General features: G+C 38.1%; 1 protein-coding gene across 1 annotated transcript; it reads right to left on the bottom strand.

Annotated features, from left to right (window-relative positions):
* Positions 1 to 7,875: 7,875 nt before the first annotated feature.
* On the bottom strand, positions 7,876 to 54,873 carry CUNH12orf42 (chromosome unknown C12orf42 homolog). Its single transcript, XM_042693039.1, has 4 exons — positions 54,793 to 54,873; positions 52,909 to 53,018; positions 10,404 to 10,711; positions 7,876 to 8,345 (listed from the first exon to the last, which is right to left on the bottom strand). Exons 1-4 carry the CDS (start codon positions 54,871 to 54,873, stop codon positions 7,876 to 7,878), a joined length of 969 nt encoding a protein of 322 aa, XP_042548973.1.
* Between the last annotated feature and the right edge of the window lie 17,216 nt (positions 54,874 to 72,089).

The following is a 72,089-nucleotide window of genomic DNA, read 5'->3' on the forward strand; positions in this document are numbered from 1 at the left end:
AAGATCTTGACTTCCCTTCTCTTTAACAATTTGTAAACCAGAGTGGCGTCAGAAATTTCTGCTAGATACTAAGTATCTCAAGTCTCATTTATCTTCTTTTATCAGCCCAAATCTCAATTTCTTAGATTCTAGAATTTTCTTCATACTTTCCTTAGAAAATAAACCATAGAAACTCAAAGATGGAGGATAATGATGAAAGTGGTAACATTGCTCAAGATGTACTCTGTACTCATAAACTGATATGTTGAATTGAAACCACTTTGTACAATTACTTAACGATAATTTTTTGAAAATTATTTCCAAAAGGAAATCATTCATCGCAAGGAGTAGGACAGCTTTGATTTATTTTATTTATAAACACTTCCAAAGGCAGTGGCTCAGGCCGAAATTTTCTGAATAGAGACCCGGAAACACAACAAATCAAAGAAAGGTGGACAAATGGGATTGCATAAAGTTGCAGAGCTTCTGCAGGGCAAATGACATAGCTAGCAAGATCAATAGAAAGCCCACGGATTGGGAGAAGATCTTTACTAGCCATACAACAGACAAGGGTCTCATATCTAAAATATACTTGGAACTCAAAAAATTAAACCCCCCAACAACAAATCCTCAAAGAAACAACTGCCCAATAAATAAGTGGGCAAAAGACTTAAAGAGAAACTTCTCTGAAGAAGAAAGAAGGATGGCCAGTAGACACATGAAGAAATGCTCAACCTCCCTAGCCATAAAAGAAATGCAAATCAAAACAACACTGAGATATCACCTCACTCCAGTTAGAACAGCAAAAATCAAGAACTCTAACAACAACAGATGCTGGAGGGGATGTGGACAGAAAGGAACCTTACTTCATTGTTGGTGGGAATGTAAACTTGTTCAACCACTTTGGAAAGCAGTATGGAGGTTCCTCAAAAGACTTCACATAGAACTCCCCTATGACCCAGCAATCCCACTTTTGGGCATTTACCCAAATGTTTACAAACAAGACCACACTAAAGCTACCAGCACAACTATGTTTATTGCAGCATTATTTACCATAGCTAAGATATGGAACCAACCCAGATGCCCCTCAGTAGATGAATGGATCAAGAAAATGTGGTATATATACACAATGGAATTCTATGCCTCCATCAGAAAGAATGACATTGCCCCATTTGTTAGGAAATGGAAAGGCTTGGAAAAATTATATTAAGTGAAGTAAGCCAGGCCCAAAGAAACATAGGTCCCATGGTTTCCCTTATTTGCAATATCTAGTATAGGTATGAGTCAAGCGGAAAAGGTCAGATAATGTGATGTTAGGAAAACGAACCCTTAAATATGTATTTTAAGGTTTTTTTTTCTTTCATGCATGTATTTCTAATGCATTTATAAGATTATTTCTTTGTTGCTTTGTATGTCCCTCCCCCACAGTGTAACCCCCGCTTTCACTATATTTGATGTCAGTATAACTTGTGGAGGAGATGGGGACAAACAAGTCGTTTAAGGATTCAGGTGGACCTGTTGCAACAATGAGAAGTACAAAATGTCATGTCAAAAATGAGCTTTACAATGTCGGTGTGGGGTGGGGGGGAAGGATTGGGTGGGGGGGAGGGGGGAGGCTGGGAAGGGAGGTGAAGGGTAAACAAAGGAGGAGGCTGCAATGCTTGGTAAGAAATGTATGCATTATCCTGCCCATGTAATTGTAACCCCTCTGTACAGTATGTTCTCAAATAAAATAAAATTAAATTAAAAAAATAAAATAAAAAAAGATTAGAGAGCATAGCCAATGCCTAATAAAATACCCAGTTTTCATTTAAAAAAAAAAAAAAAACACTTCCAAAGGCAGGTGTGTTCATACTTGCCTATAATCCCAGATCTCAGGAGACGGACGCAGAAGCCCATCTGGCCTATATAAGACCCTGACATGAGAAAGAGGAGGAGAAGGAGGAGGAAGTAGAGGAAGAGGATGAGGAAGAAGAGAAAGAAGAGGAAGAGGAGGAGGAGGCGGAGGAAAGGGGAAGAAGGAAAACAAAGGAGAGAGAGAGGAAACCAAACACTTACTTCCTATCTTGGTTTAGTCTGTTCTTGTTATACTTGGAACAAGATTCCAGGCAATAATCATATTTCACAGAAATAGCCAAAGAATCAACCAGAAAAACAGACTGGACAGTGTTAAATCTCTATTTCCATATAATGTTAGTTATGGAACAATCGGCACTATCCTGTTATATACTTGGAAGTCACCAGTTTTCATTTAATACTTAATGACATTTACAAATATGGTCCAAAACAAGGGCCATTGTTACTGTGATTCAACAGTGCAATACAATTCTTCATAAGTACTTAAAATGCTAACAAAGATCTCCATGTACTGATGTTACTAAGATGTTCATTGTTCATTGTGATGGGAGACATATCAGCTTATAGAAGAGTATGTATAGTATGAGTTATTTTTCACAAAGAATTTCCTATGTGAATATGTTAAGAAAAATATATGAAAGGGTATTCTCCAAAAGGCAAATAATTATTATCATTGGATGGTTAGATTATATATATATACGTGTGTGTGTGTGTGTGTGTGTGTGTGTGTGTGTGTGTGTGTAGTTGATAGATTTTCTTTATGCCATTGAAGAGCTTGTTTTGCTTCCTTTTTTAAAAAAATAGTGAGATAATTATGCAAGAAGTGATTTCCATTTTAAGGAAAAAGTAGGAGGGGGGAAATGAGAAGTTCAGTTCGTGCACTAATGGTTGCTTTTCCATCTGGGATAGTGACATGCATGCAAAGGGCCCTAAAGAGAGAGGTGGAGAAAAAGGAAAGAGGAAGGCTTGGCCACACTAAATGAAAAGCAAACAATATGCATATCAGTACCCTAAGATGTACCACTCTGCTGGGAAAAGCCAAGACAAAAGAATTATCTGACACAACAGTTCAAAGCATATTGCACCTGTCAAAACGTCTGTCATCTTCTATAGAAATGCACCATCCTAAGAGAGAAAAGGGGAAACTTTAGAAAAGTCACTCAGGAACAACAGCTCACTTTGTCTCCTTCCTCTGGCCAACTCCTCCATCTGAAAGCCATTGAGCTAAAGATTGCCTGGAAGGACCAGACAATAGGAAGGTCTCTTTCATTGTCAAGGACAGTTACACTTTGAAGATGACGCTCAAAAGAGGTTAAAATGGGTCAACAAGCAATTGTTGGGCCTATGCATGGACATGTGAAGAGAACATTGTTAAAGTCACACACGTGCATGCATGCATGCACGCGCGCGCCTGCACACCCACACACACACACACTCCCTCTCTCTCTCTCTCTATCTCTCAGACTCAAAGAATTCAACTTTAGCCTAGAGGAGAAGTGGGAAGGAAGGAAGGAACTAACACATGCCATCCTGATTTCTTTCATCCCCAAAAAGCGTGAGCTAATCCAGGAAGATTAGCTGATGGATGACTTTTGGGGGGGATACTGTCATTGCAGACATCCAGCCACACTGTGCACTAGAGAGACAAGAGCAAGTTGGAGACCAAGTGACATGATGTGATTTAGGGAAAGGGCACAGAAATAGGCCAGTGGTGCTAACTTCACATAGGCTATTCTATTTCTAAGTGTGTCTTCTGGATGTACATTAGGAAATATGTGTGGCAGTTCATCAAGTGTTTGATAAATGACTAGGAGGATGAGTATATTCCAATAGTTTGTTTTACTTTTGTGTCATTTCATTTTTTGTGTGTCTTTCTGTGTGCCGGTACTATAGCTAGAACTCAGAGCCTCAATGACTTCCTTCGCATTTATTTGTTTGTTTGTTTTTGCTTTTTCTCAAGGCTGGCACTTTACCAAACTTGAGCCCGAGCTCCATGTCTGGCTTTTTTTGCTGGTTAATTGGAGATAAGAATTTCACAGATTTGTCTGCCTGGGGCTGGCTCTGAATGGTGATTCCTCAGAGCTCAGCCTCCTGAATAGCTAGAAATAAAGGTGTGAGCCACTAGTGCCTAGCTACTTTTTATGCAATTTCTTAGAGACCTTATCTGAGGGAAGCTCACAGAGGGAGCAGCAGCATGAACACATTTCAGCCTCAAGTTTATGGACCAGGTCTGCTTTATACAGGCCATATGACTCCAGACAAATCACATTAACCCCTCTATTTTCAGGATCCTCCTGGGTAAAAAGGATAACAGTAATGCCATTCATATACCAGGGTGAGGGGCACTAAAGAAGACACACTCAAAAGAAAATGCCACAGAGAGAGCAGCATAGCAGAATTGTCCCTAATACTCCAAAGGACAATAATACTAACTCCATCTTCTATTGACAGATGAATGTGCTATATCTATACAGTGCAGTATTAATTATTTCACTATAAAAGTGAACATGGATGAATCTTAGAACTTGCATGTGTTAAATGAGAGAATCCAGTCACAAAACACTACATATCATAATTTCACTCCTATTGAATTTCCAGACTTGGCATATTGACAGGGGCAGAAGATAAATTTGTAGTTGCTTAGGAACACAATGGAAAGAAGCAGAAGAGCTCAAAGGTTCAAAATTTCCATCTGAGCAGATGAAAATGTAGTTCACATGATCTATGGATATAATACTGTGAATATAACAAAGCAGTTAAATAAATAAAAGTAAGATTCATAGAAAAACCTTCATGGCAGAAAATAGAAATAATATGGGATAATAGTGGGATGAAAAAATAATGAGATAAAGAGCAGGGTTACTGCAATAAGAAAATCAGAATATGCTCAATGCGTGGTATGTGATAACTATTGATTATCAGTGTTGTTTTTGTGAGTGAATATACATCACTATGTGCAGCTTCAGGAATACTTTGGAAAGGAATGTTACTCCATACCCTGTTAGTGAGACTGGTGTTTCCATTTAAATCTTAAAATACCTCTTTATTTTTTTTCTTAAATGTTCTTGTGGCATATATATGCCTCTTATCTAGCTACTTGAGAGAGAGAGAGATTGGCAGGCTTTCAATTGAAGGCTGGCCCTGGCAAAAAGTTAGTAAGACCCTATCTCAAAACCAAATCAGTCTTCATGGAGCATTTCTGAAATCCCAGCTACCCAGGAGGCATAGATAGGATAATCCTGGACTGAGATCCTAGGGGAAAGATTCCATACCTTATGTAAAAAAAGAATAACTAAATCAAACAGAACTAGAGCATGGCTTAGATGGCAATGTACACATCTAACAAGTGCTAGACCCTGAGTTCAAAACCTCACTATCTCACACACACACACACACACACACACACACACACACACACACACACACACACAATCTTTTAAATTCAAGTTTATTCCATGAAATCCAAAGACAATTTATCCCTAGTTTATTAAGAAGGTGCAGTTCAAAATCAAACGTACCTATCTCTTCTGTGAAGTTTTCCATTTAACAATATTAAAATATTCATGACTATCAAATCCTTAAACTTTAACAGTTGAATAGCTATAGAATCAAACATGAGAAAACTGAAAACTATTTAATAAAATCATTCACTACTAGAGTCATTCTTCAACAACATTATTTTGGAGGGTAAGTAATATTGGAATACATTGCATCTGTGTAGTTAGATGATATAATAAACCTCATTGAAAGAGGTCAGGGGATGAAGAAAGAGAGTAATAGTCAATCTGATTAAAGTACAGTATATGCATGTATGATATACTATGGTGAAAACACCAATAAATCTACACTAAAAAAAAGAATGTCCAGGAGTAGGTACCAAACTGAAAGGGTGAATATGGTTGGAGTATTTTACACTTCTGTGTGAAAAAAAATAGAACAAAAATGAAGTTGTTTTAAGGAAGAGAGAGAATGAGGGAGATAATGAAGGAAATGAGTCTAATCATGACATACTGTAAGTATATATGGGAAGGTCACAATGAAATCCCCCTGCCCAACCAATGTATGCTGATAAAAATGTTTAAATAAAAGAAACTTAAGCAAACTAAAAAATATATATTTGGATTACTTTCCAGAGGCCAGAATACTATAATTAGACATTTAAATGATAATTAAAATGTTATAGATCTGCAGGTATAGTTAGTAGCCCAAAACAAATTAATTGTGCTTTTGGTCTTCCTTTTTTTAAGTTTAAACAGCATTGCTGTTTTAGTAAATTCACTGATCTGTATCTCTACAGTTAGGAATCAGTCTACTATCCCGACAACTTTTCCTGCTCTTGGAATAACCATTCAAGCTGTTTTAAAATCCCCAAAGGCAATGGTTTGCAATACTGGGAATGGAACTGAGGGCTTCATGCTTGCTAAGCAAGTACACTACCATTGCAAAGATTTCTTGACTTGAGAAACCACCTTTGTGAAAACTTAGAACCAAAATTCTATCTACAAACCTTCAATGTGTCAACATACTTCTTCCCAAACAAATAGCAAAAGGTTGAACTTGACAGCAGTCATGTGTACTGTGGTGAGTACATACCATCATATATTCAAGAGACTATAGCACTCACCCATGTATTTTCTTACAATTAAACCATACTAATAAATCAATAATGCAATTAAAGCATTATATCATAAAAACCATACTGATCATATTAATGAAAACCCAAACTTAGAGTTCGTTACTCCTAGAGAATATGACTATCTAAAGAAATTGAGCAGTCTTCAACAGGCTAAACAGATTTCCTAAATGTAATTCAGCTGGCTTACTATATGCTATCCTTATTGATACTTTGACACCTAAATGTGGGCTTGATATATGACAGGCTTGAGGTATATGAGAATAAATATTCTATATTCTTCTTCATCTATAGAGAATATATATAATAAATAGCCTGAACCCTTCTTCATGTAGATTATATATTCTATGTAAAATATATATGTAAAATGTAGGATATATATATTCAGTGCACAAACATACACTAATTTGAGCCAAAGTAAAAAAATATTAGTGCAGAAAGATTTTGCAAGTTCCATGTACCAAGTTCTGTAAATGCAGGGCAATGAATTCAAGGAACTGAAGCACACAGCTGAAGATAGATACACGGAGCATACTTGACTCCTGTTTGCTGAATATTCAAAATGAAAAAAACAAACCTAGATAATCTCATAAAAGAAAAAAGTCATAAAAATAACCTTAACATTACATCACAGTGAAAAGCTGCTTAATGAAGCTGTAAGGATGATGAATTAAAAAAAAAAAAAAGCCCCTTAAAATGCCCAGGATTTGATCATGTACTCTGCAACCCTTCCGGTATTTTCTATCCCCCAAATCAGCAACTTGGGATTGTCTTTTCCATTAAACTTCCTTCCAAGTGTTACAATGCCTGGAACTAGAAATCTGGCTTCGGATTTCTGACATAGAAACCTTAATATAGCCTGAAGAATTTCCCTAAGCACATCAGCAGTAATCAAATTGCATGTTAACTATTAAATTACAGGCATTCAATTATTTAAAAAAAGAAAAAGAAAACGAAAACCCTCTGTTTAAAAATTCTAAAGACCCTTAGAAAACATCCTTAAACCGGAGCCAAAGCTGGCAAGTGAACCGGTTTACCTGTACAAGGAAACCCGAGATGGAGACACACACACACACACACACACACACACACACACACACACACACACACACACACACACACACACACACACAGCAAAGTGGCACGCGGTGTGCCCCATCCCCATTGTGGGGCACACATTCTTTGCAACGCTGTAGAACAAAACATGCGATTAGAGATGCTTCCAAGAGGAACGTTTGGGGCTGGGACAGAGACTTTTGACATTATTTATTAGGTTCAAAAATGCTTCACAAAAGCCCAACAATAGTTCTGTGGAAACCAGTCCATCTGAGGCCCTTTCTGTTGTTGTGCACAGGCATTGAACGGAGGAGGGGCAGGGCTCCTGGAACAATTCCCTCCCTCCGCGGTCAAAGCAAGTGAGCATTCTTCACATTCACCACAGGCCTTTGGAGAGCCCGTGAACAAGCCTTATGGAACCCCCGGCGTGGGCGGGGGTGTGCTGCTGAGCAAACCTGTATTAACCTCTTGGAGGGAAAATGGGTACAAGCCCCACCCTGGAGTACAGGAAGGGGTGCTATTGCCAGATTGCTTGGGAAGGGGATGTCTGCCTTCAGCCTCCCTTCCTCTTGGAGATAAAGATGCTGAGGATGCTTGGCTAGCTTCTCTGGTGCTATGGTAACCTTGGCTTTCCCTAGTGCATGTCCAGTTGCCACGAGGTTCCCACTGTGGAGATCTGGGTAGGTCCCAGCACCGGGTGTGGCTTCTGTACTGTCTTCTAGCTTGGGTTCTGACAAGGTCCGCTTGGTGTTCTGCTGGGTGCTATGGATCTGGTTCTTGCCACAGAGGCCAATGGCAGTGGAAGGCCTCTGGTTGGAAGCTGAAAGGTAAAGAAGGGAAGAATGAAAGGTCCAGGGCCTAGGGCAGGACCATTCTGCATCCGTTGGGACATGGAACAAAAATCTGTCTTGATGCTCAAGAAATCAACGTTGATATTGTAGGAAGAGAAATGAAAAGCCCCCAATAGTTACTTCCCATATGTTCCCATATTTAAAAAAATAAAACGAAAATGTTAAGCCAGGTGCTGGGGCTCATGCCAGTGATACTAGCTACTCAGGAAGCTGAGACCTGAGAACTGCAGTTTGAAGCCAGCCTTGCCTTTAGGACATTCTACGAGACTCTTATTTCCAGTTAACCATCAAAGACCTGAAAATGGAGCTGTGGCTGTCAAGTGGTAGAGCACCAGCTCTGAGAGAAAAAAAACTAAGGGACAGTGTCTAGGCCCTAAGTTCAAGTCCCAGTACCAGCATTAAAAAAAATGATATCTTCTTAATGTCCAAATAACTTTTACAGAATTTTCAGAAAACTTAATTGGAAAGATAACCATTCAAAACAGAGCACATCAACTTCTAAATTTGGAGAGTTTGTGAATGGAACATTATTTTGTGGTTTTTCTACTCTATGTGTGAATAAAAGAATCTATGGCCTATTCAGTTGAGCAATGCATGGCTTGGAAAACAATCTAGTTATTTCATAGAGTTTATTAGAAATTGCAAATCAGCTCAAAGTAAAAACAGCCGATTAACCTAACACACTAAAACCCATTAACACTATTAACAGGCTTCATTTTTTTCTTTTGCTCCAGTAATTTTTTTCCGTATAAAAGATATGGTAACATGTGTGTGTGTGAGAGAGAAAGAGAGAGAGACAGAGACAGAGACAGAGAGCGACAGAGACAGAGAGACAGAGAGTGTTGATATTGGGGCTTGAACTCAGGGCCTCATGCTCTTGCTTCACTTTTTTGCTCAAGGCTGACACCCTGCTGCTTGAACCACAGCTTCCTTCTGGACTGTCTCTGGCAGAAGCTTTTCCACCCCTGTCCTTAGCATTCTTGCTATAATGGTACATTCTGTAGTTCAAAGAAAGTTTCTTTCTTGTGTCAAGTGTCTCTCCACCCCTCCTCTCCTCTCTCTCTCTCTCCCTCTCTCCCCCTCCTTCCCTCTTCACCTCCTTCTTTCTGTATCTCCCCCTCTCTCTCCCTCTCCTTCTCTCTCTCAATTGCAACAAACTGTGCAAACACTTGGGGCGTAATCTCTACTCTAAAATTCCTTTTTGCAAAAGTTAGCTGACACCACCAGTTTAATTCTTCTCTGTGACTCTTTGTAGAAATTTAGAGATATGTATAATTTCCTTCCATTTTTCTCTTGTCAGGTATCATATAATCCCTACTGTGCTCAGGGAACTTTATCCTCTAGCTTACAAACAGGTCTTCAAAGTAGTCATAATCCTTAACTTACAGAGCTCAACTGAGTTCAGCAAACATTTATGGGAGTTTATCACGACTGTAGAACTGATGTTGGGGATAGCTTTGACTTGATTTACGTCTTTTGTGACTCCAAAACCTATTGCTTTGGTTTATTTCTTGACTCTTAATGATTTTTTCTGAAAGGATGTATGACTGGGAGACACATCATACACCTTATCCCATGCTATGAATTCATGGTTTCCTTAACTGTGAAATGGAGATTGCTAACATCTGCTTAAGCATTAGGTGGAGATTTTGTAAAAATCATGTAAAATGATCACACCGACCTAAGCACATAAGAGCAGCTTAAGAAATGGGGACTGAAATAATGATAATAACTGTCACTATCATTTATCTGGGTGATACTTGAATCATCAGGTTACTTATACCTGATCTCTCCTTCGATGCAATGCTTGGCCATGCTGTTGTAGACTCTCACTAAAAATCAACTGACACTGTTCCTGTAACACTTTCTAGAACATGGCATACCCCTGGCTCAGTCATCAATTCTGCTTATATGGAGCTAAAAATAAAAAGTGATATAAGACTACAAAAGTTAAGAACCACAATTTGACCTACCAGTATCTCTCTTGGAATTGCTTTGGGGCTGCTTATGAAGACTTAGATGTCTACCTGCAGCCTCCAGGTGGATAGGTTTTGGTAAGGGTGGTCGAAGAGGCCTATTTGCCATTTGGTTTTCCAAATATGGACTGCTCCAGGCCTTCTTGGGGATTTCTTTGGTTTTCTTCTTATTTTTTCCAACAGTGACATTCAATGAATTCTCATCCATCTCACTGGATGGAGTAGGAGAGGGACAGGCTTCTCGATAGCTTTCTTCATCCAAACAAACTATGTTCTCAGTAAGCTTGGGGATTACGTACTGGGTAGTATTAAGTAGTCTTTTACATGCAATTGGACCTCGAGTCCTTTCTGGAAATACCATAAAAAGTAAATATGTTAGCTTAAAAGAATTCATTTCTTTGTTACCTACTAAATTAGTGGGCAAAAGGATGAGGGGCAGAAAAATGAGAGAGAAAGACAGAAAGGGTGACACTGATCAAGATGCACTGTACTCATAACCTGACTTCTGGAATTGTAACCTACAACTACTTAATAATAACATGGTTTTTACAACTCCTTACTAATATCTTTAAAAAAAAAAGAATGGAAACAGATACTATATCAATGTTTGTTTTGTGTTTCTACACTGGGCCAATAGAAATGACAAAGCCAAAGGACTGAGGTACCTGCATGGTTAAGAGGAGGAGGAAAAATGGTGAAAAGGAGGCCAAGGTATGATGATGTTTTGTTGAGTATAAGTTACGTTGCTGGTGCTACGTGAAACTCTACATGTGCTTCTCATTAGTCCTCACAAGATCCAAGCAGGAATGATGATCAGTTACAGTATACAGGTCAGGAAACTAGTTGGAGGCTTATGTTAAGTATACTATGACTCTCCAAAATGAACCCAAACCTACTGCTCAAGATATTCTCAGAAAGTGAAAAAAGTCTCCTTTGTATAAAACTGCTCTAGAATATTAGATAAAAATATTGTAAGATGTAACAAGTCCAGTGAAAGGCAAAGCATCCTGCTTTGGTTCTTTTGTTGTTGTTATTGTTCTTAAATTGTTATTATAAAGGTGACTTACAGAGGGGTTGAAGTTACATAAGTTGGGTAATGAGTACATTTATTTTTGAAGAGTGTCATTCCTTCCCCCTCTCTCTCCCAGTTTTTCCCTCTCATCCCCATCCCCAAGTTGTGTAGTTCATTTTAAACATCATATCTAGTGAGTCCCACTTTGATTCTCATCCAGCATCTGAGATGAGTTCCTTTACCTAATTCACATCTACTGAGAAACTGATAGCTACTGGTCCATTTGAGCCATTCATGCCTATATTTTTATATTCCTTAATACAAAGTGAACATGGGAAAGAGTTTCCAAGAATCAAAACCCGGCAGAGTAATGAACTGGTGATGGAGGGAAAAGCCAAGCAGAAAGATGTAGTAGTAGCCTCTGTGGAGTGTACAAATGGATGGAAAATATACAGGTGTGTGTGTGAGTGTGTGCACACACGTGTGTGAAACCTAGGATTTTAATTCGAAATCATTGAGGGCTCTTGGTATAAGAGGTGCATTAAGGAGGACACTAAACAACCAATAATTCATTTGCCTTTATCTTATTACCAAATTCAGTTTTTTTGAAACTCTCCTTTCTGTGTAAATACAAAAGTGAATTAAGGCTAATTTCAAAGATAGGATATTATTCTAATAATAGAAAAGTACACAAATGTATGTACCAGCTCTATGGCTTCGTGAACTTAATGTGAATCCTTAGTTTTACAATTCACTACTGTGTAGCCTTGAAAATTTTTCCTTAATTTTACCTTACTTCAGTTGTATGTTTATAAAACAATATTAATTATGCATACCTGCTAGGAATACTAGAAGAAATAGATAATACATGTAATGTGTTTGCAGTAGAGTTGGTCTATAGAAAGCAAAAATGAATGTAAATATTATATACTAAACTGGAGTTTATGTGGAAGAATATTTATTAAATATAAAGATAACTCATTTTTTAATGAAAAGAATAAAAGCTGGGAGAAAAATGAAGCAAATTAAATTGCTTCTTGGTGTATAATTCAAACCTTAAACAATTATAGGATGTTCAAATTATTCTTATAATCCAGAAAGTACCTTTATTTAAACAATAAAGATAAACCTTAGCTTAAAAATAAGTTAGCATTCCCATTGCGAATTTATTTAATGAGATTGTTTTTCACTTAGTAGTGAGATGAGATCATCCATTAGGGAAACAGGACAAAGACATAGCAATTTCTAAAACATAGGGTCTGGGAGGTGGGATTTTGAGCACAGTGATTTGGACAAATGAAGGCCAATTTGTAGGAAGTCACTGGAGCCATAGTAGTGATCAAATGACCTAGACTACTGCAGAATAAAATATCTCCTAAAAGATAAGTTGAAGTCCTAAACCTTAGTACCTGTGAATGTGATCTTATTAAGAAATAGGGTCTTTGCAGATGCTTTCAAGATGAGATCACTGTGGTGATACTAATCCAGTATGATGGGAGATAGCAAAGACACAGACACACATAAGAGTACCATGGCCAGGCACCAATGGTTCCCACCTGTAATCCTAGCTACTCAGGAGGCTGAGATCTGAAGATTGTGGTTCAAAGCCAGCCCAGGCCAAAAAGTCCCCAAGGGACTCTGATCTTCAGTTCACCACCAGAAAAACCAGAAGTGGCACTGTGGCTCAGGTAGAACATTAGCCTTAAGCAAAAGAGCCCAGGGACAACACCCAGACCTTGAGTTCAAGCCCTATGACCAACAACAACAACAAAAAGGATACCATGGGTTGAGGGAGGGATACACTTGCAAGCCATGAAGGGCTGAGGTCTGTTAGCAATGAGTAGATGCTTAAAAAAAGGCATTGGATAGTCTTATTCAGAACCTCCAGGCAAAGCCAAACCAGCTAAACAATCTAGATTTGGGGGATAGAAAAAGCAGAAGAAAAGAAAAAGGAAGACAATGCAAGGTGGTGTGGATAGAAGCAGGATGAGATGAGTGTTGTGAGTTCTAGAGCGCACCAACTTGTAAATGACCCAGTCCCTGCACTCAAAGCAGTCAGGTGGCAAAAAAGATGCCGCTGGCCCTGCCGTAGACACAAGGACACATGTCCTACAACACAACCACTTCCTCTGAAGAAAGACAAACAAAGCAAATGCCCTATCTAGAGAGAAAGCCATGTATGGATATCCTGAGTCCACATTTTCCATTAGAAGAATCAGACACCTTCCAACTCTTTTGTTGCTAGAAAGAAACGAAGACAGATTCTTTTAAAATTTTTCAAAAGAAGGAGAATTTGTTTAATGTTGCTAACTACTCAATCTTTTTCAAACATACAGCATGAGACGCACAAGTCATAACTTCTCTTTCAATCCTTACAGACTACCAATTTGTATTTTTGGCCTCTGGCCCGCACTATAAAAGTCTATCATTTATCTTCTTTCTGTATCTGTACATGTTTTGTATAAATATTCAGCCTGAAATAATGGAAATGCATTGTCAAGGCCTATGTACATGCAAATCTTTGAACTCAAGAAACCTGGTCTACTTTTGATACTGTAGATTGAGCATCTCATTTCACCACAAAAACCACAATTTGAAATGGTAGACAAATTCATCCAAAGTTCTCAGATGAAGAGTAAACATCTAGAGTCTTTCAAAATAGCAGCATTGGGTCTTGTGGTTCCAAAAGAACACAAACACTAGAACAAATGTCACTCGGTCTAAACTTGTCCACATCTAAAACAAGATGGAAGGCTTAATTAATGGAATTCTATGCCTCCATCAGAAAGAATGACATTGCCCCATTTGTTAGGAAATGGAAAAACTTGGAAAAAATTATATTAAGTGAAGTAAGCCAGGCCCAAAGAAACGTAGGTCCCATGGTTTCCCTTATTTCTAATATCTAGTATATGTATGAGTCAAGCGGAAAAGGTCAGATAATGTGATGTCAGGAAAATGAACCCTTAGATGTGTATTTTAATGTTTTTTTTCTTTCATGCATGTGTTTCTAACACATTTATAAGATTATCTCTTTGTTGCTTTGTATGTCCCTCCCCCACAGTATAACCCCTGCTTTCACTATATTTGATGTCAGTATAACTTGTGGAGGAGATGGGGAAAAACCAGTTGTTTAAGGATACGGTGGACCTGTTGCAACAATGAGAAGTACAAGTTGTCATGTCCAAAACGAGCTTTACAACGTTGGTGCGGGGGGGGGGGGGGGGGGGGGGGGGGAAGGAGAAGGATTGGGATTAGGGGGGGAGGGGGAGGCTGGGAAGGGATGTGAAGGGTAAACAAAGGAGGAGGCTGCAATGCTTGGTAAGAAATGTACGCATTATCCTGCCCATGTAACTGTAACTCCTCTGTACAGTATGTTCACAAATAAAATTAAATTAAATTTAAAAAAAAAAAGTTATCTAGGGTTAGGCCCCCACAACTCTCAACTCCAACCTCTACTTAAGTAACTCTAAGGACTGGGCCTTCATACTTTTGCATCAAAGATTTAACTACTCTGCAGAAGAGAAATTAACTTTCTATTCACTTTCTATTAACTTCATATTCACAATATATAGGAATATACATATACGTATATGTATATCTACACAAACATGTGGATGTGTAGGAAACAATAAAGTCAACATGTATGATTGTCAACATAGATGGTGATTATGCTTATTTAGTTATTGTGTTAGTTACCTATTTTGTCAATGATAAAGTTTTTTTCCCTGAACTTTACAAATTTCCTATCCCAGATAATAACAAAAGTTAGGTAAAAAAATCTCTACAGCGCATTACTTGAAGTGTGGTACTTCTTGTGCAATAGTGCATCTCCTGTGTCTGATTCAGTATTTTGTAACCCCTGCTACACATTGGACAATACCTGGCATGCTTTTCAAAAGAGCCATACTCAGTCCTGCCTGTAACTAATCAAGACTTTTGTAATCCCTTTAATGATGAATCAAAGCTGGGCGCCAGTGGTTCATGCCTGTAATCCTAGCAACTCAGGGGGCTGAGATCTGAGGATTGGGGTCCAAAGTTAGCCCAAGTTGGAAAGTCCATGAGACTCTCCAATTAACTACCAAAAAAAGCAGGAAGTGGAGCTGTGGCTCAAGTGATAGATCACTAGCCTTGAGCATAAAAGCTCAAGGACTGTGCCTAGGCCCTCAGTTCAAGCCTTAGGATAGGCACAAAAATACAAAATATAAGACAAAGATAAAGTATATAATAAGAAGAGGGCTAGAAATATTGCTCAAGGTAGACTCACTTGTTAGGATGCACAAGGTCCTGGGTTTGATCCTCAGAACTACAAACATCTGTACAATCAGGATTATGAATTGTCAGGTCCTTCTAATACCACTCAACCACTCCATTCCCCGAGGGCGAAGTACAGTGTGAAGACTCCAGTCCCAGCTTACCCTCCTCCTTCCGGTGGTGCTACTCCTTCAACCACACCCTCAGCCTTACTCGGAGGCAGTTAACTCAGAAGATCTCAAGCCCAAGGGCACAAATCATAGTGTGCTGTTGTTCATTTTTAACTTCCAAATATGCAGCTCAGGTTGCAATTTAAAAAACACTAGTCTAAGAATCTAGCTTTTTGATTATAAAGAACTCACTGGCAGGCTGAATAAACCATAAACCATCAGGCCGTGGTGTTAGCATCTTTCAAAGAATCTAAATCACCTCTAAAAACTCCAACCCTGAAAATGAGTCATTTTTTAAATTACGCGGAACAATATTTAAATACCTCATTTATTTTTGAAATATTACCATTCTGTACATCAAAAGTAGTCACAAGTGGGTAGTTTCATATATCATAACATCATAAATACAAAGCAGTATACATAATGTATGTAATTTTTTTTTTTTTTTGTCTGTCATGGGGTTTGAACTCTGGGCTTGGGCACTATCCCTCAGCTCTTCAGCTCAAGGCAAGCACTCTACCACTTGAGCCACAGCGCCACTCCAGTTTTCTAGTGGTTTATTGGAAATAAGAGTCTCACAGACTTTCCTGCCCAGGCTGGCTTTGAACCATGATTCTCAGATCTCAACCTCCCGAGATCTGAGGATTACAGGCGTGAGCCACCAGCGCCCGGCTATAATGTATGTAATTGAAAAATGATAATGCTAGATTTACCCAGTTTTGTTATATGAATATCCACAATTCATTCATCTCTTCTCATTTATGGACATAGGGATAAAGAACAGGTTTAGCTTGCCTTTTTGTTTTTGGTTCCTGTTCTTGGGCTTGAACTCAGAGCCTGGGTGCTGTCTCTGAGCTTTTTAAATCCAGTCTGTCACTCTACCACTGAGCCACAGCTCTACTTCTGTCTCTTTTTTGGTAGTTAATTGGAGATTACAGTCTCACAGAGTTTCTTGTCCAGGCTGGTGTTTTGAACCCCAATCTTCAGAACTCAGCCTCCTGAATAGCTAGGATTATTGGAATGAGCCACTGGTGCCCAGTGATGATTTTTTAAAAATATTATGAACAAGACTGCTATAAATATTCTTTTTTGAATAAGTTTTTTTTTATTGTGAAAATACCATACAGAGGGGTTACAATTACATGAGCAAGGTAATGAGTACATTTCTTATCAAGCATTGATGCCTCCTCCTTTGTTTTTCCCCTACCATCCCTGCCCTCCCATCTCCATAACTACACTCCCTCCCCCGCCCCAAAGTTGTAAAGTTCGTTTTTCGACACAGCATCTTGTACATCTCATTGTTGCGATGGGTCCACCCATGCTATGAATATTCTTGTCCATGTACTTCCAGTTTTCCTAGAATAGCCCAGTCATAGGTATAGGTACCATTTTATCAAAACTATTCAAACCCATTTTCCCTCAGATCAATTTACCCTCTACCAGTATCATATATAGCTGTCTAATATTCCACATTTTTCCTGACATTTGCTATTACCTGAAATGTTTCAGCAATTTGGGTGGTTATAAAATGGCACTGTCTTATGGTTATGATTGCATTTTTCTAATAAAGAATGGATTTGAACATGTCTCCTTCCACAAAGTCTTTCTCCAGAATGGCTTGCAAAGGATAGCCTCAAGATCAGCCTCTTTCCTCTCTCCTGCTCTGTGTGTTGTAACCAGCTGGGGAACTCAGGTCCGAAGGACACAGTGGGGAATATTGGGATAATCCACAAAGTTCATAATCTGCCTCTAAATGGGTAATCAGGCATTGACCTTCAGGGACTGTCAACTTTGTGACCCAGTGCAATGTTTCACATCCTGCCGCCACTCTCCTCCTATGTTGCATGGAAGAACTTGGATGACTCACTGATCTAAATAACTAACTCATTCATTTCAACCACAACTTTCCTGAGACACAAAAGGCTGGTGTTTCTTGCCTGTATTATCACTTCAGAAAGTACCAGGGGCTTCTGTTATGACTGAGCATGTGCAACTTTTTGATGATTCTTTAAGTGTGCATGCGTGCATGCATGTGTGTGTGTGTGTGTGTGTGTGTGTGTGTGTGTGCCAGTCCTGGGACTTGAACTCAGGGCCTGGGTGCTGGCACTGAGATTTGTTGCTCATAGCTAGCACTTGCAGCTTTTGTGATGCTTATTGGAGCTATAAAAGTCTCACAGACCTTCTTGCTCTGGCTGGCTTCAAAATGCAATTCTCAGATCTCAGCCACCTGAATAGCTAGTATTATAGGCATGAGCCATGGACGCCAGCCAATGATCCTTTTTAAGTGATATTAGTGTGATAGGAAAATAAGGATGTGCATGTGAATATGTAAAACCACACACATCATCCAATGGCATAAGGGCAACAAACCAAACTTTCAGTGCATGTGCTCTATAAGAGCTGAAGTGTTTTCTACTGAAGCCAGAGAATTCAACAGGACCGATTTCCTTCTTTAAAAATGGTGCCATAAAGAAGTGATTCTAATGAATAAAACTGAAGGGAAGGATGGTGGGGGAAGTCAAGCATAGAACCAGAAATAATTGAAAAAGAATTCCAGGCTACCTCCAGCCCTGGCCTTTGTTGAAGGGATTGCCAAAGGTCTATGTAGATATTATTTTGAAATTTAGAGCTTCAACTTGTATGAACACGAATCCCCATGCTGAGTTTTTGCGTGCCTCTGTGAACTAGCCAAAAGAACCCAACAGCCCCTATTCTTAGATGAAAGCAACACATTGTGGAAAGCCTGAAAATAAACCATCTATGCTTGATTAATTAGGTTTGTAAGTATTGTTTCAGAACCTAACAATATTTCTAAAGATTTCAATAGTTCAAAGATTGCCCTATGGCCGTCTGGCCAATACATCTTCTAACACATGCAGTTTACAAGCATTTTTCTTCCCAATATGTTGTCTTCGGTTGGTGAGACATTGTTTGAGGGCAGGGTTATTTGGGTCATAGTCGTTTTCTCCCCTGCACAGCAGTGGTGCTGAGCACAGCACTTTGACCATACATCTTCCATGTCATTTCTATCAAAGGCACATGATACTTCCTGGTGACCAATCAGGAGTGGTCCGGCATCCTAACAGAGGGCATATTGGACAAACCAAGCTTTCTTAATGACAGCCATTGTTCAAGGCCAACAAAAGGGGGGTCCTGAATATTAACATGTGGCCTTGTGTAAAGGTCACCAGTATGGCACATCCATCATATTTCACAGCTGAGAAAGAGAACTTTATAAGTTATGTCAGAACCTGCTGCTGTCCAAATAAATGTATTAAGCTGACAGCTGACAGCAACAAGGCAAATGATCTTGAGTGATCATCTCCTCTTTATACAAATATCTTTTCAGTTCTTTGAAGGGGCAGCCGCCATTCTGATGAGAGATGACGTTTCAGGAATATACCTCGAGGCCACAGGGGAAGGTTAAAATAACCAGGCAACCCAATGAACCAATTAACTAAATAATAAAATCATAGCACCAAATGGCATCTCCATCTAACAAGCTGAACTTCCCCCCACTGAAAACAGAAATCACATATTTGAACATCTCAGAGTCTTGAATGGTCTTCTTTATGGTAAAGGTCAAGAAGTCTATGAAAATGCTATCAATAAGATTTAGATTATTAATTCAGTTGGTATATAAGAACTCAAAAGGTCAGGCCTTATTGAAAACACTCATGCTTTTATGACAAGGCTTTCAAAGCAAAGCATAATGGCAGAGTTGAATGGGACAAAATGGTGTCACGTGTATTTAATACTAATCCCCAAAATAGATAGCAGGCTTTCTTATACGGCAATCATGATTAGAGACTGTTTTATGTTCAATAGTAGAGGTATATGGTTCTGGTAACTAAATGCTATCATCAATGTAAAAGTTGGAATGGTTTCCCATTTAAGACATCTTAAAAATCCACAAGCAAGAGTAAGATTAGTAAGTATATACCCCAGCATGAGAGCACTAAGTGAGAACTCTGGCTTTGTTGCTAAGAGAGGTAAGGAGAAAAGAGGTAAGAAAAAGAGAGTTTCATGGATAATATATATTCTCCTCTAAAACTATGGACATTTTCTTCCTATCTGGGATATCTTCCATTCCATCTTCCTTTAGTTTCTACTGCTTCTTATCTTTTTGGGGTTTTTTTTTGGTCCTTTTATTTTTATATGTTCTCAAGATTCCTCAGACTAGCTTTATCTTAACATTCAACATTTAACCTTGTTCATGAAATTATTGTGTCTTTAAAATTACTGCACACTTCATGAGAAGGGAAGCAAAATAGAACTTATGGTGGTTGTTCTGTAGATATGTGGACATAAATGTCCAACTTTCAAACATTAAAACCCATGTCTGAGTTTGAGTTAGTCTCTTCCTGCCTTACAATAAGTTGGTTATTTTGTGTCTATGTTTTCAGTTTTTGTTTTTCTGGATGGAGAGAGGGTCTTACTACAGAGCTCAGGCTACCCCCAAACTCCTGATCCCTTGCCCAACTTGATTTATAATACATTTCTGTAAAAACAAAATTATATTTCTACAAAAGAAGAAAAGATTCACTTTGAAGTCATTTACCTTTTTTTTACAGTAAAGAAGACACCAAGTGATTACAATGCAGCTTCACTAATTTATATTCTATAGTGGGATAGAATCACATGAAGATTAAGAAGAAGGCAATTCCTGAACCATCTTTGAAAGGCCATTTTCTTTTTCTTTTTTTTTTCTTTTTTGGTCAGTCATGGGGCTTGAACTCTGGGCCTATGCACTGTCCTTGAACTCTTTAGCTCTTTAGCTCTATAGTGCTCTACAGCTTCAGCCACAGTGCCACTTCTGGTTTTCTGGTGGTTAATTGGACATCAGAGTCTCGTGGACTTTTTCTGCCTGGGCTGGCTTTGAACCACAATCCTCAGATCTCAGCCTCCTGAGTAGTTAAAATTACAGGTATGAGCCACTGGTACCCAGCTGAAAGGCCATTTTTTAATGCAAAATGAATTTTATTTTTTAAAAAGTTGTTATGTATTTATTTTTAATGTTTTTATTGTGAAAATACCATACAGAGGGATTACAATTACATGAGCAAGGTAATAAGTATACTTCGTATCAAGCATTGTTGCCTAATGAGTACATTTCTTATCAAGCATTGATGCCTCCTCCTTTGTTTTTCCCCTACCATCCCTGCCCTCCCATCTCCACAACTATACCCTCACCTCACCCCCCACCAAAATTGTAAAGTTCGTTTTTCGACATAGCATCTTGTACATCTCATTGTTCCAATGGGTCCACCTGTATCCCTATTTAAACAATTTGCTTTTGCCCTTCCCCTCCACAAATTATACCAACATCAAATGCAGTGAAAACAGGGTTATACCATGGAGGAGGGACATACAAAGCAACAAAAAAAAAATCACCTTATGTTAGAAACAATAGCAAGGAAGAAAAAAACCACTTATGTCCCTATCTTGGGGTTCATCTTGCCTAACATCATCTTATCTGACCTTTTCTGCTTGACTCAGACATATACTAGTTATTGCAAATAAGAGAAACAATGGGACCTATGTTTCTTTGGGCCTGGCTTACTTCACTTAATATAATTTTTTCCAAGTTAGCTGTCTAAATAATAAATGAGACACCATGCCATTAAAAGTAATAATGTTTCCAAATTCAACCACTTGTGTTGGTACCAGTTCTTCCTTTCTGCTCCTGAATTTACTCCACACTGTGTCCTCCACCGTGAAGGTTCTCAATCTGTTCTCAATCTTTTTTGAGGCCCTGTCTGCTGCTCCTGCTCCCAATAGTATCTCCTCTCCGGACCATCAAAACAGAATATCTTAGTTAAGTGTGCCTCTTTTTGTAACTTTTATCTTGTAAGTTGTTAAAGGAAAGACTATTCTTTTCTGAATCTAGCTTAGTGCCTACCTATGTCATACTCATAGTATTCAATAAATAGTTGCTAAATAAATGTGTTTAGCATAAGAAATAACCACTCAAAGAGTTTAAGCAAGTGTTGTTTTTTAAATCCCTTGCTAGCAAAGCTTTAGTTAGCTCATATAGTGATCATGTTTTATTCTGTCTACACACACACACCACACACACACACACACACACACACACACACACACACTTTTTCCAGATGAAAGGTCTGGTGATTCTAAGTGTTTTAAAGGAGAATGTCCTTATTCTTAGATCCTTCTATTTTCTAGCTACCATAGAAAATATTATCCAAGATGGCACTCTACTTGATTAGTCCAGGTTTGCGCAGTCAGCCCCAGCTTGAATAACCAGACACCTTCAGTAGATTTTTGTTTTCAGAACCTCAGAGGCCACATCTCAAGGTTGGAATGTGAAAGTACATGTTGGGAGGTGGAGCACACCATACTTCTAGTCCTTATTGAAGAGATCACAATGAGGGAAAGAGGAATGCATTAAGAATGGAAGGTACAGCATAGAAGATCATAGGAGCTCCAAAGATACAAGCTCAGATCTTCCCTGAGGTCTACATTACCCCAAATTACATGTACTTTGCATCTATCATCTACTCCTCCCCTTTACTAGTATAGTTTACATTATCACTGTGGTGCTTGGTCAAAATAACTGTAAATATTTTGGAAGTCAGTACTAGGGGTTGAACACATGCCTTATACTTGCTAACCAAGCACTCTACTATATGATCATGCTTCCAGATTACATTCACTTTGAGAAAATTAGACCTTATTCTTGTATTTCATCTACTGAGACTTCATGTCTTTATAAATTTAGTCTTTCCACCATAAGTATCTATATTTCTCTTGAGGATAATAGGGCAATTATAAAAAATTAGACTTAGATGAGCTGTGAAGTTTTTCCATTCCCATAGCTAGAATAAAATATGTTACCATCTTTTAGGGGGAAAAAAACAAAGAAAGTTCAAGACAAGGCCCTAGGTAACACTAATAATGCATAGTATTTGTTACTTGTTTATAGAATATTACTCAGTTATACTTTATTTGTTTGATGGTGAGAACTCAGTTTAGAGAAATTAAGTTACTCGTCCAAGGCTACCCAGCTCTCCATTGAGAGAAACAATCTTCTGAGCCTGGATTAATGTAATTAAAATGTCTCACACCCTATAGATGCATATATTCATCACTATTCATCTCTCTCACCCCACAAAAAATATTTTGACCTTTTTCTAACCATATCATTTCAGAATACCTTTAGGAACTTCTGTAGCTGAGTCTTAAAATCTTCTTTTCTGACTTAAGGCAGCCACTTATCCTCTGCCTCTGTTTCTCATCAGAAAGGAAGCCATAAATAGTTATTATGTTCATCCAACAAAAAGGAAATTAATGGTTGATTAGATGCCTGTTCAACACAAGAAGGATAAAACCCAGTCTTCATGGTGAATTATTGAATTAGGGGCCAACTTACAGTACAACTATGTCTATACCAAGCCTAGAATCCAGCAGATTCAGCCCTTCAAAATAAATGTACAGTTTAGCAACAAAGAAAATAAATGTACATATGACCATATAAGATGATGTTAAGTGAAATGAACCCCAAGATAGGGACACAAATGGTTTTTTTTTCTTTCTTGCTATTGTTTTTAACGTATTTATAATGTACGGTGTGCTTTTTTGTTTCTTTGGTATGTTCCTCCCCCGTGGTATAACCCCTGTTTTCACTAATTCCAGTGCCCTGAATAATATATATATATACACATACATATATACATATATACATTGTTCTAATTTGGGGAGGAGAAGGGAAAAAGTAAAATGCTTATATAGGTTGACCCATTGTAACAATGAGATGTATAAGATACTATATTGAAAATGAACTTTACAACTTCAGGGAGGGGAGGCATAGTTGGGGAGGTGGGGAAGGAAGGGATGGTAGGGGGAAAACAAAGGAGGAGACAACAATGCTCGATAGGAAATGTACTCATTACCTTACTCGTGTAACTGTAACCCCTCTGTATAGTATTTTCACAATAAAAAAGTATAAAAAAAGAAAATAAGTAAAGTTAGTTGATCCAGACTGTCAGTCCAACAAAATAAAAGGAAGAAACAAATGTAGGTGTTCATACAATATCAAGATTATAGTTCTCACAGAGTTTGCCACTTAAAAGAAGGAGTAAGAAGAGTGAGACTTTTGGTGCTTACTATTAAGATCTTACATGTGAAAATAGGTCCATTAAACTTATGTGGGAACATATGCACTTCCCTTTCCTCTAATATTTCTATTTCATTTTCAACATGCAAATTTAAGACAGAATCAAGATTAAGCCAAAGCCAGTATCCAAAGATAGTATGCTATGCCCCAGGCCAGGATATTAAAAAGAAACACTGTCTTTTTGATATGTTTTTCATATAATTTATTATGACACAGTCCCTCATCATGAGTTCATTTTCTACAAGGCACAAAGTGTATTGAGATGCATTTTTATCTCTAAAGAGTTCTAAGTAAGAAAACTCATTCCATATTCATACTGATTTACCCCAAAATTCTTTCTAATATCATGGCCAAAAAAAAAAATATCAGAAAATTCTCTGTGTAATTTTTTTTCTTTACAGATGGCTGTTGATTAGCATGCTTCAAGGTGTGTGTTCTATGACCTCTATTTTCAAGGAATGTTGTTTTTAACATCCTGAACCATTTTTTATTTGGGTCTCAATCATGAACACTTGTGATTTGTTAGGTTGCACTATTGAGTGCCTTAGATTCCAAGTAGGGTCTATTGCCTAGATAGGCTAGGAGAGATGATGATAACTCTGGAGACATTGCTACTTCCTTAAGAATGAGATACAATCAATGAAAATTATGTTCCTTAATGAATAACTTATTAATTTAATTTCCCCTCTAATGCTAAAAGAATTAGGAGATAGACAAAGAAAGCATTCTTTACAGTGAATTGTGAAGTACTGTTTGGTGAACTGAATCCCAAACCCCAGGAATCAACATTTGCAGCTGCTACTGTTTTCTGTTACCTTAAATACAACTGGGCCATATGGAGCCATTCTGAAGACTTTCTATTTTAAAGTGTTCTCTTCATATTTTATGCTTTTCCATATGTCTTATCCTTTCTTCAGGATTTCTATTCACTTCCATTTTTTAAAAAAAATAATAAGAGCTTTGTTTTTAAGAGTTCATTTTTCCCCTCTCCCTGTGAGTACAAACTGCCACATTCGTTATTCTAGCCATTCCAGAAGATTGTGACAGAAAGAGTAAAGAAATATATAGAAAGAAAACAGCCATGCTCCTAGACATTCCAGCTCCTAATTTATTTGTTCATTCTAACCAACCCAGTGTGAAAGATAATGAACCTGACATTGGTGCTGAACTATTTCAAAGTAAAGCAAATGTTTACAGAAATCATCAGTGAAACCCTGAAGAAAGACATAATCTAGTTAACCAAAAATTAACCAAAATGTGCTCTCTGAGAAAGAGTGCTCCCTGTAGTTTGGGGTTGGCTTGGAGCAATTATCCAAACAAAATAGTTGGCGCCTGTAATGGTGACAAAGTAGTTCTTGCATAAAGTGGAAGGAGGAGACAAATATGCATGAAAATTAAATTTAGGCCTGTGGGACTACCCTTTGGGGGCCATAGAAGAGCTGATTACATGTTCACAGCTGGAATTGGTGTTGGCAGGCAGGCTTTATTCATGGGCAGATGGAGGGACTTACTTTCTGAGCGACACTCTCGTGGCCAAGCGGGATAATAGCATGAAAAGCATCCGATGCTTCCAGACCTCAAGCCCAGTGGTCCCCCGTGCTGCTCGCTGGCATCCAACTGGAGTTTCCTCCACTGAAAAATCATTGTGCTCCAAAGCGCATGAGCGCCTGCTCAAATCCCAAGTTCCCTGTCTCGTCTGCATCATAGGTTTATCCACCATGACCACACTGAGCAACTTTTCCATTTAGAAGGTAACAAACTCAGCCAAGGAAACAGCCAAGAGGGATACAGAATCTTGCAGAGACAAGGTTGAAGGCTAGGATTTGATCTTTAAAGTCATCTAGGAACCAAGGACTTTGTGCATGTTAACGATTGAAAGCCCATAGCTCTCATAGACATCTGGGCAGCCACAGCGCTCTGAGCTTGTGAGGTAAGTGGAAAGAAAGCATGGGCCCAGTTCTTTACCCTCCCTTTGTGAAATAACATTACCCATCTTAAGACAAAAATCTGCCCCCCCATCCTGCTTCATCTCTCAACCCCACTTAATGACTTTTGCTTCACTAAATATGGTTTTTCACTAAATATGGTTACTCAAAGTAAGGCAGACCCAAAGAAACATAGGCTGTATGGTTTCCCTCATTTGTACTAACTAGAATATGTCTAGGATATTCTTAGCAGAGGGTCACAATGGCTCAATAGCAATGTGGATATGATCATATATAAAATGATAGGGAGTATGTTCTATAATAACATAAAGCACAAAGGATAAACACAAACTAGCCTGATAAATACAGGGATAATTGACCATTTTGTTCTAAAGTGAGAGAGGCATGCATGTTATGCTGAATGGTATTTTTCTGATGGAAGCATAGAATTCCATTATGTATATATACCATGTTTTCTTGATCCACTCATCTCCTGAGGGGCATCTGTGTTGATTCCATACCTTAACTATGGTCAATAATGCTGCAATAAACATGGCTGTACCCTAAAAATATTACAGGAAAGAACAGGGAAACACTAAGGCTCTTTGGCACAGATCAAAACCTCCTAAGTAAAGAGCCAGAAATACAACAAATCAAAGAAAGGCTCAATAAATGGGACTGCATTAAACTGAAGAGTTTCTGCATGGGAAAGGAGATAGCTAGCAAGACAAATAGACAAGGACATAGCTAGCAAGACAAATAGATTGGGAGATCTTTACTCGCTATACATCAGACAAGGACCTCATATCTAAAATATACTTAAAGCTCAAAGAAATTAAACCTCCCCAAAACAAATCCTCAAAGAAACAACAAGTACTAAAGATAGAACTAAGATGGTAGGTTGCAGTCATCAGAGGACCCATGTAAATTCCCTCAAGGAAGAGGACATTTCCAGTAAACATAGGTGATGGCAGCAGAGTGGGCTACTTCCCATAGCAGTGGCTCTCCTTCTACAGTAAGAATATAAATCGATGCTGAGGGAGGGCGTCCGTTCTGGGCAAAGATAGGAATAAACCAATGCTGAAGACTCCAAGTTGAATTAGAAATTAAGGCGTGCCTATTCAATTCCAAACACTGTGGATATGAAGACAATTTTATATCATTCTGGTCCCTCACAATATTCTGACCAAGTTACTGGAGAAAATACGATGCAGAGGAGTTGTGACGTATGTAAAGTGTAGTACTATGAGCAAGACTAAAAGGTGGCATATAGCCGAAAGCAAGTGATACATTGTTGGTTTCAAAGCACAGTGGCTTTTAGCATTTAAATAATAGAAGTCTGCATACTCATGGTACAAAATTTGGCAAATGAAGACATGGGAAAATTAAAAGAAAACCTAAATGCTAGAAGCATTTTTTGGTACTCTCCATTCTTCTCCTTTCTAGCTCAACATACAGAAAAATAATGAAATCATCGCATGTATGTAGTCTTTTTTGTGCTAATCCTGGGGCTTGAACTCAGGGTTTGGGAGCTTTCCCACCACGTTTTTGGTAAGCCCAGCATTCTACCACCTGAGCTTTTTGTTGGTTAATTGGAGGTTCATGTCTCACAGACTTTCATGCCCAGACTGGCTTTGAATTGTGACCCTTAAATCTCTGCTTTCTCAGTAGCAAGGATACAGGTGTGAGCCACTGATACCTGGCTTGTACAGTGTTTTTGACAGAAACAATTAAAAAAATTATTGAGTAGAATGAATCATTTTGGCCAGCAAAGATATTAGACTTCAAAATAACCTGAGGTTTATAACTCCAAACACTGTAGTTTCAGTTTTAAGAGAGAGAAAAGTGGTGAACTTCCTTTGCTCATTTCCTACTTCAATTATAGACATATAAGTAATATATGGAATCTAATTAGCCAATGATTCTCATGCTATTCTATATCTTTCTTTATCCAAATGCACAACAAAATTTTATATATAATAGATATAATATATAATGCATATATAATAATACATATGTATTATATGTATATATCTACATAATGTATTTCTTCACATCCAAACCAACATCAAAATTATATTTGTAATATGTAAGATATCATATATAATATGCTATGTCTTATATATTATACATATATACACATTATATACATATATACACAAATTATTGTCTGTTATATTTATTATATTTTATATTATATGAATATCATATATTATATAGTCATGATGAATTATACATATATAATTATATATGTGTGTATGGATAATTATATATGCTATGTACACATAGCATATCTATGTATACTATATGTATACATATATAATTATATATGGATAATTATATATATGGTACTGGGCAGGGTGAATATCAATTCTTTTAATATTTTTACTAGCTTTACATAGTTGTACAAAGAGGTTTCGGTGCAACATGTCAGTTCATACATACACTACTTCTCGGTCAATGCCATCCCTTCCATGTTCTCCCCCACTTCTTAATATTTTTAAGAGATCTCAACCCCAGATGTGCCCATATACAGAGAATGCATGCTAAAAACTACATCAGGGTTAAATCTCATGAATAATTTCCATTTTTATTTTACTTTGTATACTCAGTAATGAGAGAGTACATCCAGAAGTACATGGGAGCCTCTAACAGTATTAGATTGATTAGTGTCAAATCCCTTACTGTCAAATGGTGGATGATCTGCAATCATTACCTTTAAACTGAAGGGATTGGTTATCCAGTCGCAGAGTACAGAAGCTCTTAAAAAAAAAAACTGGCTATGACAAGAACAATTCACCAAGGAAAGATGAAGACTAAAATTTGTCCATTATCTTTAACGATTCCTTATATGTTTATTTCTTGCTTGCCAACAGTGTTAGTTTTTGGTTTCTGTGTGTGTGTGTGTGTGTGTGTGTGTGTGTGTGTGTGTGTGTTCTTAGTCCCTACATAGCTCTATTCTTCACCAACTATTATCTTTTTGTTGTTGTTGCTGTTGTTCTGGTTCTAGGGCTTGAACTCAGGGCCAGGCCTAGGTACTGTCCCTTAGCTTTTTTGCTCAACGGTATTACTGTATCACTTAAGCCACAGCTCTAATTCTGGCTTTTTGGTGGTTAACTGGAGACAAAACTTTCATGGATGTTCCTGCCCAGGCTGGCTTTGAACCACAATCCTCAGATCTCAGCCTCTTGAGTAGCTACAATTACAAGTGTGAGCCACCAAGCACCCAGCCCAACTGTCTCTCCTTACTTGCCCCCTGGCAAGCTAGGATTATCTATGTCTTCCTTATCTACTGCATTTCCATGTGTCTAAACTTCTCAATAAATGTCAGTCATTATCATAAACCAAAATTTCATCTGTCTTTAGTTCACAGAAGAAGGAATTCTACTTACTCAGTCTTTAGAAAACATAGTTTCATTTTCAAAACATGTATAATGGAGCAGGCTTCCCAGATGTCAAAAAGACATTTCAGAAACAGAGAGAAACAAAGAAGAAAGCAAGAACTACTTCTCCTTTTCCTTTTATAGCAGTTAACAGTGCTCTGACTGGGAACTTTGAGATCCTCTCATTTGAGCTGAACAAAATGCAGGGTCCTCTTACAATATCATCTTGTATGAGGACCAAATTTTTAGTAATAGAGAATTTCAGAAGGTTGACAAAAATGGGGGGAAAGGGGAAGGCCTACATTTCTTCCATTTCAGATCACCAAGCCCCTTGGCTTTTAAAGTACACAAAATGTGAGCCACCATGGCTGACCTCCAGGATGTTTTCTCTAGGAGTGGGGAGTCAGCTTTCAGGGTTTAATTTCCAGTCTGAAGACCACAAATAATACCTCATATTAACTATAAGTACCAGCCATATACCAGCATCATTAGTTGCCTTCCTGGGGGTGGCTACTTATTTATTTTTTGGTGTCAAAGCATTATGCTTACTAGGCTGGTGCTTTTCCATAGGAACCACATCTCCAGCCCTGCTTTTTGCTAGTTATTTTCAAGGTGAACTTTTATAGCGGAGACTGACCTTGAACCATCAGTCCTCCAGATCTCAGACTCCCAAGTGGCTGGGATTACAGCCCCCAGCACCAATACTGTTTGTTAAACTTTTAAGTTGCTTAATTATATTTTTCACATATAAATGCCCATTTAATGTTTAATTGGCAACTTGCCCCTCCTTCTTCCATTTTGTTCCTCTTGGACAGTGTAAAATCCCCAAAGCACCCAAGATGTGCCTACATAACAGCTTTCCTGCATCAGGCGCTCTGGAAAAGAAGACAATAATTCCCATGAATTCTTTTCAGGAGATTTGAGCATCCTGAATCAAAATCAGTTCTTATCTGAACCAGCCTATGTGAGTCTTACAAACAGGAAGAGAACAAATAAAGAGTAATTTAAATTTTAATTTAAAAACTCTCTCCTCTGTTTTCTTATCCCTTATCAAACTGTCAGCATTTTTGCCTGTTGACAATGAACGAGTGTCACTAGACTAGGGCAGGCCCTACCCACAACCAAGGGATCTCTTTCAACTAAACCCCTGATCCCTTTAATAAACAAAATACGAAAAGGCAGTCAAAATTACGCTGTGGCTTTAGAAAAGAAGGCAGGGAAATCCTCCCAGTACAATCCCCTACTTGTTATTTTCACATGCCATGTGACTCCAAGTTATTCTGAAAGATAAAGAGACAGGGGCTGCCACCACATCCCAGCCACGATTTCCCCCAGGTTCCCAGCCTGGCCCATCTGCTCTCCAGAGGCCCACATGAATGGCATATGTCAAGAGAGTCAGAGCTGTGCAAACTACCCAAAGAAATCACTCAGCCAACTTCCCTTGGCTTCCACAGCTTCAGTAATTGTTGCTGAGCCAACCACCATATGGTGAATAATTAGTTTTTCGACCCCACTCAAGAAAAATGTCTGCTTCATTGCCAAGCATTAGCAATATGTGTGTTAATGAACAGAGAGAGGTGAGTGCCTATACATTAACAAAAGTTGGAAAGAGTTCCCCCACCCTTTTATTTCCAGCTTTAAGGTCTGACCTTTGGTTTTGTCCCCTTTCGAGGAGGTGATAGATTGCAGTCCACAGCATTTAGAAGCGAATTGTACATTTTTTAAATCTGTAATCCAATGAAAGATAGTCAGTTTTTATAGCTAAAAGGCTTTAATAAATTGATTTTAAACTTTCTCTTCTCAAAATAGTCAGTGTGGTCCATAGGCCAGCAGAGTTAAGACAGAGCATGCTACCTGCTGCCATAGGTATGGGAGGTGACTACCATTTTATAGGGTGTGACTTGGTGCTTGCAGCTCAAGAATACACTTAGTTAGCCTCTAAATAAGCACGTGCCTTCTCACTGTACCTAAAAATACACAGGCAGATTTAGAAACACAAAGAAAATTGCACATTTGCTCTCCCAAGCGTAGACGTCTTAAAAGGTACATCAATTTCCCCAAGAGGACAAGATCTTCAAGCAGCCAGAAAGAAATGAACAAATGAATCAGCCTGCGTCCGCTTTCATTCATTTGTTCTACATCTTATGGAATGTGGCAATGCTGAGCTGTCCCACGTTGCCTTGAGTATATTAGTGTATCTCACCTTGGCTTCTGCATCCTCTGCATGTAGCTGTGTGAACCCCAGGGAAATAAAAAGAGATGGGAAATTGAAATGTTCTCTAATGCAGTTCTCAAAGAATCTTGCCATAGGTCAGTGGTTCTCAAATACCTTCAGTTTGCAGACTGCCGTACCATAGCAGAAGAAGACTCCCCTCCCACCCCGCCCCACCCTGCAAAGAGACTCCCTCCCATTTGTGTCTGAGAAAGAAATGCTTTGCCAGAATAAATCAGTAGAGGGGCCCTGACTTAATGAGACAGCACCAGAGGACTTTCTCAAGCCACATACAAATCAGGGGAGGGCCAGACACAATGATGACTGCTATTTTCTTTTTATATTGGTGATCAATCAGAATAATAGCATCACCCCCTCTGCTGTAAATTCACTGAGGATCAGATTGCCTTTGTTTCAGTCAACACTCTATTCTCAGTACCTAGGCCTCAGTCACCCAGCTGGGTATTGGGAATGCAAACTGTAAACTTTCAACCAGCTTTTGTTGCCTAAATACTCTAAATCATCTTTAATATTTTAAGAAACCACTCTAAGCATGAAGAGATTTTCTTTTTTCCTAAATCAGCTTTGAGAACTTCGGCCAGTGGGCAAGGTGATATGGAACGTAGCACTTGGCGATTATCTTCTATTTCATCTAATTGTTGGCCTTTCTGACTATTATTAACCTAAATGTATGTATCTCTATTCTAAAGGAAAAGACATGTTCCATCTGTGGTCAAAAGAAATCATTCAGCGTTTACCACACATTTGCAGCCAGAAAACTAGAGACAAAAGAGTAATTGGAAGTCATATAATCTGGCTTCTCTCCAAGTCTCACCATTGACTAGCTCTCTCTACTTCTGTTTCCTCATCGGTTTACAAAGAGTTTGCCAGGGAGGGGGGAGGAGGAAATTCCTTCCTTTGAAACACTTGGTTGGTTAAAAAGTAAGTTGGGCCAACTTCTTAATCTAGTATTATCTGGCATTATATGGCAGTATACCATTAATAACTGGTTCCCATGGAGTTGTGATCAGTGTAGAAAATTTCCAAGCATGAAATCTACCAAGATCTAAAAAAGAGAAGAGCTTCAGATTTTAGGGAACAACGAATAAACCCCGACTCATATATTAGGGAAGTTGGGTATGAATCTTCCTATTTTGAGCAAAGCTCTTTTCGTTTCCCTTACACATCAACTCAAAAACATTAAATGTCTATTAAGTGGTAAAATGTATCACTGGGGAAAATGCTGTTCTGCTTCACATACGCTGGTTGGATGAACAGGAGACAACGATGAGGATGAACTGTATGGTGAACTGTATGGTGAGTAGAATACCTCCTCATAGCTAGGAGAGGCAAGCTGGAATGGGTGATGACATTTCCCTTCCTCTTTCAAATTGTGTCTTCACTTGGGATTACTGGACAACCCTGAGATTTTGATCCTTACATGAGTCCAGTGTTAAAGTTCTGTCTCCAGAAAGTCTCTAAAGTATTTTAACTAGAGGAAAGGGATGACACACTCACTCTTCAACCTTCATACTTCACCTCCTTTGACTTGAGAGCATCATGAACTTTCACTCCGACCCAGACCCTTCTTCTGCTGGAAAGACAGCCTTCCAGTGTGAGCTCTTTCACACCCCAAATCCCTCTATCTCACTTGCTTTAACTCTTTTTCTGTCCCCTTACTTGCTAAGACTCAGACAACCTCAACTGGCCTCCTCCTTTCATTCCTGGACACTTGTTCTAAGACCACAGCATGTCGTTATCCATGTTTCCATTCAAAATGTCCAGCTCTTTTTTTATGCCTATAAATAGATCTTCTTTTAGCTTTAATATGACTATGCTAGCTTTTCCTACAGAATTGGTAGGAAGAGGGGAAAGGAGTCTAATGCAGTGGCTACTAGCCCACAGTGGCTCACACATACTTGAAATATACCTAGTTAAGACTGAAGAACAGAATATTAAATGGTACTTGATCTTAATTCACATCCCAATTGCACTATGTGGCAAGTGGTTACCAGACTGAGGGGAAGACAGCAGAAGACATGTGAAGTTCAATCACTTCCTTAGTGCACCCTCTCTCCCAAAGATTGGCCTATCTCATAAGCTCTGATAGAACTAAGAAACAGACCCATGCTTCCATGCTTCAGATTGCCAGTTTCCCTGCTGTGTCTATGCCCCTGATGCTAAGGTTATTCTGGCAAAATTCAGATCAGCCTCTGGCCTCTGGACACCACACGATGCTAAAAAGGAAATACCTCCATTGTGTTTCATTTTTGCAATTCTCTCCTTTCCTCCCAGATTACATTTTTTATATTCCCCTAAAAGTAAGAGCTTTCTAAACTTTTTGTATATGTATTACTCCTGGGGGCTTGAATTCAGGGCCATCCCTGAGCTATTTTGCTCCAGGCTAGCACTCTATCACTTGAGCAACAGATCTACTTCCAGCTTTTCGGTGGTTAATTGGAGATAAGAGTCTCATGGTCCTTCTTTCCCAGGCTAGCTTCAAATCATGATACTCAGACTGCAAGCCTCCAGAGTATCTAGGGTTAACATGAGCCACAAGTCCCTAGCTTCTAAACTCTATTGCTTCTATATCTCCATTTCTTTCCATTTTCGGACCACAGCTTCATCTATTTGCCTTCAGTGCCTGCATCCCTGATTCCTATCAAAGAAGAGAGATATGATATGGCTTTTCTGGTTCACAAGGACCTGGCATGTGTACCTTTTCAGACAGGGAATATGGAAAGCTATTCAGCAGAAGCAGGAGTAGAAGAAAGGAAGGGAGGGGATATTCTGACAGACTTCAGCACTTTATCAAATCATCAACTGAATCCTCACCACTATTCCAGCCTCAAGCTATGAATATCTCTCTTGCCATATAGATATATAGCAAGCACATTTGCCCAAAAAGCAACCTGAAATATCCATTCATATTAGTAAGAATCACTTGTCTGTGCTTTATTTTGCTCATTTTTTTAAACTGCAAATAGAATAGATTTAGAAGACTTCCTTTAAAAGCTTCACAGAAACTATAATTCAAGTCATAACTATTAGCATTTTAGCGCTTAAGGCAGGATTTTACAAATGTAATATTATGAGATATACATTATGAGGTAAATTCAAATTTCAATCAGAAACGATACTCTAAGAAGATCATAGTGTTTTAGAACTCCTGGGGGAAATTCAGATCATCTGAACTCAATAAGTCATTAACCCCCCCTCCCAAAAAAAACTACTTTCATAGTAGGAGAATGTGCCTATGTGTCTCTTAAAATATAGAAAAAAACTTCTTAAAAGGTGTTAGAAAATATGCAGCATGTCAATCAAAAAGATAATGAACCCAGAGAGACAAGAGAAAAAAAATAAGGTGATCCTGATGACAATTTTTCTTGCCAACTTAACTTCCTCCCCTGGGATAAAAGGAGGAAGGACCCTGGAAGATTTTCCTAGAATCCTGGAGATGAGAAGAAAGAACAAATACCTAGGAAAAATGTAGGTAGTGTTCTCAGCACAGATACTAGTGAGAGGAGATCACTGAAGAGAAATCCTAAAGAAAGAAGAAATCCTAATAAAAGAAAACTAGGCCTCAAGTAAGTAGAAGAAAGGAATACAAAGATCAGAGTCAAAATTCAATGAGCCCTGCTGCTTGTGGCCCATACATGTAATCTTAGCTACTTAGGGGGCTGAGATCTGAGGATCTCAGTTCAAAGCTAGCCTGAGCCGGAGAGACCATGAGACTCTATCTCGTTAACCAGCAAAAAGCCAGATGTAGAGGTGTGGCTCAAGTAGGGGAGTGTTAGCCTTGAACAACAACGAAAAAGCTCAGGGACAGCACTCAGTCCCTGAGTTTAAGCTCCAGGGCTGGCGCGCGCGCACACACACACACACACACACACACACACACACACACACACACACACACACACACACACACAGAAGTATGCCACAATAAAATGATTCTAGCTGGGCTGGGAAGGTGGCTCAGTGGTCGATTGTTTGCCTTGCATACCTGAGGCCCTGGGTTTGATTCCTCAGCACCACATAAGCAGAAAAAGCCAGAAATGCACTGTGACTCAAGTGGTAGAGCACTAGCCTTGAGCTGAAGAGCTGAGGGACAGCGCCCAGGCCCAGAGTTCAGCCCCCACAACTGACCAAAAAAAGAAAAAAAGATTCTAGCCAATATAATCAAGAAAAAGAAAAGGAAGACACAAAAGAGGTAACAATTCAAGTGTCCTTGATTGAGGGTATCTGACATTTCAAATGTCAATGTGTGAATAGAAAACAACCTGACATCATAAACTATGACTCAGCAAGAAAGAGCAAATTACTGATGCAAGCAAGATAGTGGATACATCTCAGCTGACCAATTTGTAGGCACACCTCTCTGTCGAGATCTTCCAGGTAGAAGGATTTGGGGGTTGGATACCACTGGCATGTGACAAAACTCCAGTACTCAACAGATACTGAAAAAAATCTTTCTGACTGCTCAACTTTTTAACAACCTGATTTTCTAACATCTAAGGGGCAGCAAACATATCAAGTGATTGACTGATTTGATTGACTTCAGATCTCATCACAGTTATCGTGGGATATGTTCTATAATACCCATTACAGAATAGATTCAATGAGGGGGATGAAGAAAATAAATGTCCATTGAGTACCTACTCTATGCCAGGCTCCATGCTATGTGCAAATTTCCTCTACTCTAATCTTCAAATCTGCTCTTGCAAAGTATTATTAGCCCCAAGATACATGCTAAAAAAGAACTGTAAGCAAAGTTTATAAGAAAGTTTATAAATTAGAAAGTAAGCCACTCTGGACTTGTTCTCTTTGGTTTCAAATGCTTTATACATAAAATTGGAGTGAAGAAATTAAATAAAAAGACACTTAATGCCAGGTATTGGTGGCACATGCCTATAATCCTAGCTGGTCCAGAGGCTGATATCTGAGGATTGTGTTTCCAAGGTAGACCACACAGGAAAGTCTCTGAGACCTTTATCTCCAATTAACTACCAAAATCTGAAAGTGGAGCTGTGGCTCAAGTGGTAGAGTGCTAACCTCGAGCACAAAAACTCAGGGATGATGCCCAGTCCCAGAGTTCAAGCCCCAGAATGGGCAAGTACACACACACACACACACACACACACACACACACGCACACATGCATGCATGCACGCACACAGATACTTAATGAGTATAATCATCAGTGTAAAGTATCTAGGACATATTAGCTCTATAATTATTAGAAATTACTAGCTTCTCTATTTAGGGTTTCTATCCTATAAAATGGGGATGATTATGGTACTTTGTCCATAAGGTTGCTGTGAAGATCAGATGAGTTAGTGTATATAAAGCATGTAGAGGAGAGTCTGGTTCAATAAATATTTTATCACTATTATTGCTGTTTCTGATGCTATTATCATTATTGTCATCATCATCTTTATCATCATTATTCCAGTGCCATCCAGGACTTGGAAGCACTTTTAATTTCATCACATTCACAGATTAGACCAGTTAATCATAAAATTATGAAACTGTGTTTGTCTCTGTACGTAACTGTGTAAGATCTTAGATACTACATTAGGGCTATTTTTGCTGATATTATTAAATATACAGCAAGAGCAATTAATGATTTTGATGTGGTTCTTGATGTCTGTGCAGAAAAGATTATAGTTATTCATGAAAGGAAAACAAATAAGTAAAGCCAGCCCAGTATCCCACAAGGGAGAAATGCTTAATTCAATCATAATAAGTCAATGTTATTAAGCTATTAAAAGAATATGTATAAGCCAGGCTATAAACCACGCATTGGTGGCACACGACTATAATCCCAACACTCAGGAGGCTGAGACAGATGGGTTGTGAGTTCAAGGCCAAATTGGAATAAATAGTGAATTTGAGGCCAGTCTAAGCTAGCCAAAAAAATAAAAAGGAAAAACATATCAAAGTGCTTATTGAGCTGAACTGTGGAGCAATACAGAAAGATGATATTCATGGTAAGTTAAAACAAAAAACAATATTGTACTTACTCAAGGGTTGCAACTCTATGATAATAATTATGCACATAAGGAGAGAGTAGACAAATGTACCTAACAGTAAGTGTTGTCAGGTTGAGGATCTGAGAACTTCTTGCCCCCATTGGCCATATTTTCCAAACAATGGCAGCATGCTCCACCAACCTGAATCCTTTAATGTTAAGTACAAGAAACTCACTCTCTCCTCTCTCTCCTCTCTCTCTCTCTCTCCCTCTCTCTCTCTCTCTCTCTCTCACACACACACACACACACACACATACACACACACACACACACACACACACACACACACACACTTTATTGTTACTGAGGAAGAAGATAACAATCCTCCACCATTTTGACTATGATCATTTTCCTTAATTACTTGGTACTAAATATTGAATTACAATTAGTCACAGATAAATTTTTAAACAAGTAACACTGGCTATGATTACAAAAATTAACTTATACTTTTCCCTATGGCATATCCCCTGTTGTCATTGTCTTTGATTTTGTTACCCTACATCTTGTATATATACATTTATCTAATTTGGGGAGGGGAAGGGGAATAACAAAATGCTGAAACAAGGACACAGGATGACCCATTGCAACAATGATACTCACAAGACACTCTACCACTTTAAGCCACAGCTCCACTTCTGGTTTTCTGGTGGTTAATTGGAGATAATAGTCTCATAGACTTTCTGGCCCTGGGCTGGCTTTTAACTGCAATCCTCAGATCTCAACCTCCTATGTAGCAAGAATTATAGGCAGCACCCAGTTTGCAGGTGTTTTTAATTAGTATATATTTGTAATTTGAGACTTCATTGTGATATGTCCATACAAGAGTTTTATTCCTGTCTGGAAGTTCCAGTGTGTCTCCAGGAGGCACTTGTATAGAGCATGCTTCCAATGGTTTGGCCATTCTGGACAGAATCTCTCAGTAAATATCATCTCTGTAACTAGACTCATGGCCAATTGCCTTGTAGATTTGATTAGAAGATTAGATATCATCTTGACACAACTGCAGGCTGAAGCAAACCCTAATTTAAAATGTATTTATAAATGAATACAAGTTTCAGACTAAATCTTCTGAAAATTCATGCTTGGGCTAAGGGCATGGCTTAAGCACCTGCCTAATAATCACAAGACCCTAAGTTCAAACCTTAGTTACCCCCCCAAAAAATATATTCTTTCTCCACAGTGTATTGAACAGGATCAGATGAAAGGAAGAAGGCCTGAGATGATTTAGAACAAAATGAACAGCCAAGGCAGTAAGCAGAGACAAACAGAGGAAGGCAAGATAAGCAACAATTGTGAAGAAATTAAATGTCCAATTGGTAATGTGGATGGGTACATGGAAAACGAACATAACAGAATAATTAAATCAACAAGAAGATGGATGCAGCAGACACTGGTGCTGCAAGAGAAGCCATGTCATCTGCAAATAGAAACTATGCTTTGCCCATGTGCCATGACTTGGGGAATGAGCTCTATTCTCTGCTCAGGAGAAAAATCCCCACTGATGCTAAAACTCAGTGCTCACATTGGGGTTGATGGAGAAGAGGGCATGACTTGTGAAGAATCAATGAGTATCTGCCAATGAAAAGCCTTGCACTAGTAGTACTTAGGAACTGCAATGCCCCTTTATCATACATGAAGACCAGAGATGATAGAAGGTAGAGGAAGAGCAGAGGATTTCTGAGAAGACTGGCACTGAAGTGGCACACAGGAAGAGTGTTCTGGAACATGAGACCATCTTGCTGATGTGAGAGAGAGAAGAGCAGCTTTTCTGTACCAAAGCATGGCAGCTTCTATTACTTGTACCTGTCAAAATTCTGAAGAGCAAACTTGAAAAGCTCAGTAAGAAGAACAGAACATTGAAACACATGAGAAAATATGAGTAAATATGGAGGGAGAAGGAGGACAAGCAGAAATTTAACCTAAGAAATTTAGGAGTTCCTAGATAAACTTAGAGAACTGAAATCTAAGCAATACGCAGATATATAATTTAAGAAAAATAATACTTTTAATCCTGATAGTTCCAACGCTGAGAGCTCACTGTGTTTTTAAATAAAACTAATTTTAAAAATTCACATATTAGCTTATGGTAGAATATTTTTTATTTTCATTTTTTTCCTCTCAGAACAACTAGACAACTATCCATGAAGAAAAAAAAAAACAGAAATGCTAGGTGTCGAGGTATACTCCTACAATCTCAGCTACTAGGGAGGTAGTTCAAGGGCAGCTAGGCAAAAAGTTTGAGATCCCAACTCAACAAATAAGACAGAAATGATCATTTCAGTTACAGAGGAGACATAAGTAGAGGTTCACTATCCAAAGGTGAACTGCACAAAAAGTATAAGACCCTATATTTTAACAAATTAAATCAAAAAAGCCTGTGAATATGGCTCAAATAGAAGCAAGTCAAAAATTAACACACCTACTACAAAAATAAGGTTGGTATAATACTTTATGAAATTTTAAATACCAAAGACAAAGGACTACTATCTACAAACCAACTAATTTAACTTTTCATTCAGTTTTCATTCATATAGGAAGACAGGAAAAAATATTTTCTCAAAATATACCAATAGGCCATAAAATACAGTCATTAAATGTGCTTCTTTAAAACTTCATCTGAAAATGTCCAAAATTCTAAATTCTATAAACGAAGACTGAGAAGTTATTTATGTAGCATTGAGAGTAAGCATAGCTCATTAAAATTCTTTCTTTTCTAATTGTTTTTAAACAGTAGTAGTACAAAGAGGTTTCAATTCAACATGTCGATTTATGAGGATGGTGCATCTTGACCAATGTCACCCCTTCCAACCTCCCTCTCCCACCTATCTCAAGCCAGCAATTTCTTGTTTTACAGAAGAATCAAGATATATTTTTCCATACATTTTCAAATCATAGAAATATGGATGAAGAATATCTTATAAAATTTTAATGTAGCAACTGAAGTAATAACACTGTTATTATTCCCCCAGATTAAAGTGAGAGATAAAAGTAGGAAAAAATAGCTAGCTTCCATTAGTAGAAAGATAAATCTATCAGTGAGACCACTGCCATGCATGAAAATAAAACCAACATGGTGGTTCTGGGGTTAAACTCAGATACTGAAACATTAACTTTTAGATGAATTAACTAGTGGACTATTATATGCTGATTAAATGAAATTACACTTGCAAAGAACCAAACAGGGTTAATGATGCCATTTAATATTCAATAGCTATTATCTGCCATTATTATTGCTTTCATTGAACCTTTTAATATTAGAAAGAAATTGTAGATCACCCCCTGTAGCTTATAGCACTACGTTTATGTGGACAATTCTCCAAGATGTACATTAGCCAAATAGTGTACTATGTGTATTCTTAAAACCATGTGGAATCAGTGTAACCCCCGCTTTCACTATATTTGATGTCAGTATAACATGTGGAGGAGATGGGGACAAACAAGTCGTTTAAGGATTCAGGTAGACCTGTTGCAACAATGAGAAGTACAAAATGTCATGTCAAAACCAGCTTTACAATGTCAGTGTGGGGGGGGGGAGGGGGGGTATGATTGGGTGGGGGGAAGGGGGAGGCTGGGAAGGGAGGTGAAGGGTAAACAAAGGAGGAGGCTGCAATGCTTGGTAAGAAATGTACGCATTATCCTGCCCATGTAATTGTAACCCCTCTGTACAGTATGTTCTCAAATAAAATAAAATTAAATTAAAAAATTAAAAAAATTAAAAAAAAACATGTGGAATAAGTTAATTCCTCCTTGAAAAGCATCATCTAGGAACATATAGACGACGGTAAACATTGAAATATCACTTGAATTTTTCCAATACTGCCTTATTGCAATGTGTTTCTCCCAAGCAAATTACCTTACTTAACATTGGTAAGTAAATAAGAGATTATGTCAATTCAATGTAATAGCTTGAAACTGTTTCATATTTAATTTTTCTCACTATCTTAATGTCTGAACTGTTACAAGAACAGATCAATTCAATTTGCCCTAAGACAGCAAATTACAGAGGAATTACGTTGCAAAAACATGCCCAACCACCACCATATTATATTCTTCTATTCAATTGGACCCAGCGGCCTGTTACCAAAGCTACTTGTGTAAATCCCTCCAATTCTTTATGCATTTTGTCCCCTAAATTTAGTCTGATCCTTCATGTATTTTCTTACATCTGTCTCCCCTAAGATTTTTTTCAAATATCAAAAAACTCTATGCGCTAAACTGGTTCTCTGTTAGAAATTTAACACCCAACTGTTTGACACTGTCAATATTATACTTAAGATTGTTATTTATGCAGTATTTTGAAGTTGCATCTGGGTTGGTGGGAGATTAGCCCCAACCTAACTTTTCTCTCTTTAGCACATGATTCTATAGAACATGGAATTTCTCAGAAAATCATAATTTTTCAGAAAAAAACATAAAAAATAAGAAAATTCTCTGAAAATCATAAATCTTACAACAGTATAAATAACTACATCCTGAATTTAGCCACAGCTCTTTCCTCCTCCTTTCTTTTGAACAGGATACATTTTTATTATCTTTATGTCAATAGTTGTACAAAGGGGTTTCAATTCAACATGCCAATTTATGAGTGCATCTTGATCTTAGTCACAGCTCTTTCCTTCAGTCTCCATTCCTTGCCCCTCCTAATACATTACAAACCAGCTTTACATACAATTGTGCAGAAACAGGTCTTGAGAGTTCTATGATCTATCCACATCTCAGAAGGTATTAGAGTATATTCATTATCTGAAGTAACAAAAGTCATGCTGAAGGATATTGTCAGATATCTCTCCAAACTCAAGTACCAAGGAAAGGAGTTCTTTTCTCATACCAAATAAAGAAAAGTTAAAAACTATTTCTCCAAAAAGTGTGTTTGTAAAAGTGTGTGTTTACAGATAATGCTATATAACTTCAAAACCCTAGTGATATTCAATAGCAAATATTATTTCATTTTGTAGATCTTCTTCAGCAATGAGTAATTCAAGGTTACCCTGTAATTCTTGAGTAAGATAGATTAGATTCATACTCTCAAGATATAATTCACTAAGATCAAAGAGAAAGTTCTAGGTTTAAGGTAATGTTCTATCCCAAACTTTCCCATGAGGTTGAGTAAGTTAGATGAGAAGTTTGCTAAGGCTCGAAAATAATATAAACCATCCTATGCGATTTGATTATAGCCAATAAATGGTCAGCTAATAAAAAGTTAAGCAAAAATTTAAAATACTGTACAATACACGTTTAGCATTTTAATTTAAAATATATATATATATATATATATATATGCATTTCCTACCAAACTTTGTTATAATGCTAAGGCCTTTTATTGGAGTATGTATCTGATGATGGAGTTTGAACTTCCTTTCTTGTATTAGTAATTTATTTCCAAAATCCTATGGATGTCTTGAATTTATTACATTTAAACCTAAGTTAGAAAATATTTCTGAAGTATTTGACTTAGTTTTCAAATACAACTAGCACGTACAGGTGAGAGAGTAGACAAGCAATTCTTGGGAAACATATAGGAATTAGGAAAGTAACCCAGAGAACAGCTTACCCTCACAGTGCTGTGGGTGTCAGTGTTCTACAAAGGAAATGAAGGACTGATTATAAATTAAAGAGTTGATAATAAAATATTTACCATAAAGAGTCAGAGTAGCTAAAGCTCAAGGTCCTAGGATAGTTGGAACTCGTATGGTACGTGTCAGAGCATTGGTACAGAATCTTTAAATAGAACAATGTATAGAGTTGAAAGATAATGGATATTGTCTAGTTCTGTGCCCTTTTTTGTCATGGGGTTTGAACTCAGGGTCTGGGCACTGTCCCTGAGCTTTCATGCTCAAGGCTAGCACTCTACCACTTTGAGCCACAGCACAACTTCTGGTTTTCGGTGATTAATTGGAGATAAGAGTCTTAAGGACTTTCCTGCCCAGGCTGGCTTTGAACCATGATTCTCAGATCTCAGCCTCCTGAGTAGTAGGATTATAGGCATGAGCCATGATTACTTGGCTCTGTGCCTTTAGTTAACAGAGTAAATTTTAGTCCAAAGAAGCAACTGCCCAATAACTAAGTGGGCTAATAAGTTACAGAGAAACTTCTCTGAAGAGGAAAAAAGGATAGCCAATAGCTCGACCTCTCTAGCCATAAAAGAAATGCAAATCAAAACAACACTGAGATTCCACCTCACCCCAGTTAGAATGGCTATAATCAAGAACTCTAATAACAACAGATGCTGGAGGGGATGTACAGAAGGGAACCCTACTGCATTGTTGGTAGGAGTGTAAACTTGTCCAACAACTTTGGAAAGCAGTATGGAGGTTCCTCAAAAGACTCCACATAGAGCTCCCCTATGACCCAGCAATCCCACTTTTGGGCATTTACCCAAATGATCACAAACAAGACCATACTAAAGCTACCAGCACAACTATGTTTATTGCAGCATTATTTACCATAGCTAATCCAGATGCCCCTCAGTAGATGAATGGATCAAGAAAACGTGGTATATATACACGATGCAATTCTATGCCTCCATCAGAAAGAATGGCATTGCCCCATTTGTTAGGAAATGGAAAGGCTTGGAAAAAATTATATTAAGTGAAGTAAGCCAAGCCCAAAGAAACATAGGTCCCATGGTTTCCCTTATTTGCAATAACTAGTATATGTCTGAGACAAGCAGAAAAGGTCAGATAAGTTGATGTTAGGTGAAATGAACCCCAAGATAAGTATTCAAATGTTTTTTCTTTCATGTGATTGTTTCTAACATAGTTATAAGATGATTTGTTACTTTGTATGTCCCTCACCCACGGTATAATCCCTGCTTTCACTGTATTTGATGTTGGTATAATTGCAGAGGGGAAGGAAAAAAACAAATCGTTTAACTAGGGATACAGGTGGACCCATTGCAACAATGAGACAAGTCGTTATGTCGAAAAAACGAACTTTACAGCTTTGGGGGGGGGGAGCAGAGGGGGGATATGAAGGGGAAGCAAAGGAGGAGGCAACAATGCTTGATAAGAAATGTACTCATTATCTTGCCCATGTAATTGTAACCCTTCTATTTGGTATTTTCACAATAAAAAAAGAATTTAGTTTGCACAAAATTATGCAGCTAATTAGCAGGGGAAACAGACCTCCTCACTACAGCGCCAACAATGCTATATCTGTTTAGTTGCTGATTATTCTCCATTCTTACTGTCCCTCTCACAACCACTCTATTTCTGGCTGGTATCTCTTTTGCTCTCCCCTCCCACAAGAGTTAAAGCTGTGGCCACCTTTACTTATCATCCAATCTGGGCAAGCAGAAAGAGCAAACTTTATCAAAATGGCAGTAAAAAAAAAAGCAAGGTTTTGTACATTTTGTTATATTTCAAGACATTTTGTTATATTTCCTTTCTGTTTTTAGCCACTCTTTTATTTATCCATCTATTTCTTTCTTTGCTGTTTTTTCCTAGGAAGTTTAAAGTAAGAGTTTCCCAACTCATGAATAGCACCAACTCCTGGCTAGAATAGAAAATCATCTACCACATTACCTTATCTCTTGAAAAAGTGCACAATAACATCACATTGACAATAAAATTTAAATTTGAAAAGAGTGCACAATATATTGAGAAATAATAAAACATGGACTAGAAGCATGTGTATAATATTTGAAGACACCATGAAGACAACCAGACTTTAGAAAAGGAAGAATAAAAGCAATGGTCCAGGGTCACTGGCTTTGGAGAAAACCAAATTATTTGAGTTTGAGCACTTAACACTAGTATATAACGCCATTAGATACTGAATATCTCTTATTCTGGTTATCTTGTTAGAAAATGGAGAAAATAAGATGATGGCCATAGGGGATTCCTATAAGATTAAAGCAGTGGCTGGCACACAGTCAAGTTCAATGAAGGTTAGTTACTGTTGTTGTTGAATTAGACATAGGTCAACTGTTCTTATCCCAGAAAACAAAGAAGTATGGTTTAATGAAAGTGAAAAGGCTAAATAGAACTGAGACAAACATACACCCAACTAGCCAAGGCCTCCATGCAATAGCCTTCACTATGACAGATCCTTTCATTTAGCCTTTGCCCCCATTTGCAGGCAGAGAACTGCAATGGGCTACTTTTTACTCAGGGCAAATGACACAAAATACAAGCCCCAAGAGACACCCTGAATTTTCCCCCAAATGACAGAGAGGATGGCCAATAGACACATGAAGAAATGCTCAACCTCCCTAGCCATAAAAGAAATGCAAATCAAAACAACATTGAGATACCACCTCACCCCAGTTAGAATGGCTACAATCAAGAACTCTAATAACAGATGCTGGAGGGGATGTAGACAGAAGGGAACCTTACTTCATTGTTGGTGGGAGTGTAAACTTGCTCAACCACTTTGGAAAGTAGTATGGAGGTTCCTCAAAAGACTCCACATAGAGCTCCCCTATGACCCAGCAGTCCCACTTTTGGGCACTTACCCAAATGATCACAAACAAGGCCACACTAAAGCTACCAGCACAACTATGTTTATTGCAGCATTATTTACCATAGCTAAGATCTGGAACCAGCCCAAATGCCCCTCAGTAGATGAATGGATTAAGAAAATGTGGTATATATACACAATGGAATTCTATGCCTCCATCAGAAAGAATGACATTGCCCCATTTGTGAGGAAATGGAAAGACTTAGAAGAAATTATATTAAGTGAAGTAAGCCAAGCCCAAAGAAACATAGGTCCCATGATTTCCCTTATTTGCAATATCTAGTATATCTATGAGTCAAGCAGAAAAGGTCAGATAAGGTGATGTTAGGAAAATGAACCCTAAGATATGTATTTTAAATGTTTTTTTTCTTTCATGCATTTGTTTCTAACGCAATTACAAGATTATTTCTTTGTTGCTTTGTATGTCCCTCCCTCACAGTATAACCCCTGCTTTCACTGTATTTGATGTCAGTATTATTTGTGGAAGGGAAGGGGAAAAACAAGTCGTTTAAATAAGGATACAAGTGGACTTGTTGCAACAATGAGAAGTACAAGTTGTCATATCAAAAACGAACTTTACAACTTGGGGGGGGGGAGGATTGGGTGGGGGGGAGGGAAGATGGGAAGGGATGGGAAGGGGAAACAAAGGAGGAGGCTACAATGCTTGATAAGAAATGTACTCACTATCTTGCCCATGTAATTGTAATTCCTCTGTACAGTATTTTCACAATAAAAAAAAATAAAAAATTAAAAAAAAAAAAGAATTTTGCAAATAGAAATTCAGGGAGCCTACCTTGCAGAGGGTTAGACCAATAGACCAAGGCCATATTATTCAGAAAATGCCACTCTTCTTGTTCCCACAACATTTCATAGAAATTCAATAAAAAGAAGAAGAAGAAGAAAGGGAGGGGGAAGGCACAAAGGCACCAGGCAGGGAGGGCCACTATGTGTTATTAATCCATGTGATTAGTCCAGCATGCTAAGGAAGACTCTTTACAGACTCCAAACTAGTGGTTTTGATCCACATGGATTAGAAAAACACTGTTGCATTCAACTTGCCAGAGCCTCTTTTGCTTTTGTGCTTGAGTTTTATTCTTCAGAGTCTTGCAGGAACAAAGGAGAGAGAGAGCATTCATATGAGGACGGGCAACATAGGCACTTTGACAAATGTCCTTCTCCCCTCCCCTTTTGGGAGACACTTCCTGAAATTTCCCAAGAACTAAACCCTGCGTTTGTATTTGCATCATTTCCTCCTAAAAGCTGAACAACTGGAAACTGTTCTCCACCTCCAATTCAGATTTCTGTCAATCCATGAAAAGTGAAAGGCAAATCCCATTCCAAGTTCTTTGCGAGCAAGTAGTAAGAATGGGACAGAAGTGGTTGCAGCTCCCTGTGCTGCTTCATGGGGTAAGGAAGCTGAAAGAGCGCTCTCCTCTGAGAGCAGAATGGGAGCCTTCCAATAAGCCACAGAGAGAACAAGAGGCAGTGCGTGAGTTTCTCCAGGATACACAGCCTTTACTGGCCTCTAGTCAGTTACAATGCAAGTCTGAAGACTGTTATGATGCTATCTGAACAAATGAAGACAGCTGGAAACCATTTCATCTTTTTTTTCTTATTCCACCAGGAAGGAGCAAAAAAAAGTCTTCTCCAGGAAAAGCTCAGTGGTCTATAGAGCACAGCGCTTTCTAACCTTTATGGCAGTTTTCTGGAGAACTGTGTCTGAGTTGAGTTTCATGGGGCCTTGGAAAGGAAGGGAAAGGCCAGGCACTAACAGATGCTCCGAGGGATGGGGGAGGGGATGCTTACAAGTCAACCACTGACTAGTTGTACAACCTTGGGAAGGTTACACAACCTCTTTGTACTTTAATGTCCTAAGACAAAACATTAGGCTTCTTCTGTCTTATTGAGTTTCAGTCTCTCCCTTCTCCTGATGGTCCTTTCCACTGCCAACAATTCCTTACCACTTCCTTAAGACTCCATAATTTTTCATAAGTTTTTTATTGTGAAAATACTATACAGAAGGGTTACAGTTACATGAGCAAGGTAATGAGTACATTTCTTATCAAGCATTGTTGTCTCCTCCTTTGTTTTTCCCCTACCATCCCTTCCCTCCCACCTCCTCAACTACACTCCCCCCACTCCTAAATTGTAAAGTTTATTTTGTGACATAGCATCTTATACAGACTCCATAATTTTTTTTCCCCAGTTCAGACCATCGTTCTTGGTCACAAACAAATAAGCCTTCTTGATACGTGCCCAGTTGAGCATCTCTGTGCAGCGCTATTAGACACAATGATCACCTTTGCTATCCGTTCACCTGATGAGAAATCAGACTTAGGTTTGTACTATTCCAGTTTCTGTACTGATGATGCCATTTGGGTTTACGTTATTCATAGCAAAAATAGAAATTTCATTCCTACTTGTTATTTAAGTCAGTATAGACTGGTGGCTTTCAACTCCAGGGTCTAGTATGTTCCAAGAGATGTGGAATGCAAGGGTACAATTGTGGCCAGCCAGTTAGGAATTCTGAAAACTACTTTGATCATACTGGATCTGGCATCCAACCTCATGATAAAAATTCAGGAAAGAAAAATCAGAGTTGATAGTCCACTGCTAATGAGGTAAGAAGGAGTCATCCTGGACCAGAAACTCCAAGTTTCTCCCAGGGATCCAAATTAATCCTTTTCACTGGCCAGTTTGTCTAGATGGTATATTTGTTCTGTTATTTTTTTAAAAATTAAGTCAGATGGTTTAAATTATCTGTAGACTCAATACAGGCAGCAATAAGCCTTCTCTCATGGGCTAAGAGGGGGAAAGTATGAAAACACATTTAAGGAACAAACATTCAAGAAACTGTTTTGTGGTTATTTTTACAATATTATGACATTTGGTTATTCCTGAGAGGTGAAGAGACTGGAGAGATTTCAAGGATTTGTTTATCCTTAAGAAATCATGAGTCAGGGGACAGCATCTGGAAGGAGCCACTTTAGGAAAAGATCTGAAGACCTAGACTGCTCAAGACAGGAATCTGGACTTTGTGACTGAATCAATGAGCTACACAGTGTCTTAGTTTACCCTGTTTCTTTCTCTATAACTGGTGGTCCTCACCAAGTAATTCCCCAACTCAGCAAATACAAGTACAATCATCCAGTTTTTGCAAGCTCCACATCAGGAAATACCCTGGATTCCTATCTCTGTCTTACTTCTATTACTTAGCCATTAGCAAGGTTTTGTTAGTTTATATCCATCCAAGAATTATTTTCTTTTTTTTGTTTTTTTTAAATTTTTATTTATTTTTTATTGTGAAAATACTGTACCATCCAAGAATTATTTTCAACAAATAAATGCAGCAGTGGTACTCATTAGTCACTATGTTGAAAATGAACTATACAACTTGTGAGTGGGGATGGAGGAGGGAAAACTGGGAAGGAGCCAGGGAAGAAGTGACATTATCCAAAAGGACTTGTAGTCTTTACCTGACTTAGGTAATTGTAACCTCTCTGTACATTACCTTTATAGCAATACAAAATATTTACCAAAAGAATTATTTTCAACCTTCACTACTCACTGCCATGTTTTTTAGTCCTATAATGCTGCACTGCCATCTTTAACTTTATCTGCTTTCCCTTGGATGTCAGCAGTGGTCTCTGCTTTACCATTTGTGCCTCTCACAGTTAATTATCCAAATAGCAATGTGATGGCTTTACAAAGCAAATGAGAAGAGGGATAATACCTCCTGAAATCTTCAAAGGACTGTCATGGAATTTAGGATAAACCCAAACTCTTTCTTGAGTTCCAGAAAACTCTATAATCTGGAGCTTGCATGACTATAAACTCCATTCATACATTCCCTTCTTGCAGTCATACTGCTTTATTTTCTCTTTCTGAACACACCAATACATATTTCTCAGGCTGAATTCAATTTCGCTGACCTCCATAATTCAAAAGCTCCACCCCTCTTCTCTTCCCTGGGTTACTTCCATTCATCTGTTTTGTTACCTTTTAAGTTCCCATATATGATATACTCCAATACTAGATTTGTTGAAGTGAACTTTAACAGTATAAGTTACTTTTTAGTGTTTAACTAAGAGTTTCATAAAACACGCAGACTTGTAGCCCTTGTCACAATGAAGATATTCAACACTGTGATCACCTCAATAAAGCTTCCAAAAACGTTTTCTAAACACTGAAACAACCCTTTGTATTCTTCTGCTGATAACTACACAAACGGTGCTAAATCCATGCAATGTATATTACTCCACAGGCTAGGTCTCAAGCTCATGTTGCCAAATGAAAGAGATTTGGTTCAGGAAATCTTAGATCATATGATTCCACTGTTATGACGTTCTGAAATCTGCAACACTAGAACGGCATTAAACAGTCTGCAAATCATCAAGGCTGAAGTTCAGGAGGGGGTGATTATGAAGGGGTATGAGAAAATTCTACTGTTTTCTAGTTTTTAGTATAATCTTTGATAATCTTCATTTGCTTATTAGTTGCTGCCTTCCTCAAAAGACACATTTCAAGGTGGCATGTACCCTAACTTTCTTACTTCTGTATCTCTGAAACTTAGCGTGGTACCATTCATTCTGTAGGTGCTCACTCATCCTTTGCTGAATGAGGTTTCCTGGAAGCATGGTCACTCCCCCAAATTTGCCTTCTTTCTCCATTCTCATCCTGAATCCATGACCGTGCCCTCTGAACATTACTGAATGCCTCTCCTAGCCGTTCCTTTTCCTGTAACTCACTGATATTTTCATGTCTTTGTGGGGTTTTCCCTCAGGTGATTGCGAGAGCCTCAACAGGAATTTTCCTGCCCGTAGTCTTGACCCCTCAAATCACCGTCTTCAATCATTTGTACATACAATCAACTTTCATCACTTTTCTTCTGAAAATAAGACGGTGATGGTTTCCAACTGCCTAGCAACTAGCCTGGTTATGACTCTTCTCTCCTTCCACATGAACCCTAATCACTATCCTTCTGGTGCCTTATAGGACTCTGCTTCTATCCAGTTATGGCTCCAAGAACCAAAATGCTGCTCATTTGTCCTAAGATGAGAGCTATCTACAACCACAATGGTCTCTCATCTCTGAAGATGTCCCTGCTTTCTTTTCCCATCCACCTTTACTCCCTCAATCCCAGGATATCTAAAGATTTCATGTCTCTAAATGTAAGACAAAAGTCAAGGACTTTAGATCTGTCAGAGCAAGTTATATGATCTTAAACCATGATATTTGCCTAAGCTATAGCTATCATCTCAACTGTAAACATTCTGGTTTACTAAATATTGAATTCCTATGTTTCCAGATAGTGATAATGATCATTTTCTCCATTCATCCACTGTGTTTTGAAAAAAATGAAGAAGTTGGTACTTTCTTTCACTGAATAACATCTATTAGCTGGATGTATAGTCGAAGCTATAGCAACTTAGCTGGATAACTTACCACAAAGATAGTGTTAATGGAAATCCATTTTTATATATACCAATATGGCCCTAAAATATGAAATTCATACAGTTGCCATTTTTATACACAAAAACTTGTTTTACTGTTTAGGCAAAAGTGGCGAGTGATAAAGATCTGTATATGTTGTCTGTGTATGGATATAGACCCCAAGGATATAAAGATAAAGAGATGTTGGTTCTTGGAAAAGGGAGGGGGATGAACACTAGTGTCCATCTGAGGAATCTGGCTAAATAAGTGAGTAAAACATATACCTCTGAGGCTTACGAAAACATCCCAAGAAAGCTCTCAGCCCATTGACGTGGGAAGAGCTGCATGACACATCCAGGTGCAGATGGCAGCTGCTCACCTGAACACATATAGTTGTTCACATATACTTTCCCAGAGAAATTTGCTCAGAGAAAGTGTTAAACGATTCTCAAGAAAATATTAAAATGAAACAGATTGGAGTGGGAAGGAGGGATGTCAAATCTCCCTGCTGTATATATTTATATTTTTGTTTTTGGAGCCAGGTGAATTTATTCCACTCTCGTTTATTATATTTATTTAATAAAGATGAGTTTGAATGTATATTCCAATATGGTTCTAAAGAGGTTCCATTGAAACAATCTAAATCCAGGACATTGAAGCTGTCATGAAATCACCAAAACCTACCAACAGTCCTGACACCCAAACATATCAATATATAGGTATAAGGAACTAAGCAACGAAAATCTAAAAAATAAAAGCATAGTAGTTGCCATTTTAACATTTCCTCTTTCTCTTAGGAAATAAGTTGGATATGTGAACTCATACATCCTTTCAGGTCAAGAAAAGTCCTCCAAATAGAGTTTATGGATAGTTCCAGGATATCTGTAACAATCTGTGATGCCACTATTGTGTAAAAGGTTATACAAATATACCACACCTTAGCCTGATACAAAATGATGCTCTTTTACTTGCTCCATAACAATTTATTTTGGAAAACCATCGCTCCATAACTGTCTTTCGCTGTCTGTTTCTTTCTTTCTCTACCTCAGTCTCTCTAACTCTCTGTCTGTCTCTATCTCACACATGCTCACATACACACACACACACACACACACACACACACACACACTCATTGTATAATGTAAGTGCAACTTACAAAAACAGGCTGCCTGGTGTACTTTAATTGCCACAAATTTCTCATGTTTGGCCAATCAAAGTCCTTGAATAAGAGACGAAGACTTAGGGTATCTTTACTTTTGAGATTCCAAGCTCTAAGAATCCTATATGTCTATAACTGCATCTTTCCTGAAAATGAAACCAGCACAGAATAAAGCCAACATTAAAAATGAAATAAAGTTAGAAGCCCTGGTTCCAATCACACAAACCCTCTGGGTTTGTCAGCATCAACAACCAAAGTCATTGTATTTTCTCTTTCATTGCCATTTTGGAACAAAGTTTGAGTGTCCTTCAATAGAGCCTTTATGATTTTTACCACAGTTTCTATGGGAAGTAATTTTTTAAGATTGTTTCTTTTACCTGGGAATTGTAGAAAACGTAGATTATTAAGTTTATTAGCATCAGAGAAATTCTTCATGTGACTAATAAATCTCATGCAGGGCAAGGGTGTTCTTCCATAATGAGGGCTGGGCTGTAAAGTAGACAAAAAAATTATCAAAATAAAATGTTATGCAAAAAACCCATGCCACTCCAACTCTTCCCACAATGAGTGATATACATAAATATTCTTGCTTTTAAATAATCTGGAAAACAACTATAACCATGTTTTGTTGCCTATACCATGTACACTCTTCTGTGTATTTCATTAAAAGGGTAATTACATGTTTTCTGTTCATTCAAAATATTGCTCTGTGTCAGACATTGTTTTATATAGTGGAGATACAAGTGATGACTATCTTTTTTAAAAACACATGTTTATTATTTTTAAGTAGTTGTACAAAGGAGCTGCTATTTAACAAGGCACTTTAGAAATACAATATATCAATAAGAGATGACTTTCTTGTCTTCATGAAATTGACATTTTCATGGAAGATGCTAGAAAAGTTAATAAATATATGTATTTAGAATATATTGGATGGTAGTTTTTCTGTTGGTAAGAGGAAACCCAAGACAAGATTAGAGAAAATGGAAATATGGAAAATGGTACAAAGAGATGGCTTCTCAGACAGGGCAAATTTAGCACAAAGACTCACAAGCAGAGAAAGAAGCCACTTCTGCCACTTATTGTCCCAAGCAAAAGGAACAGTTAGTGAGTCAGTAAAAGGTAGAGAGACAGGAAAGGGAGCAGTGGGCAGGAGATGAAGGAAAGGAGGCTTGAGAGCCAGGCTGTGATCTTCAAGTAGTCAAGAAAGAAAATAAGTGATAAATAGGACAACCTGATTTTATCTTAATTAAAAACAACATACGTATAGTTAGCATTAACTACCAGTTAGTATGTGTATAATTTACAGCATTTAGATATGATTGTATATTTTAGATTTGGATATTGCATGGATATTATTGTTTGGATAGTGTATAGTATTGTATGGATAGTATTGTTTGGCTATTATGAATAGTATGCATTTAGGGAAGGATTAACTTGATGGGGCTGGAAGAGATCATGCAGAATGGATAGCCTCTTTTGCATGGGGTATTATTAGCATAGCTACATTGTTTATCCAGTTCCATTCATTCCATGATGAACAGGCTATGTCTCAATCTGACACCTAATCTGAGTGGAAGAGTCCTAAGAGTCCCCAGAGTAGGAATTTTCCACAGCTCTAGATCAGCAAGCACAGATGAAGGTTTAAGACATATATAATCTTATATGAACTGGGAGATGAGTAACCTAGACCAATCATGCCAGTAATAGAATACATGAATGCAACAGAGAAAGGGTCTAAAAGCTGTGTTTTCTAAGCCTTTTTGGCTACCAGCATTTTCTTTGTATTTTCTTGGTATTAAGTGAAAAATTGTAGGGAGTTAAAAAAATTATCACAGATGAGCTAAGAGAAGCAAAAGGAAGAGATTTTCTTCCATTTGGAAGGGAAAGCAGTAATTCTGAGATACCTGGAGGCAGATTAAAATGAGGGAGAAAGGATTTGTGAGACTGGGTAAGGACCATTACCCACTTAGAGAGTTTGCTTCTATGTATGGGCAACCTTAGAGGTCAGAGTTCAGGAGAGAACTATATGGCCCATATTCTAGTTTCATCTCCACTCCTTTCTCTCGAAACTCTCTCTGTTCTCAAATTTTATCTTGAAGATATAGATCAAGTGTTACCATACAATAACCATTATCCCCATTTTATAGATGGAAAGGGTAATTTACCAAGAATAGGTAAGTAATAAGTGGAGGAAGCAAGCCTCAAATCTACTCTGTCTTAGTGGTTGCAAAGCCAGCAATTTGAATGTCTAGCTCTGAACCTGGAAGGTCACCCTGGCCTTCTCTTTCTCTCGAGGCCCCAGATTGATCTCCTTAGCATGAAATTTTTTCAGTCCTGCCATGTCAAGAGTCTCCAGTCCCTCTGTCTCCTCCACAGTCCTCTGGAAACTTAATTAGTTTTGGCACCAATATCCCTACTTGCTGGGAAGATGGTGCATGGGCTGGGAAGGTGGCTCAGTGGTACACTGCTTACCTTGCATGCATGAGGCCCTGAGTCCAATTCCTCAGCACCACATAAGCAGAAAAAGTCAGAAGTGGTGCTGTGGCTCAAGTGGTAGAGCGCTAGCGTTGAGCTGAAGAGCTGAGGGACAGCACCCAGGCCCAGAGTTCAGGCCCCATTACCAAAACAAAAAACAAAAAAAAAAACAGAATTTTTTCTATATTCTCTTTCTAAAAACCAATTCTAAATATGTTTGATTATTTCTCATTATTTAAACTGTGATTTTCATTCATAAAAATTAATTGACAAATCAATCAAGAAAATTTAATATATCTACATATATATATACATATATATATATATATATATATATATACACACACACAATGGAATTAGACACAGCTGTCAGAAAGAATGATATTATACCATTCATAAGGAAATGTAAAGACTTGGAAGATACATTAAGTGAAATAAGCCAGACCCAGAGAAATATAGCTTGCCTGTTTTCCCTCATTTGTGGTATCTAGAATGTGCCTATAAATCTAGAAGTAAACACACTGGAGGTTTAAAAAAAAGGTACACTGAAACATGATAAATTATACATGTTTCTAAGCATTCACACACAGTGAGACCAAAAGAGGAACACAAACATGCAATATCTATGTGCATCTCATCATATAAAATAATATTTATCTAAGTGAACTCCGGGAAATGGAAATAAGAGGATTTTTCTTTGTCGCTGATTTTGTTTTCTTTTCCTTTTCCCTTGTTTGTTTGTTTATCTGTTATTGGAAGGGCAAAGCGGGGACACAGAAATGAGACAAAGACTGAAAAAATGCAGCAATGGTACTCACTTGACACTATGTTGAAAATGAACTATACAACTTGTGGGTGGGGACAGGAGGGAAGAGCTTGGAGAGAGCAAGGGAAGAGGTGAGATGACCCAAAAGAAATGTACTCATTATCTGACTGGAGTAACTGCAACCTCTCGATATAATACCTTTATAATAACAATAAAAACACATTTAAAAATAAATAAATACCATCATGAGAACATGTCAAAATGAAAAAGAAAATCTTCCATTGCAGCTCATATATGTACATTGTTAGCAATCAACACAGGTGATCAATACCCACTATGAGCAACTTCTTGTTCCCCCAAAGTGTGGCCCTCTGTCATTAGGGTCACTTGGAAGTCTGGTAGAAATGGAGATTTTTTTTTTGTCTCCACCTAGATTTCCGGCTGATTATACATTCACATTAAATATACAGAGCACACTTTGATCTAAGATCAAATGCAAAATTCTTCCTATAGAATAAATGGCTGGTCATGACTTACCATCTGTAACCCCCCACACCTCCCCCCCCCACCTCCCCCCCCTCCCCCGCCCGCCCGCCAGCCCCATGTCACAGGACTCTCTCTCTTATAAATATAACAAACTAGGGAAACTGAGATATCAAAAGCTAAGGCTGGTGCTGCACTCAGAAGGCAGAGGCAGAAGGAGGAAGACCCTAGCAAAGCCAATACACAAAATTAATACATAAATAAGGTAGTTACCCCCATGTTCTTCTATTGGTTACCCCAGTGCCAACATAGTTCTTCCAACATGAGACATGAAGGTTTGTTGTTCTATAGTGAGTTGAACTAAATAGAATTGACTGATGTTTTAAAATGTATTTTGAAATGCAGTGTTATATTCAAATCGTGCCTGTCATCAAGGTAAGATTTAACCAAACTGATGAGAAATGGAGAAGAGATCCCCTCTGCTATGAATGAGCCTGATAGATTCCACTCTGAAATACACATTTCATCAGTGGGGCTGTTGACTCCTCTCTTGTTGCTTTTGGTTGATTCACTATCTGAAGTCAACCCTATGCTCCATATTTTAAAGTACGACCCCCACCTTTTCTTTCTTTTTTTTTAAGAAGAGCAAACTTTGATCACAAAGATGCGAGCACGGTAAATATTGATCTTCTTGACAAATGGCGCACCTCTCGCCACAAGCCACTCAAGCATCTGCTCGTTACATCCAGCACTCTCCTTTGTTGGGGAATAATGCCAAGTGGCCTCACGTGCTATCAGCTGCAGATCGCAAATATTTGAAAGAAATAAATTTCTCTGAATGGAAAAAAAGCACCTTTCTTTGTTATCCAACCCCCTTCTCCTTCCAAGTCATGTTGATTTTGGGGCTGTGCATACTCCCAGCACCTGTACTTTTCAATTGTTTGTTTGCCAAGCTCATTGTGGTTTTCTTGCTTGGTTTTAGAAACCATTCTAAGTACAGTAACCAATGAAATTGTATTTTCTTTCTCTTGGCATTATGGAAGGAGGGGTAGGGGCAACTGCTTTGAGACACTCATAGCAACTGTAATTAAAGGACACAGAAGGACAGAATAAGAAATGGGAGCTCCTATACCTACACTCATCCCCATGAGAATGGAACTGTACCTCCCTTACAGCCCAAATGCAGAAGGACAGGTTTCACCAACAGCAGAAAGGCTTCATTTGGTTTTGTTTAATTAGTTTTGCAGAAAACTAGAACCATTATTTACTAGCATAAAATCCAATTGTAGTTGAGAACGGCCATATACATTTAATCCAACAATCCAACTGTAAATGTTTAGTTAAATTATCATTTCTTCTACAGCCAGCTTTGTCTATTTCATTTAGTACAAGCATCATAATGGTTGCTCTTAATTTTTCCCTACTGAGACATGTGCAATACAGATTTATAGTAAAATAAACTGCCAAGCTTATTGTGGTATGATCTATGAAAATACAAATGTAGTTCAGAGACGCATGTTTGCTCTCTGCGTAAAGCATTGGTTCTCTCCCCTGCCCTAAATTCGATTCTACTTCCAAGGATGCCTATTACTGTCCCCACAATAAAGAACCATTGTCACTTTTCATTTTTAATTTTACTTTCAGGAGTATTTTCCTATCTATACTATTTCAATTCTTGATTCATAGGATTGAGGTGAAAGAAAGGTACCTTATATACAATGGGCTCCTATCTGACCCCATCAGTACATGAGACCCTACTGAATGCTGTGAACTAGTGAAGCCTCACAGGATTTTGTTGAGATCTCCAGAATGGCAGTTCTAAGAAGAGACTGCAGAGGCTAGGGCTACCACAGCTACCTTACCAGCATAAGGCAAATGTCTCCTGTCTTTCAACTACTTTTCAAATAGGACAGTTTGAATCGAGTTCTCATGCTGCTGTTCCTCATGTCCAGAGATCTGTATTGATGAAGGCTCAAAATGAAACCATCTGGGTTAAAAAAGAAATCTAAGGGGGCCTATTTCTCCCCAATATGAAAGTAATGAAAGTAATGCTACAAAACCCTTACATCTAAAAGAAATGTTCTGTCTTTGCCACTTAAGTAAAGAACAGAGACCTCTGTGTGTGTGTGTGTGCATGTATCTCTCCCCCACTCCCTCTCTGTCTCTCTGTCTCTGTCTCTGACTTCTCTCTCTCTCTCTCTCTCTCTCTCTCTCTCTCTCTCTCTCTCTCTGTGTCTCTCTCTGTCTCACTCTTTCTCTGAACTTTTTATTTTTGGTCAGTCATGGGGCTTGAACTCTGGGCCTGGGCGCTGTCCCTGTGCTCTTCAGCTCAAGGAGAGTGCTCTACCTCTTGAGCCATAGTGCCACTTCCGGTTTTCTAGTGGTTTATTGGAGATAAGAGTCTCACGGACTTTCCTGCCCAGACTGGCTTTGAACTGTGATCCTCAAATCTCAGCCTCCTGAATAGCTAGGATTACAGGCATGAGCCACTGGCGCCCGGCATCTTGCTGTGAACTTATACCATGGATGTCTTCCTCAACAGACCTGTATAACAGGTGCTCAGAATCATACATAAATCATGAAGCTGCTTTTCAATGTCTGGTAAAATTTTTTAAAGTGACTGGAAGTATCAAACTATTGTGCAATGGCAATGGTATCACATAAATTTGAACTTGAACTCTGATTTATTCAAAGCTGACTTGTATGAAGAGTTAAATATTTTTAGGAAAAAAAACTGCTCTTTAATAAGAGCTTTCAGAGCATGTAATCCTAGCTACTTAGGAGGCTTAAATCTGGAAGATTACAGTTCAAAGCCAACCTGGGGAAGAAAAGTTCAAGAGATTCCATTTCTAAAATTACCAGCAAAAAGCTGGACAGGAGGTGTGGCTCGAGTAGTAGGGAGCTAGTCAAGCAAGAAGAGTAAGGGTGAGGCCTTGAGTTCAAAACTCAGTACTATCAGAAAGAAGCTCTAAATATACTGAAATTTATCTTTTAAAATAATTCATCAAAAACCGATCTTAAGAGTCTATAAAATACTCTTAACAGTTTTAGTAATAGTTAATTAACAGAAAGAACTTTTCCCAGAATTTGAAACTTTCCAAAATTGTTTGCAGTCTAAAAAAGAAAACTATAAAAAGTATACTTGCTAAAATTGTATCTCTGATAACTTTTATAATGACAAATTATAAGACAAAAAAATGAAGAAAACAACTAGAGAAACACCTAATCATCAATTAACATATCACGTTAAGAAAATATAGTATCAATATTTATTGAATTATACAGAATTATGACACCAAAAAGATCTACTTTTTCAAATTATCAGTTCATATTGATACTTTTATACTGTTATTATCTCCATCACATTTTAAATTATAAGATATTTTTAAAGAAAAGAACTTTCTATTTTATTATCATTAAATGCTCACATTTTCATTTTGCATGAGGTTCTATTATATTATGACCCAAACAATAATATCTATACAATTTTTCAGACTGTCTTTTTCATCCTACGATGAACGTTTGTTGGTTTTTACTATGTGTCGCTGTATAAGGGTGCTCCATTTTTACCTGTTTATACATGTAAACAGTACATAAATCAGACTCACCTCCATCACTCTCCCGAATTCTCCATCCCTCCCTTTTCGAACTAAGCTCAACAAGCTTCACAGTTCCATTTTACGTAATAAAGTATTTTAACTGCATTCAACTGCCTTCATTGTCTCTGATTTCCCACTAGTATTTCCTGATATATCTCACCTTACTACATTTTGTTAATTGCCAGTTGTTGTTTTACTGAAGAACTATTAACCAACATATCTTTGCCCCCAGTGCCCAGTGCAAGGCTGTTTTTTTTTAATCTCACATGATTTATCTCTTTTATTTATGATCATTAAGTAGTTATACAAAGGAATTGCATTCAACAGAGCAGTTTATGAACACAATGCATCTTGACCAATATCATCCCTACATCATTCTTCCCCATCGCTCCCAACCCCACCCCTTTCCTCAATTTTCTTAATTTTGTAGAATATACATTGTATTTTGTGACACATTTTCCTCCCCTTTCTCTAACATTCATTTTTGTTAGTATATGCTAATTGTCCAAAGGCAGTTCATCACAATGTTTCACATATGTATACAGTGTAATTAAATCACATAGAGAGAGAGAGAGAGAGAGAGACACGGAAGGGAGGGAGGGAGGAAGAGAGAGTGGGAGGAAGATTTGCCTACTGCTCCTTTCCCCATACCCCTATCTGCTACTGTTCAACAGCTAAGTCTTATGCTCATTCAAATGGACAAGGTCAAACTTTCTGAGCCCAACAGAGGTCTGAATTGCTCACCTATGTCACTTTGAGGTGGCCTTTGTCCAAGAAGATCACTTCTAACCATAGCTAAGACTAATTACTTGTCCTATGCCTCCAACTCTGCTTTTGGCTGATCATTTTAGAGATGAAGTCCCATAGACCTTTCTGCCCAGACTGTCCTTGAACTACAATTCTCTGGATCTCTGTCTCCTGAGTAGCTAGGATTTAAGACATGAGCCACCAGCACCCAGCTAGAACATAAGATTTAATAGTAATTCCTGTGGCTGTGAATGTGGAAGCAGGGACTTAATAAGTACAAAAAGTACCTGTTACAGAAGGAGTGAGGGAGTGGATGAATGTGAAGAACATATCAATAAAACTGGGAAAGAAAAACAAAAGAGGGTCTTAGAGAACACATTAAACACAGAATAAAATGAAGTCAAGGACAGTTCACACTGGGGACACAGAAACAGAAGAGATTTATTGATGAGATATAGGATTACAAGTCTCCATAGTATGTGGGGTTTTAGCTGTCATATTGAATCTAAGAATTAGCATGCTGATGTTGTTTTCCAGAAGGAGGAAGTTACTATTTCTACTTCGTTATTAATTGGGTTTTCACATGGGGTCAGGCATCATTATCTATTGTTGGCTCTCTTTCACAAAACCACAAAGCTACCTCTGGATCTCTCATCAGGCTGGTGTTCAGCCTACATATTTTTCTATACTGCACAAAGTCCACTATAAATATTTGAGAATAATTCACTGAGTATGTCAATTGATGATGGGTCAGACCTTCCCAGACTTATAGCCATGTACCCCAATATGCCCAAATGGGAGAAAATAACAGTAATTGGAAGAATATATACAATAGAGTGTAATTTTCTTGACAGCTATTAAAATACATATTACTAAACCTGAAGATTTTGCTCCTCCAAAAAGTATAAGTTCAAGTTCTCTCCATGTTCTCCTTTGTAATGGGGCTTGGATTCAGACCAGGACAAAGGGGTCATAATTAAATTATCAAATTATTTCTTACAAAACACTTTGCCCAGGTTGGATATTTGGATGTGTAAACATCAAAAAATAGCACTCTCTCCCATCCTAGGCTTCGCATTTCAGATTTCATTAGCCAATAAAGCCAGGTTTATTTATAATAAAGTTAAGCCCTTCAAACCACTGACCATGGAAACCAGATTTTGAAATAATTCAGATTTGTGTTTCTGTTCTTTCTAATTAAGGGTAATATCGGGAAGCACAGACAGTGGGCAGCATTGTTCGAGCACCATGGATTTAAGCAAGAAAATCTGATTATCAGCTCATGTCAGAAGCCAAGCGATAATGCAGCTTAGCATTCGTTTGGGCTTTTTCTTTAGCCAAAAGATAATTACCGTTCGTGAGGCCTTACGTAAGTGTATCTAATATCTAAGGCCCTAAAATTTATGAATAGCAAAATCACACAATAGAGAAAAAGAATTACTGTATTTATTATTTCTATGGCTTGTTCCACCATGATAATTTTATTATCTAGCAAAGTCAAGCCTCTAAAAAAAATCCAAGTACAATTTCTTATTTAAGGACAAGAAGTTAAATATGCTGGGAAGGTTTTCTGCCTGATCTTTTCTGCCAAAACTTATTTCTAACAAATATGAAGTTGATGAGCCACAATTTCAATAGGAAATCTACCCAAAGGGGACTTGAAGTTACCCAACAAGGTCATAAGCAGATGTTCAGCTTCTACAGGGAGATGTGGTTCTTTCATAAACTATCATTTCTCCATCTTATAAATGTAACACTTCCTAACCAAAGGAGGAGGCTGCAATGCTTGGTAAGAAATGTACGCATTATCCTGCCCATGTAACTGTAACCCCTCTGTACAGTATGTTCACAAATAAAATTAAATTAAATTAAAAAAATTAGGAAACAAAAAAAATAAAAAATAAAAAAAATAAATGTAACACTTCCTGCCAAACAGCAATAAAAATCTGAACCTTGAAAAGCCCTCCCCTTAGCAAAAAGCAGAGTGCCAGGCAGTGAATATCACAGGATTCAAGGTATGTAAGTCTCACAAAGAATAAATTCTGGAGACCCAAAATTGAAACTTTACTTGATCATGGGGCTAGAAGTCTAGTATAGGAAAACAAACCTACCCACATGGATAAGTAAAATCAAGTTGTAAAAGTTTCAAGGTAAATATGCTGGGAGTCTACAAACTGTAAAGGAAGTAATTGCTTTAAGCAACTACTTTTGGAAAAGAAAAATTATACAAGGGTCTTTAACAGTGAAGTTTCACTTCTTTAGTAATAAGCATCATTTTCCCAATTATTGTGTAACATTTGTATTGAGTACTAACTATGGATGAGGAGAGTGAGACATAGAGAAGCTAAGTAACTTCCTACCACCTCAATTTTTAGAGGATATTTTACCTTTGTCCTCCTCATAATTAGAGCTTTTTTTGTTTTGTTTTGGTTTTTGGTTTTTGTGCCTGAGCTTCTTTTGCTCATGCCTAGTGTCTTACCATGTGAGCCACAGTGCCACTTCCAGCATTTCTGGAGATAATGAAAAGCCAGAAGATAAATGTCTCTTTCCTGCCCAGGTTGGCTTTGAACTGCAGTCCTCAGATCTCAGCCTCCTGAGTGGCTAGGATTATGGTCGTGAGCCATCAGTTGGCTACAACTTGTTTTTAAGTTCACTATAATTGTGTGAAATTGGAACTGAGGCCATTTTACAGGTGCAGAAGTCATGTCTAAAAGCAGACAACTAAACTGACAACCAGGAAGAGTGGGAAAGAACCACAGGGAGAATCTATCTGAATTTTTGAAGGGGAGCCTGGGGTGCTACTTTGTTGATGGTTCAGCATTGCCCAGAATCATCAAGCAGGTTGAGTTTTCTTCACATTTTTGTAGAGCTTTGCTCTGTTTTTCAGACTGGACACTTAGTAAATATAGATCCTAATTAAGAATTTACTGATAACAGACTATCAGTCTGCTTTGATTAAAATAAAGTGCGCATTACCACAATATAAAAGCCAGACAATACAATATCCCTAAAGAATTCTGATATAAAATCCTTAACAATGTATTAGCAAAGTTAACAGCACATTAAGAGAATAATATACCATAACCAAGTGGCAAGTATTCCTAGAATGCAAAGATGGTTCAACATATGAAAGTCAGTTACTACAATATACCACATTAACAGACTGAAGGACAGAATCTACCTGATTCTAATTTTGTTCATGGAACACATTCAATGAATTTTCATGACAAAACAACCTATGAATAAAGAAGGCAATATATTAAAGTTTCACAACTAACCTTGTACTCAATAATGAAAGACTGAAATCTTTCCTTCTAAATCAACAAGACAAGGATACCCACTCTCACCACAACTATTCAACATAATATTGGAGACACAATAATAACTAGGTAAAAGAAAGAAATAAAAGGAATACTGTGATTCCAGCTACATGGGAAGCTGATCTGAGGCTAGCCCCAGGAAATAAACGAGACCCTACCTGAAAAATAAAATAAAGCAAACCAGACTCGGGGTATGGCTCAAATAGTAAGAATGCTTGCCTAGTAATTGCAAAACCCTGAGTTAAAACACAAGGCCAAGGAAGGGAAGAGAAGGGAGGAAGGAAGAAAGAAAGAGAAAGAAAGAAAAGAAAGAAAAAAGAGAGAGGGAGAGAGGAAAAGAAAGGGAAAAGTACAAAACACTAGGAAAATAATTAATATTATTGAAGTATATTAATATTATTGAAGTATATTATTGAAGTATATTAATATTATTGAAGTATATATGTTAATAATAATATTATTCAATAATAATATTATTGAAGTATATATGTTAACACAGGATGATAACTTTTATGTTGTGAACCTTTTAGCACAATTTAAAATTTAAAACTTAATCAACAATGATCTAGTCAAATGATAATGTGAGCTATCCAAAATGAATGGTGTGGCTTTGGGTAGGATAGAAAAGTAGTTGATGAGGGATTGATACAGAACACCAATGAAAGAAGCAGCAGAGGACCGGGACCAACGTTTATGCCTCCCAAATGTTTCCAAAGGAGGCCTCAGTACTGGTCACCTTCACCCTGTACTTACCTGCTTTGTTTATTCTCTGACTGATTCCTCAAGACTTTTCTCTTGCATTTCTCATATTTTTTTATCTTTTCGCTTTTACAATTGGCAGTTTTTTCGGCAACATTTTCTTAACATTTGTCTACTAAAGTTTTTACTTTCAACAGTCATATATTTTTGATTCCATGAACTCTTTTCTATTTGTTGACTGCTTGCTTTTTAAAGGACACAGATGTTCTTAGATTATGGATTTTTTTTTCTCAAAATCCACTCCTTTCCCAGATACTAATTAGATATGTTTTTAGAGTGGAAATTTTTTCTGGTTTCTGAATGATGTCAATGCTCTCCAACTGCTATTTTCTCTCTTGGTTCTTCTTTATCCTTCTCTTTTTATGTAATTGGTTTGTCTTAAATTCTGGAAGTCCTGGATATTTTGAACAAAAGCTAAGTTGATGAGTTTGTTCTCTCTTTTAGATATGATTCCCTTGGTGCAGACTTCAGGGCTTCTCCCAATGTCAGTGATCTTGGGAGAAGAGTCAGGGCTGTGTGTGGAGACTGGTCAAAATTCTTAAATGATCATTTCACGGGTCTGAAATCATAGATTTTTCATTCTAAAGTACCAATTTCCATTTCAGGAATCCTAGTTTAACCCCTAAAAGTTTACTTACTTTCTTTAGGACAATAAGAAAATGCTCTCCACTTTTATCCTGGACCACAATTCTGCCCACATATCACCCCTGCCTTCTCATCAAACACACAAAGTACAGTGACACACCTGACTGAGGTGTTTGAGAGGAAGAAGAAAGCATCTCTGCCTCAGAACTCTCTCCTCCTTTGTCTTCAGAGTTACAAACAAACCACTCCAGTTTGCCTTTAGTCCCAAGGTAAATTTACCAGGAAAAGAGCCTGACCTCCAACACCCTCCCAGAGGAGTTCCAAGATTTCCAGTTATTGCTCTGGTTCTCCATGGACGACTTCCATTCTGGAGGTCAGGATAGAAAGCCTATTTTTAACACAGCCTACTTGATATTTCAATCTCTAGCCTCCAGCTCTCTCCCTTTCTTTCTCTCTCTCTCTCACTTTCATTTGAAATTTGGCAAAAACAAAAAGTCATTCTGACAACATACGTGTAGATAGTGATTTTGGTTTGAGTTGGCTGTTTGGTGGTGGTGGTGGTGGTGGTGGTTTGATTGCATGTTCTATTTGGCATGTAACCAATTCCTTGCCTATGGGAAGGAAATTCCCCCATCAGAGGCAGCATCCAGTGGAAAGCAAAAAAGCAGACCCTCCATTGACTTCCCAGCCCTGGGCACCAGGCAGTTGTCTGCCTCCTCACCTATGATACTGCCTGCTGGGGAGGCTGCTCGCAAACTAGGCCCTGTGCAGATGTGATCAGCCCTGATACCCCCCTGCAATGGGAGAATGGGGAAGTCCTTCCCTTAGAGCTGTTGTGAGACTGTGTGCTCAACCTTCCCGTTGGTCCGTTTCTCTTCCAAGATGCTCAGTGCTATTATTTCAACTTAAACTGGGCACTGGAAGCAGATTACTCCCAAAAGAGTGTGATTTATACATGTTTGAAGCAAGAATGTAACCACCCTCCCCCATGGGCATAGCTCTTCTAATTAAGAGACATATCATATCACCATCCTACTTAATAAACAATTACAAACTGTATCACTAAAATGTTTTTTATTTAATCCTTTAAAAGTTATCATGCTCACCCTTAAAAAAATCTTAAAATAATATAGAAGATTATGCAGATGTCCCCACTCTCAAGAGCTAAAGATGGACAGCACCTTGAATGCTTTGCAGAAGGTTTGCTGTGTATGTGCTGCTGTAATGCACTCTCTTGTACAAAAATGAGATCACAGTGTGGCCCCCTTGAAGCTGTTTCTGCATGGTCCACATCCATGTGGATGCCATGTACAAGAGGAATTAAGCCTTATTTCCCTCTCCACTGCCCCTCCCCCCAAAAAATTCAAGATGTAATTGAAGCTTTAAGAAAATCATCCAAAAATAAGAGGCTGCTGTCTTGTATACCATATAGCAATGCTTCAGGAGCAATGTTCCTCAACCTTTGCACCTTTCTCCCAAAAGCCTGCTGCTTCTCTTTCCTCTTCTCCCCTTGCCTCCCCTCCCCTTCCCTCTTTCTCCTCTTCCCTGCCCTCTCCACTTTTCTCCTCTCTGCCTTTTTCTACTTCTTCTCACTCTTTCTTTCCTTTTCCTTCCCTTCTGTTTCCTTTCCTCTCTCTGAACTTCTGTGGCCTCAGTTTTCTCCTCTGAGAGCCTGGAGATCCAGGGTTGCACCTTCCTGAAGTACTGATCATCCAGAGTTGATAAACAAAATACCTCTCAAAGCCTCAGGTCTCCATTGTATATTTGACTTGCTTCCATTTGAAAAGGAATTGCATATTGCTTCTTCAAAAGCTCAGGGATGGTTTGAAAGCCCCACATAGGGAAGACGTTATCAATATAGCTGCTTCTCTTCTCCTTCTAAAATATATCATGTACAGTCTGGTAAGGGAAGAAAACAGTGCTGGAGGAAAATAGCCCATTTGAAAAATCTAAGCCCTAAAAATTAACCAGTCACTTCATGTTTTTAGCAAACATGCTTACTATTGTGTGAGGCTTCATTGTCCCCCCTGCTGAATAGAGCCTTTAAAAATGTATATGCCTGGGACTGAATACCGTGTCAAATCTATTGGCACTGCATGTTTAAACACCTGCATCTCATCACCAACCCTTCATAATATTGTTAAACAATAATTATACTTAGGATGAGTAATGAACCCAAATAGATTCTTCCTTCACATATACTCATTCTTGTGTTATAAGTAACCCATTAGTAGCATATAAAAGCTACTCAGGTAAAACATGATTCATACACACATCCACATAATACTCAATAAAGTATGTGAATGATTATAATAAATTACCATGATGTCATCTCCGTCCAAGAATTCTTACCTGACTTTTACGAGAATGAGCAATCTTTGTTGATCACAGTTCCACATTTCACTTGCCTAATCAGATTCAAACCTTTTTTTTTAATGCTACTTTGAAATTTGATCAAGTGTAGCTTACTTGTTTTTATTTTCATGTTTGAAATATTTTTTAAAAAATGAAAACTTACAATCAAGGATAAACTTGCCTAGGAAGCTACTCACACATTTTGTTTAAAGCCTATAAACAGTTGCTGACGGATTTAGAGAGATTAATTCAGAGGAAATAACTCACTTTCTTCCCAAGCCAAGAGAAGACAAACCTGACTATCACTAGATTAAAAATTGAAAAAAGAAGTCTATTGGCCAAAAGAAGAACAGTGCCAGCTACACTAGCAGCTACACAGTACTACAGTTGGTGACCACAGCCACCTTCTGAATTAGATGCTATGAATACCCATTTTACAGATGAGAAAATTGCAAAATGAAAATAGTAATCTTCCAAAGACACAGGGGGGCCAGACAGTGGCCAGATCAGGACTCGAACTCAGGCTTCTGGTCTCAGTGGCTATCCACATAATCTCAACCAAGCAATTCAGTCTCAACTCAATAATGCTAAAGCTACCTCTCTGTCTTCCTCTCTCCTTTCTCCCTTGCCTCCCTCCCTCCTCCTTCCTTCTCTATCTCCTTTTTCCCTCACCCTCTCTCTTTCTCCTCTCTCTCTCTTACCCTTAAAACTGCAATGCTGCTACATTCTCACTTGTAAAACTGTCACCTTTCAGAGAATGATGGATACAAATACTTGTTTTCATTTTTCTCTCAGTTTTTAGATGCCTGAAGTGGTTTTTTTTACAATATTTCTGAATAAAAGGTCATGCCAAATAGAGTCCTTTGACTCTACAGTTCTTGTCTCATATGGAGGAGTATCTCTTGGGGCCCCAAACAGGATTTGAGATGAGTGATTATTACTATATTATCTATGGTATATAGGACTTCATAGATTATTTAAAACATGCTTGTGATTTTGTAGCCCTGGTCAAAGCTGTAGCAACTTCATCCCACCCCTCTACTTCCTCCTCCTCTCGGTCACAATGGAAAAGAATCAAGGAAGCCACTGGTGGGTGGTCTTGGCTAGGTGCCAAGAGGATTCTGGGAAGAGGTGGGGGAGGGGAAGGTCCCACATAGGCAGGCTCAGGTAGAGGTGGGTTTGCCAACTCTGGCTTCTTCAACTTCTAGGGGTGAATAGAACCCCTAATCAGCGGAGATGGTTGACAGTTTTGCTGAATAGCTCAGTCTGGAAACTTGGCCAGTGCCAAGAGGATTATCTCATCTGCCCTACATCCCTCTTGCTAAAGCAGGATAAGGGGCCTCCTGAGAGGGCCTAGTGGGGAAGGGAACTGAGTCCAGAAAGGACTGGGCATTTGCTCCCATCTCCAGCTGTGCTGAAGAGTAGCTGGTTGGGACTGCAGATGCGGAAAGGTAGAGAAACAAGGCTGCAGGCCTTGTTTGGTGGTAGAGGAGATTTGGCTACATACAAACTACTAATTAGGTTTCCTTCTCCATCCTGAGTTGACTCTTCTCAGGTTCCACCTTCTGAGAGAGACATGGATCTTTCCCAGAAAATTCCCTGTTCCACTCTTGGAAGAAGCACAAAGTTGGAGGCTACATTGTTGGTTGTTATGCCAGGGCATGGGAGTTCCAGTTGCTGCAGATCCCCACCAATACTTATTATGTTGTGAATGTGCATGATGCATTGTGCATGTGTTTGTGTGTGTGTGTGTGTGTGTGTGTGTGTGTGTGTGTATGTGTGCACGTGTGTCTGTCTGTCTGTCTGTATCTCTGTATTAGGACTTGAAGTCAGGGCCTGGGAACTGTCCTCTAACTTTTTTGCTTAAGGCTGGCAATCTGCCACTTGAGCCACAGATCCACTTTCAGATTTTTGGAGATAAGAGTCTCATAAATTTTCCTGCTCAGGATGACTTTGAACTGTGGTCCTCAGATCTCAGCCTCTTGAGTAGCTAAGATTATAGATGTGAACCACTACTGGCATCTAGCTATTCTCCAATTTTTATAACAACCATTGTAATGAGTATGAAATGGTGTCTCATTTTGGTTTTGATTTATATTTGTACATCTTCACTGATATACCTGTTCAAGTCCTTTGTCTGGTTTTTCATCAGGTTGTTTTGGGTAATCAATGAGAAGTTGTAGCTCTTTTATATTCTGCATATTAACTCTTTGAATAAATAATTATAAATATTTTCTCCCTTCTGTGAGCTATGTTTTACTATGATATTTCCATTTGCTGTACAATGTTTTAATTTATGAAGTCCAATTTATCTATTTTTTTCTTTCATTGCTTGTGTTTTGGTCTTAAATTTAAAACATATTGACAAATATAAAATGGAGGGTTTTGAGTTAATATTTATATATGGTATATGGTAAAGATCTAGGTTTTCCAGGTCACCTGTCAAAAGGCTACCTTTTACTCCATTGAAAGATTGATTCTGAAACCAAGTTGATCATATGTATAAGGGTTTGTTTCTAGGCAATATGTTGTTACATAGATCTATATGACTATTTGTATGTCACTGTCACATGGTTTTGATTACTGTAAGTTTGTACTAAAATTTTAAATCAGTAAAATTTTCAGGAGGGAAAAAAATGAGGGAAGGAATAACAAGTTGAACAAAAAATGTACTCACTACTTTATGTGTGTAACTGTAACCCCTCTGTACATCACCTTGACAATAAAGTTAAATTTTTAAAAATTCACAAAGTCTTTTGGGCTCTCCAAATTTGTTCTTCTTTTTCAAGGCTGCTTTGACTTTTAGAGATTTCCTTGAAATTCTACATGAATTTTAATATTCTGTGGAAAAGACTGTTGAGATTTTGATAGAGACTGCAGTGAATGAGGTGTGGAATTTCCAGCCTGTGGACCATATAAAGTCTGCAATAATCAATTGGCATGGAGCAGAACAGATATGTCATGATTCCCATGGGCTGCTCTTGGCCCTATCTGCCTGAATTTATAATTTTGCAAGGCCTACAATGATGTTATAAATACTCAAATTTGGCAGAAAGAAAAAGTACTCCATCCCCTGTTAGATCATTTTGGATACCAGTGTCATATTAACAATGCTGGGTCTACTAATCCATGAACACAGTATATCTTTCTATTTATTTAGATATTATTTCAGTATTATTATACATTTTAATGTAAAAAATCTTTCCTTCCCTTGGTTAAATTTATTCCTTAATAATTTATCATGTTTGTGCTATTTATAATGAGACTCAGATGAAATTGTTCTCTTCATTTCCATTTTAGAATGTCCATTGCTAGTTAATGGACACACACAACTGTGTCTAACAAGTTCTCTGATTTTGTTTTCTGCCAGCAATGTAGTAGCAGAGTTGCATATCTGTGTCTTTGTGGCAGAGTGGATAGCAATGTAAAGAGTAGCATCCTATTCTTGGTGGCTGAGATGAAGGCTGGTGGCAGAGATCAAAGGGATCAAAGATCAAGTGGCTGGTGGTAGAGATCAAAGAGATCAAACATCAAATGGCTACCACATTGCCAGCAATGTAGTAACAGAGTTGCATGGCTGTGTCCTTGTGGCAAAGAGAACAGAACTGCAAACAGTGCCATCCCATCCTTGGTGGTAGAGACAAAGGCCAATGGTCAGAGGTTTTTGTTAGTGGTCTGAATTATTTGGATATCTATTGCTAGAATCCCACCTTTCACTCTGGTTCTCTGGCTTTCCTAGTGAGACTGTGAACTACCTCATTATATTCCACTCTGTCTTTTCTTGTTAAACAATCAACAAGCTGCTGTCACTTCTAAATAAGAATCCTATTGAATATATGGCCAGCAATGGCTCATGCCCTTATGATCTCCTCCTCCTCCTCACAATTTGTACGTAATGTAATTTGACTTCCTGGTTATCACTCCACACTGGAATGAAAGTTCCTTGAGGGCCAAGTCTTTTGATTTTCACACTGTTACATACCTACAAAATGTTTTGGCCCTTGGGACACCTACAAAATGATGGTATATAATACACTTAGTTTGGTTTGCTGTGTGAGTGAAACATCTAACACTTACTAATCTATTCAACTCTGAGAACTCTGTTAAAAACCAAATCCTAGGCTGTCAGGCATATGATTCCTCTCACAAGCAACCCTTCTAGCGCTGTGCTCTGTGATTCTACGCTCTATGCAGTGTTTGGAGAAGTTCCTAGCAGACCTTCATGCATTGCAGTTAATCCCTTGCATTATTTCTGTAAGATGCTGACCTATTAGCCATCATCTGTGCCAGCTATTTGTAGTTTTGTCATAGCAAATGAGCATTTCTCCCTTTTTCTTTGAAAGATTTGTATTGGCTGCTAGAAAAATCTCAACCTCTCTAAAATTTGTTAGAGATCATTCCTTAATATCCCAATAGAAGAGGTGTCCTTAGACCACCTCACCTTGGCCACAGTAGGAATTAATTCCCA

The sequence above is a fragment of the Dipodomys spectabilis genome, unplaced genomic scaffold (assembly GCF_019054845.1).
Source record: "Dipodomys spectabilis isolate Male_0828 unplaced genomic scaffold, ASM1905484v1 ptg000163l, whole genome shotgun sequence".
Taxonomy (NCBI): domain Eukaryota; kingdom Metazoa; phylum Chordata; class Mammalia; order Rodentia; family Heteromyidae; genus Dipodomys; species Dipodomys spectabilis.

Bases quoted from the DNA above. Each gene is read 5' to 3' on its own strand.
- CUNH12orf42 (XM_042693039.1), bottom strand. From the start codon at position 54,873: ATGGCAGGACTGAAAAAATTTCATGCTAAGGAGATCAATCTGGGGCCT. The intron at 10,712-52,908 runs AGGTAAAAGAAA...TTTACTTTTTAT, and splicing joins CTACGTTTTCTACAATTCCC to GGTATTTCCAGAAAGGACTC. The intron at 8,346-10,403 runs GTAGACATCTAA...TTTACCTTTCAG, and splicing joins TATCCACCTGGAGGCTGCAG to CTTCCAACCAGAGGCCTTCC.